This window comes from Emys orbicularis, chromosome 8 (assembly GCF_028017835.1).
Source record: "Emys orbicularis isolate rEmyOrb1 chromosome 8, rEmyOrb1.hap1, whole genome shotgun sequence".
Classification (NCBI taxonomy): Eukaryota; Metazoa; Chordata; order Testudines; family Emydidae; genus Emys; species Emys orbicularis.
This window is the reverse complement of record NC_088690.1, coordinates 103,183,939-103,256,027: the sequence shown is the minus strand read 5'-3', so window position 1 is coordinate 103,256,027 and position 72,089 is coordinate 103,183,939. Positions and strand designations below refer to the sequence as shown.

At 42.2% G+C, this 72,089-nt stretch overlaps 1 protein-coding gene across 1 annotated transcript; it reads right to left on the bottom strand.

Annotated features, from left to right (window-relative positions):
* Positions 1-17,991: 17,991 nt before the first annotated feature.
* Positions 17,992-42,709, bottom strand: SMAD5 (SMAD family member 5). Its single transcript, XM_065409108.1, has 7 exons — positions 42,506-42,709; positions 29,407-29,957; positions 28,019-28,270; positions 27,235-27,354; positions 25,057-25,278; positions 21,213-21,469; positions 17,992-18,682 (listed from the first exon to the last, which is right to left on the bottom strand). Exons 2-7 carry the CDS (start codon positions 29,807-29,809, stop codon positions 18,539-18,541), a joined length of 1,398 nt encoding a protein of 465 aa, XP_065265180.1. The 5' UTR covers positions 29,810-29,957; positions 42,506-42,709; the 3' UTR covers positions 17,992-18,538.
* Positions 42,710-72,089: the final 29,380 nt, after the last annotated feature.

Below are 72,089 nucleotides of genomic sequence, written 5' to 3'. Positions count from 1 at the left end.
ATAAACCCTCAAGATAAAATTCTGGTCCCATCATCATTAATGGAAAAACTCCCATTAATGTCAATTGGGTTAGGATTTCACTTTTATGCTTCAGGGCATAAGGCAGCCTCTCACTGGCTTGTGTTAGGAGGACACTGTCCCTGGGAGCAGGCTATTCCATAGCTGCCTACTGAAGAGTTTCTTGCACCTTCTCCTGATCCATCCGATACAGGCCATTCAGAGGCAGGATACAAGGCTAGACAGACGGATCTAACCAATTTCCTGTGGCATTTTTCATCAGCGAGAGTGCATGTGTTGCTATAGTTCTTTAATAGCTGTGTAGCAATTTTCAGACAGGAGACCCTGTAGAACACTTCACAAATGGATGGTATATTCCACGAGACATGGCTAGTGGGTGCACTCTGCCTGGAAAGGGGAAGAGTAGTCACGTGCTGAAGGACCTAATTTCTTGGAATTGTGTGTGTTGGTTGGTAACGCTTGGGCCAGATCTTCTTCGTTGGTACAATCCACCGACTTACTTAACACACAAGCACTGAGATTTGCACTCTCTCTTTTGGCATTTGTACTCAGGTACTTAAACTCTCCCCACATGTGTGCATCAGGCCAGAAAAGTTTTCCTTTCAGTAAATGCTGGCAACTGATTATGAACCAGGGAGGCAGACTCAGAAGACAGTGAACAATATGGGACTTACCAGAACACAAAGGGTGCCAAAGATCCGCACTTGGGTTGAGTGGCTTGGATGGCGGGGCGGGACGGGAGAAATCAACAGCCCACCACCAGAAAAGTACAGAATTGTGGTTTGGCTAAAAAAGGGACTGAGGAAGTAGTGAGGCTATATAAAAAGCGGATTCATGTGGGGTTGCAGTTAACTTTTCTGGCGGTTTTGCATTGTAGAGATTTACACCCCCATGAGTTTAACTTCAGTTTTGGCTTCATGTGATCCTCGAGACACAAAAGCAAAGCCAGGGATGGATTAAATCACAGATTTCAAAAGTCTTTTGCCACCCTCTCTCTACTCTTCTTGGTGATCCACTCCTCTTCAAGATTTGTTCTCCCTCTAAAAATTTGCAACAACTGGAGTGGGGATTCCTAGTGTATAATTAATAGAAAAGTATATTTTCTCTATGTGTTACGTACCCAGCAAGATGATATCTAAGTACATATCTGTACCCATGAAACAGTTGGCATGCTTTGTGTTAAATGTTACATTGTAAATGTTCTCATCCAAAACCACTATTGACTGTCTACTGCAGAAAGATACCCACGCAATAAATCCATTAACTTACTAATACTCATCTAGAATTATGGTAACACCAAGGATTTAAATACACCAAAGCTTCATCAAATGAATTAGAATTTACATTGCTTGGGGATTTTTTCAGGAATCCATTTTAGCAGAATAAAATGGAAGACAGCTTGCTTTGCATCCCAAATCAGAAGATTAACATTGTCTCCAGTTTCCCTTTGAAATCTTAAAACAACGTCACAGAGTGTGGGCTGATGACTAAACATGCTTTTCTTTTTGAACAAAAACAAAGTACCTGATTTTTGGGCCAAGTTGACTGACCTCAGCTACATATTAGCAGAAGATAGAATAAATTAGAACCAGTGGGTCAGATTCTGCATTTACACGTCAGTGATCACATTTCTTGAGCCTCAGCCGCTGCCTTTTCATACAAATTTGCAAAAGGTGACCATGTACCTCAGATCAGAAAAGTCTTGTGTAAATGAGAAGTTTGGTGATTTAAATATGCAATTAAGTTTATTCATTTTCTGGACAAAACTCATTGACTGCATGTATTATTTAGCTCTACATAAAGCTTTTGCCTGATGAATATAAAGCTCTAATATTTTGTCAATGGAATACTAAATCTTATAGGCTGAGATACTGAAGATGACACGTTAAATGGAAAAGTCAGTATTTCTGTGACACAAAGTGCTTTCTTCGTGAAAGCAAATTTTAAAAAGCCCAAATTAATGCACTGACTCAACATTCTTGACTGATGCATATGCAACCTGCTGAATGGATCCACATATGAATGGTACCATTACTCAAGGGCAGAAGCAATAACTGAATAGCTACTGAATAGCTTTTTTAAGATTGTTTTCTCTAGGTGAGGGGGATCTTTGAATACAGTATTAAGAGAAAGCAGGATATATTTTACTAGGACATGCCTCAGGTATGCTTTAAGGCATAAAGCCAAGCTACAGATTAATCTCTCAGTAAGACGTGTCTGGAGTGTCTTAATATGTTACAGTATTGATCGGTTATTTCTACTTTTTTCCCCTAAAGGGCTAAATTTTCAAAAACCTGTGTGGGCGCAGAAACCAACCTACGTCGCTCCCTGGGGCTCAAGCAGGAACACGTGCATAGGATCCCCTTTAATATGAGTCACTAACAGTTTTCTGGGTGCTGCCAGCGTCTGGGCTGGCACTGAAGGATGGGCATGTGAAAATGGGATAGGCAGCGGGCATGTCAAAGACAGGCAGGCACCACCGCACAGAGACAGCTTAGGCCATCTAAGCCCCCAATCCTGCAAAGACAAACTGTGAGTCGACTTGAACTAAATAGGATTACTCACATGCTTAACATTAAACAAGTGCACAAACCTTTGCAAGAAAGGCAAGTTGGGCAGGGACAAGCCAGGAGGCACAAGCAAAGAGTGCTTCAGTGGTTGCTGGGACAGCTACTGCAGTTCTAGAGAGGCAGCAGCTATGGCAGTACAGGACACATACACGCTTTGCATCTGATGAGTGGCTGGGGCTGTCCTTGCATTAAAACTAGAGTGCCTTGTCCTTGCTGTGTTTTACATCAGGATGGCTAACACATCACCGCGATATGAAACCCCCTCTTTTTAGGAGTGAAGACGAAGCCTCGGGGAACAGGGAGTTTCAGCCTTAGGCCCCATTGATAAGAAAACAGAGTGAATCTTCTCTTCTGTTTCTAGAGCAGGGGTTTTCAAATGGGGGGTTGGGACCCCTCTGGGGGTCACGAGGTTATTACATGGGGGGTCATGAGCTGTCAGCCTCCACCCCAAACCCTGCTTTTCCTCCAGCATTTATAATGGTGTTAAATATATAAAAATGTGTTTTTAATGTATAAGGGAGGTTGCACTCAGAGGCTTGCTATGTGAAAGGGGTCACCAATACAAAAGTTTGAGAACCACTGCTCTAGAGACAGGGTAGTTCAGAGGTATTGGGTACCTCTGGGAAAACCTAGAGGGCATGATCCTTGGGGTGCAAACAGGAGCATGGGTATACGACTGACACAACAGGGCCCCCCTTTATAAATGTCATAGTGCTCAGCTCTGGTTACTTTAGCATGTTAAAAGGGAAAATTCAGACAGGCAGGTCTTCCTAATGCTTCTGCCTCATAGAAGGCAGTCAGCCCAAGGGGAAGATAGGAGAAGTGACATCTGGAGAACTGCAGACGGGTAGGGGTCAGAGACAGAAATGTTTTCAAGGGTCCTCCCATTCTCTCTCTCTCACACACAGAATCCTATTTTCAATTAATTGCCAACTCTTTTTCCACTTTGGTACCCAGAGTGTTCACAGCTTCCTATTGGTGAGATTCATGTCTGGCTGTAGTCCTACTGTATGCAGCACTCGAGAAACAGGCGGCTTTGTACTAGTTTCACTTTCTGAAAAGTTCTTTTCTATTAGGCCTTGTCTACACTACGAGAGTACTTCGATTTTAGTTAATTCGACTATGTGGAATCGATATTACTAAGTCGAACGTGTGTGTCCACACTAAGGACAGTAATTCGACTTTGTGAGACTTTGTGAGTCCACACTAACGGGGCAAGCGTCGACATTGGAAGCGGTGCACTGTGGGCAGCTATCCCACAGTTCCCGCAGTCCACCCTGCCCATTGGAATTCTGGGTCGAGCCCCAAATGCCTTCTGGGTAAAAAAATGTGTCGAGGGTGCTTTTGGGCGCCTGTCGTCATCCGTCCGTCACTCAAGCCCTCCCTCCCTCCCTCCCTGAAAGCGCCGGCGGGAAATCAGTTCGCGCGCTTTTCTGATTACTGACAGCGCGGACGCCACAGCAGTGCGAGCATGGATCCCGCTGCGACCATCGCTGCAGTTGTGGCAGTTCTCAACGCCTCGCAGCTTCTCCTCCACCTGTACCAGAGGCAGCTGCAGATCAATCATGAGAGGAGGCTACGGCACTACCGTGACGGCATGAAGTCGGACACTAGCTCCGACCTCTCTGAGAACATGAGACCCAGCGCCCAGGACATCTCGCTGTCACTGGGTCTTGTTGATACTGTTGAACGGCGATTCTGGGCCCGTGAAACCAGCACGGAATGGTGGGACCGCATAGTGCTGCAGGTCTGGGATGAATCCCAGTGGCTGCGCAACTTTCGCATGCGGAAGGGGACTTTCCTCGAACTGTGTGAGTTGCTGTCCCCTGCCCTGAAGCGAAAGGACACCCGGATGCGGGCAGCCCTGACTGTCCAGAAGCGAGTGGCCATAGCCCTCTGGAAGCTCGCAACGCCAGACAGCTACCGGTCCGTCGCTAACCAGTTTGGCGTGGGCAAGTCTACCGTGGGGGTTGCTGTTATGCAAGTAGCCAGGGCAATCGTCAAGCTACTGCTATCTAAGGTAGTGACCCTGGGAAACGTTGAGCTCATCAGAGATGGCTTTGCCGAGATGGGATTCCCAAACTGCGGTGGGGCTATAGATGGGACTCACATCCCTATCCTGGGACCGGACCACCAGGCCAGCCAGTACATAAACAGAAAGGGATACTTTTCCATGGTGCTGCAAGCACTGGTGGACCATCGGGGACGTTTTACCAATATCTACGTTGGATGGCCTGGCAAGGTTCATGACGCTAGGGTGTTCAGGAACTCTGGTCTGTGTAGACGGCTGCAGGAAGGTATTTACTTCCCGGACCACAAAGTAACTGTTGGGGATGTGGAGATGCCTACAGTCATCCTCGGGGACCCTGCATACCCGCTAATGCCCTGGCTCATGAAGCCCTACACTGGCGCACTGGACTCAGGGAAAGAACTATTCAACTACCGGCTCAGCAAGTGCAGAATGGTGGTGGAGTGTGCTTTTGGCCGTCTCAAGGGCAGATGGAGAAGCCTACTCACTCGCTGTGATCTCAGCGAGACCAATATCCCCATTGTGATAGCTGCTTGCTGTGTGCTCCACAATTTGTGTGAGAGCAAGGGGGAGACCTATATGTCGGGGTGGGAGGTTGAGGCAAATAGCCTGGCTTCTGATTACGTCCAGCCAGACAGCAGGGCGATTAGAAGATCACAGCGGGACGCACTGTGCATCAGGGAGGCTTTGAAAGCCAGGTTCCTGACTGAACAGGGTCTCCAGTGACTTTTTACTTTGTGGACACAGATGCTGAACCTGCCCCCGTTTCTTTACCCAGTTACTGTTGACTATCCTTCCAAGTTACATACCCCCTTCCCCACCTTCCCAACAAATAAAATCTGTTCTGTTCTGTTAATGAACAAGGTTCTCTTTTTTACTGTTTTCGCGGGAATGTTTTAAACCGGGGACGCAGACTGTGGCGGGGGGCGGGCTTACTGTTTTGATGCAAATGATGCTTCTAAAGTCCGGGAATGACAGGCTCCGCAGTGCTGCATTGGTTGTTTCAACGCAGCCTGCCAGCAGTCCTGGGCGGGACTGGATGTATGTGTCGGCCAAGTGACTTTCTGGCAGGGGGCGGAGGGTAACAGATCCCCTGCTGCGTGGCTCTGTGATCCAGGATAAGGACCGCGGCATAGGATCTCTAACTGCCCTCCCCCGACACAAAGTCACAGATCAATCCCCCTCGCACCCCAGAACAAGAAAACCGCCTCCCAGACTGACCAGGGTAACTGGTGACTGTGCTGTGTATGTGTCCTGATGCTGGACCTGCCCCCGCCTCTGTAGCCTGCTACAGGTGACTGTCCTGTCCAAGTAACAAACCCCTTCCCCCCCTTCAGACAGAATCCCCTCCAAAAGACACTCTCGGAAACAGTACTTAACAGAAACCGATGTTTTATTACGAACCGCACATGAAAAGGGGGGGGGGGAAGGAAACTTGGACATGGGCTAGTGTGAGATGGGTAGGAAAGGACTTTTCAAACTTTGGAACGAGAGCCTTCCATTGCTGCAGCAGTGTGCAGTGGCCGACTGACAGTTTTAACGGCCCTTGCCGCCCCTCCTTCTTTGTACTTTTGGTGAGGGGGGTGTGGGACTTGGTGGCGGGGGAGGGCGGTTAGAGATAGACAGCAGCAGTGCTCTGTCCTCCTGCCTCCGGTCTTGCAGAACATCCACTAGGCGCCGGAGCGTCTCCGTTTGCTCCCTCATTAGTCCAAGCAGGGTTTGAGTAGCCTGCTGGTCCTCCTGGCGCCACCTCTCCTCCCGTTCCATGACTGCTCTGTGCATTTGTGACAAGTTCTCCCTCCACTGTGTCGTCTGGGCTGCCTGCTCTCGTGAGCACTCCATAAGTTCATAAAACATGTCTTCACGAGTTTTTCTCTTCCTTCTTCTAATCTGCGCTAGCCTCTGGGAGTGTGATGCCAGGCTGGGTTGGGAGACAGTCGCAGATGTGTCTGTTGGAATGGGAAAAAGGGAGTAAATTCCTGAGACAGATAAATGAAGTTGCTAACAAAGAGCATAGTCTTTCTCTGTGAACAACACCATGCACTGCACCTTTCACATGCGCACTCAGGACAAGGTCGAATTTTCGGCCCTCGCCTTATGTGTCTGGGGTCCTGCAGTTGCGATCAGAGAAGCGTTGCAGGACACCTCTACTTCTGCTGCGGGAAAACATGGTAAGCCGTAGACTTGTGGCAGCTTAAACATGTAATAGTAGCACTGGGCTCCTTTCGCACTGAATGCAAGGCCACTCTCTGCTGGCAGCAATCAGGGAAGCATGAGCTCTGCCCCTGTCCCACCACCTCGCGGCTGTCCCCGGGAAAGATCCCTGTATGCTGCCCCTCTGCCGCCTCCACCGCGTGGCTGTAAAGCAGTCCAAATACTAACATTCCCCTCCCTAATTTAAAGCAGGGCGTCATGTGTGACATAACCCTCATGAGGATCTCGGAGACCGAGAGGGGAAGGATGCTGCGTGAATGCATGCAGAGGCCTGGGCCATATGCCGCCATGCTGTGCCGCGCACTGATCCCCGACTACCTCATGGACTCATGGCGTGGGAACGTGTGCTACCACGGGGGACCAAACAAGATTGCCCTGCCGTTGAACCTCGTGCGCATGCTGGAGCGGTACCTCCAGGAGAGCTATGCGGAGCTATCCCAGGAGGACTGTCTGTCCATTCCCGGGCACATTGACCGCCTTTTCCTTTAAGTTGAGCATAACGGACTACAGAGTGGAGGGGCCGTGTTGTGGACTAATCATGAATATCCGGACAGTACTTGATTTTCTATACATAGTTAGTAGAAAAAAGTTTACTAAGCCAACTAAATCATGAACAACAAATTACTGATATAGTTATTATTCCTGTTTTGTTATTAATAAAAGTTTCTATGTTTAACTGAGTGACTGAAAAGCCCATTCTTAACAATATAAATATTCCACTTATGTTAAAATGAAATGTTTAGATGTTTAAAGCACTCACTGCTTGATCCTTCCCCTGATTCGGTGTCCGGGGTAAGGGCTGTGGACGGTTGGTAGGGGATCTCGGTAAGGGTGATGAAGAGCTCCTGGCTGTCGTTGAAATCAGCGGTGCAAGCGCTGTCGACTGCCTCGTCCTCCTCATCTCCTTCCTCATCTTCCCCGTCACCTAACATTTCCGAGGAGGAACCGGCCGTGGACAATATCCCATCCTCGGAGTCCACGGTCACTGGTGGGGTAGTGGTGGCGGCCGCACCTAGGATGGAATGCAGTGCCTCGTAGAAACGTGATGTGTGGGGCTGGGATCCGGAGCGTCGGTTTGCCTCTTTGGTTTTTTGGTAGCCTTGTCTCAGCTCCTTGATTTTCACGCGGCACTGCGTTGCATCCCGGCTGTATCCTCTCTCTGCCATGGCTTTAGAGATCTTCTCATAGATCTTTGCATTCCTTCTTTTGGAGCGCAGCTCTGAAAGCACGGACTCATCGCCCCACACAGCGATGAGATCCAAGACCTCCCGATCAGTCCATGCTGGGGCCCTCTTTCTATTAGATTGCACGGCCAACTCTGCTGGAGAGCTCTGCATCGTTGCTAGTGCTGCTGAGCTCTCCACGCTGTCCAAACAGAAAATGAGATTCAAAGTGGCCAGACAGGAAAAGGAATTCAAATTTTCCCGGGGCTTTTCCTGTGTGGCTGGTCAGAGCATCCGAGCTCAGACTGCTGTCCAGAGCGTCAACAGAGTGGTGCACTGTGGGATAGCTCCCGGAGCTATTACCGTCGATTTCCATCCACACCTAGCCTAATTCGATATTGCCATTTCGAATTTAGCGCTACTCCTCTCGTTTTCGAGGATTACAGAAGTCGAATTTAAAAGAGCTCTATTTCGAACTAAGTAGCTTCCTGGTGTGGACGGGTGCAGGGTTAATTCGATGTAACGGCGCTAAATTCGATATAAGCTCCTAGTGTAGACCAGTATTTGAAGCTGCTATTCTCCTTGACAATACGCACAGTATGGCAGAAGTTTTCAAAGCCGAGTAAGAAATTTGAATATTCAATAATGCAAACAAAAAATAACCATCTAGTAATATTCTAAGAGCTTCGATTCTATAGATTTTACCTTTTAAAAATTTGTATTAGAAAATTAAACCCCTTTTAGCGAAGGCTGATAGTTCTACCTTCACTACTGAATTTGAGAATGCTATTGAACATGTGTTCTTTGTTTCAATATCTCACGCAATGGGTTAACTAGAGAAATCGCTATAGAAAATAGACTCTAAATGTCACTTATATTTATACTAAATAGAAAATTGTAAGCTGTACACTACATGAAATGCTACAGGCATAAGTGACAGTTTTAGCTAAATTTCAAGAGACCCTGTATTCATATATTTGACATGTTGGAGTTGAAGTTACATGGATTAGCCAAAACAAGCAAGACTTCAGACACATTTAAGAGATTGGTTTCATAAGTGCTCAATTTTTATTTTATATGCCAATTGGAAATTTGGCTGTCTCCTCCATTAGGACTGAGAGTAGGAACTATGGCACTTAACCCAGAAGGTGGAGTATTTTTGTTTAAAGCTCTGTCTTCAGAGTAAAGCTATTACGTGAGCAATGTTTAGTTTGGATAGTTATTAATGAGCAGGCATAAACTGTATGCATTGTGACAATACTTTTAAATTCCCTCACAGGAAAACATAGGACTAATAAAGCTTTTACCTTTTGTTCTAATATATACGTATCAATTGAGAGTAATATCAGCTGTAGAAAGCTGTTAATACAATACTAAATTTCCAGACAAAGGCTTATTTAGCTGCAATTCGAGAAAAACATAGCAAATCAAGGGTAAAAAGCCTTACAAGAAGGTGGTAATTATTACAAATACTAATATTAGAATCCCATAAGCTTTAAAGTTAGGGTTAAGTTGAAAAGTAACCCAAAGTTCTGAAGTTATGGTGATGGGTTATCATTCAAGAAAGCAACTACCATGGAGGAAATGGGTTCTGATCTTTTAAAAATAAACACCTCCAACAAATTACTTAGCAAGGTTTCTAATTTGACTGCTGTCTCCACCAGGAAGAGGGCTAGAGGCTTTATTTTATTTTTAAATGAAAGCTTAGGTTTTCATTCATTCGACACCCTTTAAAGTACACTAGAGCCCAAGAGGCCATATTGACATTGCTAGTTTGGAAAGCTAGCTATTCACTTGCAAAAAATAACTGCCCCTGGGTCAGAAAGGGTTCTGTGCAGTAGGATCTAATTAAATTGTATTTGAACTTTCTAGGACTTTTTTTTGGAAGGGGGTGAGGGGGGAAGGTGAGAAGACATGTTGTTAGAAGAAAGTGAAAAACATGAACCAGCAACTGCTTCCTCTCTCACCACAAACTCCCGTCTCTCACAAATGACGGGCATTTGGGCAAAGAAATCTACTCACCAGCTACACATGCAAAATGTGAAGTTGGAAATGACCTTTGAGGATTTTAGGAGGAAGTGGGACAAAAGCAAGTGCTCTCAGGGGAGCATCCTGTAACCCCCATAATCCTCATGTTTATATAATTGTGATATTGCATATAAAGCATGCCTTGTAAAGTATCAGGGGAAAGGTTATGATCGGCTGAAAGTCACTCTTCTACCTAAATATGTGTATCAATGCATATGAAATTATAAGCAGGGCCGGCGCTTCCATTTAGGTGACCTAGCTGGTCGCCTAGGGCGCCAGGATTTGGGGGGGCGGCATTTTGCAGCCCTTGGCGGCCATTCGGCGGCGGGGGGTCCTTCCGCGCTCCGGGGCTTCAGCGGCAATTCTGCGGCGGGTCCTTCACTCACTCCAGGATCCGCCGCCGAAGTGCCCCGAAAACCGGGAGCGCGGAAGGACTCCCCCGCCGCAGAATTGCCGATGACGACCGGGAGCGCGGAAGGACCCCTGCCTAGGGCACCAAAAACCCTGGCGCCGCTCCTGATTATAAGAATGTGCAATATGGTTTTCACTAAAATATGCTGTGGGTTTGGGAGGCGCCCAGATACTAGCTTTACAGAGACAATCACCAACAGAGGTCACCAACACCTGGGTGGGTGCTGATGAACAGACATCACCAGCCATTGTCCGACAAGGGATCTACAATTCAATAACTCACCTGCACGAGGCCACACCAGGGGAATTGCTCAACTTGCCTGGGGACTCAGCAATGCCCCCAGACGTGCCTGGACTTGTATTTTCCAAGGATATGGGACTGCGGGTATAAAACAGAGCACAGGGGCCTCATGGTGGGCCTTTTCTCCTGCCCCCCCCCCCATGCTGCAAGCAACAAGGACACTGAGAAGACTTAAGCAGAGGAGACTGGCCCAGATTTCAAGGGTGAAATCTGTGTACTATGAACTGCAATATCCAGTGGGATGAGGAAAAACTGCTTAATCTTGATGTTGCCCAGTCTAATAGGGTTGAGAGGTTAGACTGCGTGCTTATATTTTCTTTTGGTAACTAATCTGGCTTTTTGCCTATCACTTACAATCTCTCTTTTGTAATCAATAAATTTGCTTAACTGTTTATCTTTACCAGTGAGTTTGCCTGAAGTGTGTGGCAAACCTGCTCAGGTTTGCAAAGGCTGGGGTATGTCCACTTTCCATTGATGAAGTGGTGAACCAGTTAATAAATTTGCAGTGCTCATCTTGAGCAGTGCAAGATGTTATATTCCTGAGGTACAGAGCTGGGGGTGGGGGGAAGAAGACAGGACAGGGCTCTGGTGCCTTTCCCTATGTGATTCATGAGTGGCTCTGGGAGCATTCATGCAATATAGCTAGGTGGGGGTCGCCCTATGCCATTATGCGCTGTGCGATCACAGCACCAGGAGGGTTTTGCTGCTGATCACTAGCAAGGCATTGTGAGATAGCCCAGACTGGAGAGAGCTCATGGGGCACTGTGGTCCCACAATCCCAGGCTGCACCGCCGGGATCTTGTCACAGCAAGTCTCAGCTATAGCTATGGCAAGACCACACGATTACAGGTGGACATTTTTAAAGTTGTTTTTAATTTAACCCTGATGTTTGATATTTCTGTACATTGTCCCAAATTGACAGTGTTCCAACTGCCTTTTAATAGCCTCCTCAGTAGGGCTTGCTAGAAAACAAGAATTCTGGTTGGTGAAAATTTTTAACATTTTGTTTTTATTCCACAGAACAAAACCAAGACCTTCCAAAAAGTTTTGCAAAAAATGGGAATAGCCCAGCCGTTAGGGCACTCACCTGAGATATGGGAGACATAGGTTGAGACAGGGAAGGGTACATCCCAAGGGAGTGCCTTAATTACTGGGCTACTGGCAATTCTGGGATGAGGGGGGTTTCATTTTGACTAAAATTGTATCTTGCATCCGGGAAAGCATCCAGACAATTTTTTGACTGAGAAAGCCTTTGAAAAATCATCGGCAGCATTACTATCAGAAGGTTGGTGCCTGCCCACAGCAAGTCCCTAAGCAGGAAGCGTTGACAAGATCAAGCAGTGCCATCACCTCCGTTTCAGCTTTGTACTGACTAATGAAATAACTGGTCCCTCCTGTTGCTTTTATGTGGACTGGCATAGCATGTAACTCTGTACATTATCTTGAGAGCAGAGAATTTATTATTTCCTGTAAAATACTGGGCACCCTTGAATATGATCAGAACTGCATAAATTCAAAGAGGAAAATGCTAATCAGGTTTTACTCTATGAAAGACTCAGATTAGTCTGTGTTGTGCTATAGCAGTGGTTTTCAATCCTTTTTCATTTGCAGACCCCTAAAAAATTTCAAATGGAGGTGCAGACCCCTTTGGAAATCTTAGACATCGTCTGCAGATCCCCCCGGGTCCACAGACCACAGGTTGAGAACCACTGTGCTAAAGGACGAATGTTTCAGATATATTCTAGATCCGATTTCCCAATATTAGCATTTATTTCTAGGTAAAGTTTGGTTCCAGTATAAACTGGCATGTTTAAAAAAAAAAAAAAAAAAAAAAATTTGAAAATTTGTTTCTTTGACTTTATTCACGTTATCCCACCACCCCCCACCCCGTTCTGAATAGAGCTCACAGGAAGCATTCAGGGCCTTTGCAGTCCAACTGTCCCCTCCACAACCAAATTAACACTGCAAAAAAAGGTTATGTTTCAGGTATATTTGGTGTATATTCTATAAAAGCTTCAAGTTTTCCCTTAACTTATCCTCTCCTCACCACTTCAAGTGTTACCCTAAAACCATAAACTCTAATTATCTTGGTAACTAGAGCAAAGAGTAATGTGGAAGTTAACATTCTTGTCCTAACTTCTCTCCCCCTTTAAAAAGTCTGTTAAAACAGGTCAAACCATAATGAAGGCAGTTGCTCTGATCATTAAGTTTTATTGAAATATTTAAGGAAACAGTTTCAAAAGGAATATTCTTAGTTTTCTTCTTCGCATGAGGAAGTTGTCAGTCACTAGTTTCAACGCTTGGTTGTTTAAGACTGTTATGCTAGCCATGGGTATATTCAAAAAAATTACTAGCCAGAATATTATTTAATAGGTGTTACATAAAATCTTAGCTGTATGGCAAACAACTGATGTCAAATTGCTGGTATCCATTACCCACACTATGTTGGGTGATATACAAAAATACATTGTACATATAAGCCAATATTGTTATTGTGATGTACCTTAACATGTTTTAATCAACTTACCTCACAATCCAGCTGACAAAAGAATTCTCAAATACATTAAGCTTAATTAAAATCTTTTTTTTTTTTTTTTTTTTTTTAAGAACCCTACATTATAGCCTCAAAATGTTCCAGGCAAACTGCCTATGGAATGAAATTCCCTGTTCTCACTTCAATAAGGAGCAATACCTATATAACTAAACACACCAGTAGTGACAATTACAAGAATAATTAAGAGTTTATGGGTTATTATACCTTGTAGGACATTCAAATTATACTTTTTAAACATACCTATATAGACATACATTTGTAAGTACTGGAGGCATCCGCTGAATTATATTTAGAGTAAAACAGGAAAAAAGCCATTCTGAAAGGGGATTTTTCATGTTTATTCAAATATGGGCAGTAGTACATTGTAACGCAATGGTTTAGCCTATCAATTTGAATTCAAAATGGGTTTCCTCCATAAGGAAAGACTTAATGACTAGAAAAATAAAAATAAAAAAAAATAACTTTTCTTTGAGGCAAAAACTTTTAAAATGGCTTTTATTTATTGAAAACTGCTACCTAACATTAGTTTCCAGAGTATTTCTTGACACATTTGTACATGGGTTTTCCAGCCCTAGACTACAAGAGTATTTGCCCAACAGGTACACTGTACAACTTTTACATTGTAATACTATGGGGAAAAAAAATCAATAGCTTCCCACAAAACATCAAGAATGCCAAGGTTTCCTTTAAGAAATCCTATACCAATCACAACATGTAAGCTGCTCAATTATTTTGACTAACCAGCCATTTTTATCTGTTCAGTCGTACCAAAAAGTTACATATTGGTTCTACAGGATCTCATAACCCAATATTGCCCCTTCATGTACAATTAAATGAAGTTAATACTCATGAAAAGTTCTGGAATGACAGCTTGTAAGGCTAAAGTCCTCTGTACAAACTTTCACTTCACTCTGTCATGCCACAGCAGCTTTATGAGCTGGCCAAAACGGTAGTTCAGTGTATACACCTGTTCTATCTTTAGGCTCTGTGCTGGTATTACCAACAAGGCTAACAATTAATTGCTGGTGGCTAGTGAGATATAGCAACATGCCCACCAAACAAAGATTGAAGTGTTACTTTATTTTACATAGGGCAAAATAGCTTTCATACAATGGCAACATTGAGTCTGAGCAGGGCCAGGTTTGATCATCTATTTCCAAGACTCTGACCCATCCAGTTTCTTGGTACCTGTTAGCAATGTAATTAAACAGCAACTGCACTCACAGGTATAGTGTGATCGGTGCTGCCATCTTTGGCGTCATAGAATTTAAACATACACCTCTACCCCGATATAACACGAATTCGGATATAATGTGGTAAAGTGTGGCGACGAGAGAAGAAAGGAAACAGAATGCCTGGTCTATGGTAGCCAGAAAGCCAAAAAAAACCCCTCAGGGACTTTTCCCTGAGGTTTTTATTCTTTCTACTTCCCTGCTTACAACACTTCTAACTGGTCCAATTCTTGCGCATAGAAGAAGCATACAGTGTACAACAACATAAGATAACAAACCCATATCTTGTGCACGTGAAAGCCAGCTGCGAGGGTGATGATCAAGTCAGCCAGTAAGTTTCCTAATCACAGACGCTGGGGTGAAGGCCACTCCTGCCTCGTAGCCACTGACACAGTGTGCCGCACCTGTGAGCTGACGATTCGGGAGCTATGCATCCCTACAGTAAAGCAGCGCTCCGGGGGGGGGGGGGGGGCGCTGCGTGCTCCGACGGATCAAAGCAAGTTCGATATAACGCGGTAAGATTTTTTGGCTCCCAAGGACAGCGTTATATCAGGGTAGAGGTGTATTTAGTGTCAAGCACTTCTCAGACAGCCTATCCTTTCATAGATGTGTGAACAGTGATACTCCCACACAAGTAACTAAACAGAACTAAATAGATAATAGCTCTGCACCACACAAAACTAGACCTAGTATCTATAAGCACCGCTTAAAAATGGCAAGCGCAGCACTTAGCAAGCCTGCCTCTGCAAAAGAAAATGGAGGAGCAAGGCACTAAGATATGAACATCTCAGGAATGGAGGTTGTTCCGAACTCCGAAATATTCATAACATTACGGTTCTTTCAAAAGTTTACAACTGAACATTGACTTAATGCAGCTTTAAAACTTTACTATGAAGAAAAATGCTGCTTTCCTTTTTTTTTTTTTTTTAAGTACAGGTTGAACTTCTCTAATCGGGCACTCCCTGGTCCAGCAACATCTGTGGTCCAGCATAGGAGCCGACTCTGTGGGTGCGGAGCATCCACCGGCACCAAGCTTCCCCCTCTGGCCCCTACTCCCCTGCGCTTACCAACTCCTCCTCCCTCCCAGCGCTTCCAGAGCACCGCGAACAGCTGATTTGCGGCATTCAAACTCCAGGAGGGAGTGGGAGGACCTGGGGCCAGCAGCTGGGACCCCGGGCTGGCATCGGAGCCCCCAGGCGGGGTGCCAGCAGCCAGGACTCCAGGTGGCAGCGGTGCCCCCACGTGGGGGGGCCACACTGGGCGCAAAGCCTGGAGGTGCTGTAGCACCCCCTGCACTCCTACTTCCCGCACCTATGGAGACCCGCTGGCACTCTGCATTGACTTCCCATGGTTCAGCAAATTCTCTGGTTTGGCACTAGTCAGGTCCCGAGGGTGCCGGACTAGAAAGGTTGAACCTGTAGTTTACGTTTAACGCAATGTACTATACTGTATTTGCTTTTTTTGGTGCGTCTCTGCTGCTGCCTGATTGCTTACTTCCAGTTCCAAATGAGGTGTCTGGTTGGCCGGTCACGTCGTAACTCTGAGGTTCTACTGTATTGCTAGGATATAGTATTGATGCACATGTAGCCAGCCTGCCCATATTAAGCACTAGTTCTGGCTCGGGCACACCCATGCACCCATTCCTGAATCATTTACTTAGCTTCAACTAGGCATTTACATGAGTATAGATGAAGCCAATAAAAAAAATAAAATAAAAAAATCAAGCTTGGATGCAGTGAAATCTTTTAATTTTAGTAGAGGCCCTGCAACGGAGATTTTTCTCTTAATCTGATGCGTCAAGCCATTAATCATAAAAGTTATTCTAGAAAAGATACCATAGTGTCAAATATATGCAGATTCACAAACTTATGAAGAGAACTCAAATATGGATGTAGGAAAATGTTCATTTTGACTATGGAAGGCCTGATCTTGTGGGCAACAGCTGAATTTGTAGCTCTTTCAATAAAACCCTTGTTGGCTGTAGTTCAAAGGAATAAATAGTGGTCCAGAAGATAAGTGACAAAGTAATGTTACTCTCCTTTTTCCTGAAAATGTTTTATTTTTAAAATGCTGGAGAAAGTGTTTAAGATCAAGTACAAATACTTATTCCTGTACAAGACAGCATTATAGATCTGTGAACGTTATCAGTTTAGCTTTATTCCTTTAAGGCATTTTATAAGAAACAGAATTTATCATGATATGTAAACAATTTTGTTCCTTTAAAAAGATTTACTTATGTACTAGGTGATACAGGGATTACCACATTTAAGCACAAACTTTGTCATTCAATAAAAGGACACAAGAAGAACTTAAGTGATCAAAACCGTGGGACTGCAGTAGCTAACTACAAAGCAACCTTTAATAAGTACTTGAGTTTTAGAGTTTTCAGCCTCTCCCCCAAACATTTTATCTGGGTGGGTAAATAACATGAGTTTGCGATAGGGGAAGGGGAAGGTGAATAGTTATTATACATAACAGGCCTCGCGCTCTGCACATAAAAACTTTAAATTAAAAGTCAGGCCATAATTCACTGCACCTCGTATTCGCCACAATACATTTCTTTCCCTCATTTTCTTAGGAAAAGGAATTACCCATAGATTCCCCCTTTTTTATTTAGTGTTTGTATTGACAGCCTGGGCATCAAAGTCCTCCTATTAGTGACAACAAATACAGCAGGCAGCTGCAGTACAAGCCTTCTCACAGCCATACACCAGTGTGCTTCAACCCGGACCCTGAAGGATTTCCTATGTGGGAGAAAGGGCAACTTAATCTCTATCTGCATTCAATCGTTAGCTTCTCTGCTAAGAATGCCAACTGTAGGCCTAGACTATACAAGAAGAAACTCATTCATCAGGATTGGGATAAAGAGCACCATTTCACACAGGACACAAGTCTTTACAGCAATGATTTTTGATAAGTATCTACCACATCTGCATTTGATGTAGAAATAAAAAGGCTCTGCACTCAATTACCAATTTGCTAAGCCATTCAGTCTTCGAACAGTATGAGAAAGAGAGATGAATCAAATCTGTATTGGAAGTGAAGTATAGGGTCATCACTAATACTGCATAACTGCTAAGTGGTTTAAGAGGCCTAAAACATGCCAATTCTGGATAGGTAAAACAGACAGCTAGAGAACTTAGCTCCTTTGCAATGTAAGTACTGCCATTTATAAAAAGGGATGTATATGCTAAAATACAAAAGGGTACCTAAAAAGCCAGGTGTTGGCAATTACATCCAAAACAGCAAGGGTGTATATCAAGGCAAAACAAGAACCGACTAGTCCACAGCAGTGCCAAAAGTTTACCTTGTATCAATTACTCTTTAAATGGTTGTTAAAAGCAATGTTATAAAACTGGAATGGGACAAGGCTAATAATTTATATTCTGCAACGTATATAGTGTGCTTGTGACTGCACTTTCCAAAAGTTAATGCAAATGTTTTTACACCATCCATATCTGTTAAAAAAAAAAAAAAAAAAAAAAGGTATTTCAAGAGGTGTACACTTAAATCACATTGTTCAAATTGAGGCAAACTTTGCTGTAATAAAGGCTAACTTTGTTTATGACAGAAGTCTTCCATAAGATGTTACACAGCTACATATAAAATAATGATTGAAATCTGGAGCTGCACATGTACAGTTCTATTAACACTAAAAATCTATGATATGTATTTACTCCTAAAATCTGTCTTCAAAATTCTTGTCCCTATGTGACAGTGAAGAAAATATGTTCCAGTTAGACATATACCTGTTTAAGTTTCATATGAAGAGGGGGGAAAAGTGTTGCAAATTTTTCAAGAGACTTCGCACCCCACTTTCCCCAATAGGGCTAAATTGTCACTTTAGTATCACAAGAGCAAATTGAAATGTAAAAATAAATCAACAATATGTAATGGAATTGGTCACAAAGGGGGTAAAAAGTTAAACCATATCTGTTCTCCATCTAGCTCACAGTATCCACACTGGAAGAATTAAAATAAGTTCACTAAAGGTAGAGTTGAAGGTAATACTGAAGCACTATGAAACTGAAGAGATGGGATTAAGTGGTGAGCCCATTTGTGTAAGTACTTTATCCAGCCACTGAAGGGGCCCATGAAGATGAATTTCTATCCAGCATGGGGTGCTTGTGACATCTTGCCGGTGATATTCCGCTCCCCAACCCTATAAAAATGAACAAAATGTTATACCTTTGACATTAGGAGTGTATACTCTTAATCCAAACTAATTTTAGCAACAGGAAATACAAAGTTAGCTTTAAATGTCCTACAACCTATTAGAGGCCCCCAAATAAGCAAGAACAATTGTAATCTAAAGGGGAAGAAGAGGGGGAAAAAGAAAAAAAAAAAAAAGAGGAAGGATGGTGTTGAGGTTGTCACTGGACTATGACTCAGGAGCTCTGGGTTCTGGTCCTGTCTCTAACACAGACTTCTTGTGTAACCTTGGCCAAGATTAATCCTTGTGTCTCATTTCTCCATTTATAAAATGTGTATAATACTTTCTTTCTCCTAACTTCTGTCTGCTTTGTTTAAGCTCTTCGTGAAAAAGACAGTCTCAGTAGGAGTTTGTAGAGTACACAACATGATAGGGTTCCAATCTAATTTGGGGCCCCTAGGATTACCATAAAACAAGTACATAACAGAAAAAAGTGCTAACACTAACATTGTATAAAATCATTGATGGATTCCAAGTGATAGAGGCTGCAATTCCACAAGTTATTGGACTCGAAGCTTGTATTAATTCAGGGAAGTCCTATGGCTTGCGCTACGCAGGTGGTCAGACTAGGTGATCATAGATTTTTAAGGACCATTGAATTAACACTAGAGGCTCAGAAGAGTTCTTTGTAAAGAAAATTCCAGGAGTAAAATTAGACCCATGCCTTTTACTTCAGAATATCAGAAAAAACAGATGCTTTTTTACTATGATTAACACCAAGTGTATTTTCAAAGTCAGTTCTTTGTGAGTACAAGAACACCCCACATGCTCCACAGGATTATTGTGCAAGAACTACACAGACAGGTTGGAAGAGTGGCCTCCACAAGCAATAAAACCTAAGATTATCACTGCTCCATGGCACTTTAACGAAATAAATTATTTTACAAATGTGTTAACTGTGTTTATTAATTACACATCAAACACCCTCTCCCTCCTAGAAAACCCACTTTTCAAAAATCCTTCCTCCACTGACCACCTTACAGTGATCTCCACACACACTTCCTTTCTTTAACTGTGCAGACTGAGAACTTTAACCCACACATCTGTATCTTATTCTATTTCTGTAATGAGCTGTGCACTACTATGGGGCTATACAAATGTTCAATATACATTTTGTTTCAACCTTGAATACCCAATATTGAGCATCCTTTTAAAGACCAGATACAGAAGAGCTTAGTGGCACAATTCACCTCTTTTACTATAGTAAAAGTAAGAGTCAGACCATTTACTAATAGAAAACCAGGTTTTTTGAAAACTACAGATATTGCAGAATTCCTTTTTTGTTTATTTTTTAAAAGGCACACTGAGAATACAATTTGGCTGCATTTAAAAAATAAGTCTCCCTTCATTCTACAAAAAAGTATACTGAAGGCCCAAGAGGTTGATTAAATTAATTTGTCTAAGAACTCAAACTTTTTTGGGGAGCAGGAATTGAGGAAGGCACAAGGAGAAGTCAAACTGTTATACATATTATTCGTTCAGTTTTACCATATGGATCACAGCCATGTTAGTGGTCCAGAGGGTCACTTTATTCTTGCCTCATCATTCAAATTGAAGTGCAAGTGCACATTACAAGTCTCCTTTAGAAATGGAAGTTTACAAGAGTTATAGCATGCTTTGGATCTGAGAAAAGAAGCATTTAACTCAGGGGTCTCAAAGTCCCGTCCCGTGGGCAATCTGCGGCCCGAGAACCACCCCACTGCGGCCCATGGAGGAGAGACGCATGTCGCCACGCTGCCGGCAAAGTCTGCTGCAGGTGCCGCCCCCCCGCAGCTCCCATTGGCTGGGGAGAGGGACAGAGATACCATCACTAGTCCCTGGGCAGAGTCAGCCATGGAGGCAGCATCATTAGTTACCGGGCAGAGTCAGCCCTGGAGGCAGTGTCACTTTTTTCCACAATTAATATAAACAAGTCAAAATACCGAACACCGCTATCAGATGCACACCTGGCTGCAATCCTGAAGGTTTCAACTGCTCAGTCACTGAGGCCAAACATCAACAAACTGACAGAACTGAAGCACTGCCAGGTGTCTGGCGAACACTAAAAACTCTCTGGCAGGCAAAGAATTGTATAAAGTTGTATGACAGTTTTATTATGTCTAAGAAATTCGAAATAAAAAAATACAACATAAACATTTGCTTTTCTGAACACCATCTTCAGTGACATTATTGGCCCGCTGGGAGGATTTGAGGACCGGCACTGGCCCTAAGGTAAATGGAGTTTGAGACCCCTGATTTAACGGGACCAGATGGAGCAGGGGACCTACTAAACTACTATGGTCAATACACTTACCTGGCACGTATCACACCTAAAACAGTAATGATACTCCAATACAAAGTGTCAGATTAAAATGTAAAAATCATGTTACATTTTGCAAATAACTTTCTGCAGTATAGTATCAATGCCAATCGGAATACTTTGCTTGAACCTCTCTCATTCCACAGTAAATTTAAATGCTTAGATAAAGAATGTATTTACCTTTACAAAACTCATTCGAATGGTGCACATTTTGGTGAGCTCATACACTGCCTCAAATCCATGGTTGACAGACTGAGCTAAAAGCTGAGCAAACTCCTGATTGTTAAAAATTTTAAGGCTGCAGCCACTGGGAATCTTGCACACAGTTGTAGGGTGAAAGCCATGATGGTAGTTGCAGTTCCTGCTCTGTACAAATATGCTGCTGTCACTTAAGCACTCAGCATAGACTTCCCCACCAACATAGTAGAGATGAACTCCTTAAAAACAAAAGGAAAAAAAACAGATTAAAAAATTGTTTCAAGCTGTATTACTGCAAATAACTCCCTTGAGCTCTGAGACAATTTAGTCAGCCTTCCATTTGAAGAACTTCCCTGAAAAGATATTTTTCCAGTCACATGCACATAAGCAGTTCAAAACACTTTCATCTCAAACTACTTCATTTTATATCAGCCACTAGATGGCCTTCTCTCATCAATTATAGGGCAGAATGCCATGTCCAGCTCAAAGCAGTGCTAGATCCTCCCAGAACAGATGCATCTCCACTGCTACAACGATCATCACCCCCCCCTCCATATACACACAAACCCACCTTTCAAGATCCATGGGTCCTACACATGCCTATCATAATATGTGGTGTACCTCTGTATTAAATGGCCCAATAGCAACTGTGTGAGTGAAACCAGATAAACAATCACTACTCTCAAATGAACTCACATAGGAAAATGATAAAAGACAAAAACACCATACAACCTGTGGGTGAAAAGCAACAGAGGGTCCTGTGGCACCTTTAAGACTAACAGAAGTATTGGAGCATAAGCTTTCGTGGGTGAATGCCCACTTCATCAGACTTCGTGGGTGAATATTTTTCACAAAGCAATCACTCTGTATCTGATCTATTAGTCCTCATCCTCAAAGGCCCCTTGAAATGTGTGAACTGCTTTTGCTAAACTATCTGTTCCATCTTGTATTTAGCTGTGACACTCTGAGTAACTTTCCCTGACCTGAAGAGCAGCTCCATAAGCTCAAAAGCTAGTCTCTCTCACCAACAGAAGTTGGTCCAATAAGAGATACTACCTCACCCATCTTGTCTCTCTGGTATCCTGAGACCGACACAGCTACAACACTGCATATAATAAGGGAAGACCTGAACTGATCTTTCAGACTGACAGCTATTGGTGAACTCATCAGGTCCACTGGGTGTCTGGGGTGGGATGAAGTTTGGGGAAAGGAACTTCGAAGCAGATTGCTTTGTCAGTCAATCAACTGCAAGTGGCTCACAGTGGATTTGGGGTCAGGCCTCTCTCCCATGTAATTCTGTTCTATTCTGCTTCTTTCTTGCCCCAATACTCAGTTGGCCTTCCCAGGGCAAGGCACTGGTTGGGGATTTCTGAGGAGTTGAATTGGAGAGGTAGGCTGTGTTGAGTTGGAGAACAGAGGTACATAGCAGGTTGCGACAGAAATGTCTGTTTTTCCCAGGGAAAATAAAACTCAAGATGAAGAAATAACTTGTAAGCTATTTAATTCTGAAATTTCAAAAGTGACCCATGGCTGAGCTGCAGTGCTTTTACAAAAATGTGAGACGTTTGGCATTTTTTGGTGGCTGTTTTGTTCTAGTGAGGCCAAGAAAGGGGAGACGTTCAGGGTAAATTTCATAAGTAGAAATGTATCTGTATTCCCTTGTGAAGTTAACACAAATAATCCTAGAAAATTCAACTGTCCCAGGAACAGTGACTCTACACTTATCCTGGAGTTAAAATTACATTATTAAGATTACAGATTTTAACTTTAAGTTTTAACTTATGCAAGCCTCTCAACCTAGTAGTCCTGGGGGAATTCTGTGCCCACCCAGACCCCCAAACACCTTCATCTGGACCACCGCTTCAGAGTCCCACTTCTGTTGCATCCAGTGGCCTATGCTCCCCAATGCCATGCTGGAGTCTCCACATTTATTTGACAAATAAAACTTGCACCATTTTTAAATGTTTTGGTACAGAATGCCCTCAGGAGTAACACAATTAGCACAGCTCTGTAATACTGTCTCCATTTCTAATCTATTGATGGTTCCAGTAGTCCACATCAGAAGTAGCCCAAAAGAAAAAGGTTATACTTCTTGTTATAGTACCATTGGCTTTCTAAGGCACTATGCAACTGTTTCAGTTTGACCAATGTAATGCAATTTTGAGAATAATCTAAACAATTTTAAGTACCAAAATGATCTTTATAAAGCAGGGCAATAAGAAAAGGGTTCTCTTCTCAAGACATTAATAAGGAAAGGCACATGAAGGGACATTTTAAAAATTCACTAAAATACTTTAAGAGATCGAGCAGGCTTCATCTGTGTGAAAATTGTGTGTCCATATAGTACTATCAGCTGAAAAGTATGGCAGACCCAGGGGAAAACTGCAAGATCTGTCAAATCCAGGACTACCCACATCCCTCACCCATCTTGGATTCACTCCGACAAAACAGATCCTTATAGCCTTATTTTAGTTTTGCTTTCAACCTATGCAGGATGCTTAAACATACTAGACAGCACTCAAATATCCCGTGTGAACTGAGAACAAAACTCTCAAATATTATTAAGCAGCAGCAAGAACTTTTTCCGAGGAACAAATCTAAAATGGTGGTGGGGGGGGAGGGGTGGGGGGTGTGTGTAACTTGACAGATACTCCCAGGACCTACAATTCTGTTGGAAGTGCTGGCACTGAATACAGTACAGTCACAGCAGGCTTGTTTGCTAACAGTATTCTACCTACTCTAGAAGGGGATTTTGATATTGTACATTATTTAGATTAGTTGGATGGATTCTGTGATCAGCATTCTTCAATGTGTATCACATATATACAAATACGTATAAAATCACAATTTGTTTAAATAAACCTTTTCTCCAGGCTTATTATGTGCCACTGCAACCACCATATACAATTTCAATTTTTGCACATTGCAATATGCCTGTTTGCAATGAAGTCTTTGCTTGTCAACCTATTGCTTTTAATCATAAAAGAGGCATGTCATAAACATACAGCTAAGGGTAGCATAAAATCCCTCTTTACCCTCTAACGGGTTAATTCCTCTTTTATCTGTAAAGGGTTAAGAAGCTCAGATAACCTGGTTGGCACCTGACCAAAGGGACCAATAAGGGGAGAAGATACTTTCAATCTGTGGGGGAAGATTCTTTTTTGTGTCTTTGTTTTGTTCTCTCAGTCACCAAAGGAACCAGGGCAGGGCAAATATATCTCCCTAAGCCATATCTGGACTAAGCATCTAGTATTGCAGAAATAGTAAGTAATAGCAAAGAAATGCATTAGATTTTCTTTTGTTTTAGCTTGTGAATTTTCCCTGTGCTAAGAGGGAGGTTTATCCCTGTTTTTGTAACTTTAAAGTTTTGCCTAGAGGGGAAATCCTCTGTGTTTGGAATCTTTTTGTTACCCTGTAAAGTTATCTTCCATCCTGATTTTACAGAGGTGATTCTTTCATCCTTTTTTTAAATAAACTTCTTTTAAGAACCTGATTGTTTTTCAGTGTCCTAAAGACCCAGGGGGGTTGATCTGTGCTCCCTTTGTAACCAATTGGTTAGGATATTATTCTCAAGCCTCCCCAGGAAAGGGGGTGTAGGAGTGTGGGGGGATATTTTGGGGGAGGTAGGGCTCCCTGAATGTTTGTTTAAATCACTTGGTGGTGGCAGCGATCAAGGACAAGGTGGAACTTGTGCCTTGGAAGAGTTTTAACCTAAGCTGGTAAAAATAAGCTTAGGGGGTCTTTCATGCGGGTCCCCACATCTGTACCCCAGAGTTCAGAGTGGGGAAGGAACCCTGACAAGGCATAAAGTACACTTATGAATTACCTTTTCCAATATGTCGCCTAGTGTTCTCAATAGTTGAGTTGCGATTAACATTGGACAGCAAACCTAAGCAGAACCTGTTTTTATTGTTAGAAGGATCTGTAAATCCATCCACTAAGACACTGGTGGAAGATGCGTGAAAAGCCTCTCCAACGCGATTGTTTAATTCATAGTACACAATTGAACACCAGTGCTTGGGCTCTTCATAAGCAACAGGTTGAACATCTATAATAAAATGAAATTAAAATAGGTCAATATGTATTTCAATTTAGAAGCATTTAACAATTCCTTTCACATAGCATAAGAACAGCCATACTGGGTCAGACCAAAGGTCCATCTAGCCCAGTATCCTGTCTACCGACAGTGGCCAATGCCAGGTGCCCCAGAGGGAGTGACCCCAACAGGTAATGATCAAGTGATCTCTCTCCTGCCATCCATCTCCACCCTCTGACAAACAAACAGAGTCTAGGGACACCATTCCTAACCCTTCGTGGCTAACAGATATTAACGGACTTAACCCTCCATGAATTTATCCAGTTCTCTTTTAAACGCTGATATAGTCCTAGCCTTCACAACCTCCTCAGGTAAGGAGTTCCACAAGTTGACTGTGCGCTGTGTGAAGAAGAACTTCCTTTTATTTGTTTAAACCTGCTGCCTATTAATTTCATTTGGTGACGCCTAGTTCTTGTATTATGGGAATAAGTAAATAACTTTTCCTTAACCACTTTCTCCACATCACTCAATTTTATATACCTCTATCATATCCCCCCCTAGTCTCCTCTTTTCCAAGCTGAAAAATCCTAGCCTCTTTAATCACTCCTCATATGGGACCCTCTCCAAACCCCTAATCATTTTAGTTGCCCTTCTCTGAACCTTTTCTAGTGCCAGTATATCTTTTTTGAGACCACATCTGTACGCAGTATTCAAGATGTGGGCGTACCACTGATTTATATAAGGGCAATAATATATTCTCCATCTTATTCTCTATCCCTTTTTAAATGATTCCTAACATCCTGTTTGCTTTTTTTGACCGCCTCTGCACACTGCGTGGACATCTTCAGAGAACTATCCAGGATGACTCCAAGATCTTTTTCCTGATTTGTTGTAGCTAAATTAGCCCCCATCATATTGTATGTATAGTTTGGGTTATTTTTTTCCAATGTGCATTACTTTACATTTATCCACATTAAATTTCATTTGCCATTTTGTTTCCCAATCACTTAGTTTTGTGAGATCTTTTTGAAGTTCTTCACAATCTGCTTTGGTCTTAACTATCTTGAGCAGTTTAGTATCATCTGCAAACTTTGCCACCTCACTTTTTACCCCTTTCTCCAGATCATTTATGAATAAGTTGAATCGGATTGGTCCTAGGACTGACCCTTGGGGAACACCACTAGTTACCGCACTAGTTAGCAGTAAAAAATTGCTCCTGCAATCTCATGCCTGTATCTTATGCTCAGACTTGAAAGGCAGTATGATATGGTTAAAAAGGCCACTACCAATTTGTTGAAATCTAGTCAGTTTAAAAAAAGGTGAGTAAGAGCACCTACAGGTACTACACCTGCCCTGAATTACTCTGAAAGTTTTGTTTCATGATCATTGTCTTATTTTGGTGCCTTTCCCTCTTCCTGAGGCTTATGTGAAAGACTCATTCAAACAAAGGGAAAAATTATACAAGTGCTGCCAAATAAACAAACAAGAAGAGAAAGATTTTCTGCATAAAACTTATTTATAATTGACATTTTAAGGCCTGATATTCAGGGATGCTGAGCAAGCACAACTCCACGTGCAATCAAAAGTAAAAGATATTGTTCAGACCCTTCTTGGGGGGGGGGGGGGGGGGAAAGGGGAGAAGAGAATTAATAAATAATAAAAAAAATCAGGTCCCTAGTTATTAAAAGAAGCTCAATTCAAAAAAGAGATTGTGGTTTTCTTAACTGGTTTAAAAACAAGCCAACCAACAAAACAGTGTAAAAATGAACTAGATTGGGGTTGTTTCATCTTGCATTCTCTTCCTGGTGGCTGCTCCTCCTGGTACAACCCTGGACTTCTTCCATTTTCATTTGCAAGTTATATCTACTTAACACCACATAAATTACTCCAATTAAGTCACCACTGAATCTGGATCTCAGCATTAGATAAGCCAGCCAAAAATTAATTATATACACCATACTATCTTACCTCTGCTGGATATATTTGGCATAATTTGAGAAATCATAGTGTTGCTTGTGTCCATAGACTGTGAATTATCCTGCCCCATCTGATCTTCAGGAGGCATATATGCAGGAGGTGGAGTATCAGCTTAAAATAAGGAAAACACACACAAGTTAAAACTATAAATGAAGACTGACAAATGCCATCAAGTGGAGCATAAGGCCTTGCTTTGCTCACTCAGCTAGGCCACACTTAAATTTTGTCAGGTGCTTGGTTATTAGAGTGATGAGTATACATACACATGCTTAGTTAGATGCATGTATTTATTAAGAGTCCCAAGTCAATACTCTTCAGCAGTATTTGAGGTCTTATAAGAAACTATCATTCCGTACTACTGGATGATATTTAACATAAGCTATGCCCTCTGTGAATTCAGAATTTGTTCATGTCAAATTCCTTCTGTTTTAAAAGAGGACTGTTACATATTAAGATATTTCCTCTCTGCTTTGCACCTCATATTTAAGAACACTGAATTCATTTAGTAATCCCATTTTTCCATATCCTAGCCACACGTCAGATGGTATTTGGAAAATAAAAACTATAACAAATAATTTACAAGAGCTCTTTCTGACACATATCAAGGAAAAGTAGTAATGGATGATTAACAGAGAATCAGAATTGGTTGATATTAAGCCAATATCAATTGATACCAGAAACAAACAGAGGCTACAGGGAATTGCAATAGCTTTTGGTATTACTATACAAGCATGTTTTAATTTCTCAGCAGAGTTCGCATACAGACTGTTCTCACCTGGTAGCTGAAATGGACTAGATGGTCCAGAACTGGCAGGGGAACTCGGGTAAGTGCTGCTCACTGGAGAAGGTGGGTAGGGGCTGTTTGGTGAAATGGAAAACGGAGTGCTGTTGGGTTGCTGGAAAGAATCTGGAAACGTAGCATTTTGTGGCATGTGCGGTTCATTGTGGCTTAGGTTCCTGAACTGAACTAGAAGGCTGTGCTGTGGATTGAATTCACTATGTCTAGGCACTAACACTGGAGGTAGAACTAAAAAAAAACAAAACAAAAAAAACACAATCAGACAAAAAAAAATTGTTAAAAATATAGCTAAAACAAAACAGCATAAAATAAGGCACTAACTATTCACTAATTACAAAAAAAAAAAAAAAAAAAATCCCATTACCAGCTGAGGAGAAGCAAGAAGAGGGGGTTATAAGATTTAAGTACTTCTGACAATTTGTGGATTTTTTAAAAATATATACTTTGTAAAACTACTTTACACTTCTGCTCTTTTTCCTGCCAAACTTAATTTATACTTCACAACACGAAAAAGTTATTTGTTACCAATTTAGTGAGCCTTTTGTACAGAGCGTGGATACTAAGTGGAAAGTACTAATGATTTTAAAGGATTAGTGTCCTCCTAACATACAATTAAGTGCAAAAAGCTACATTAATACATTGAACTCTAAATTCAAGTAAGGAAATTCAAAAGTCAATGTTTCTACAACAACATTAGCAATTTAAGTACACATCTGATACATGTTATTTTGGATTCTGTACAGACGCTTTCAAATATACACCTTCCTACAAGCACCATTTCTGAGATAGCGTTGTGAGAACAACAACTTACAAATTCCTGACTCGTGTGTGCAAATTCTCCACTTTAACCTTGCTTACCTTTGGGAACCTTGTACCAGGAACATGGCTGTATCTATCGTTCCTCGTCTGCCCTCCCACAATCACCTGTTGTCTAGAACTTGACTGGGGAGCACCACAGTCGCTCCACAGCTCTTCTTCCTGTCTCATGCACACTGTGCCTGATAGAACACCCAGTGATTAAAAAAATACTGACCTACTAATAAGAATTCTGAGGTTTATAGCTAAATTTCTCAAAGAATATGAAGTCTTCCGTTGACTACTTTTGTATTTAGAGCTGAATACTCGTCACAATAAAGTCAATGACAATTCTGTCATTGACTATCAGGACCAGGATTTAGAAATCTCTTCCATAGATCATATGCTACACAGTAAACTAGCTGTAAAGTTTTTACCAGGAAAACTGCACCTATTCTAACCACAATGTTATACTCCACCCCACTCCTACCCCTAACAATTTAATTGGCAAAGCAACACTGTCCGTGGGCAATTTGTTCAGTTTTATAGACAGCAAAGCTCAAACTTACCTGGGCTCTCCACCCTTTTGTAGTGGTAAGGATTAATACAAACTTCCTTCTGTTTAGATCCAAAAGGAAATTCACAAATATCCAATGGCTTCAACTCATGATGACTCTGAAGATCAGGCCAACGCCAGACACGACAGTATATAACATGGGGCAGGCCTTTTCTGTGAGAAACTTGAAGTCTCCCATCTAAAGAACGAGGAATAGTAACACACTTGCTGGGTTGTCCGGGACTGCTCAAGGCTTTTTCTAATTCTTCCATAGCACCCTTTTTCTTTTTCAACTTTTTTACCAAAGCATCAACTGCCTTTTCCGCCCATTTTTCCTCTTCATCTCCTTGTTTCCAGCCCAATAAACGCTTTACAGCTGGGCTAGTAAAAGAGAACAAACTGGCCATTGACGTCATTTGACACAAGTCTTCAGAAAACCTTTCTATAAATAAATGTCAATGTCTACAAGAAGCAACTGACCAACTGTATTATTTCTTGGAAGACAACACCTGATTGAATAGATGTCACTTATAAAGCAAAAGGGACGATTCTTCTAATTTAGTCCTGTTTAAAACAAAGAACAAAAAATAGCAAGTAGTTAGCCACTATGTTTTGTTTGGGGGGTTTTGGTGGGAGGGAAGAGGAAGGCAGAGCTGAAAACAATTCAGATACACCTCTATCCCGATATAACGCGACCCAATATAACACGAATTCGGATATAATGCGGTAAAGCAGCGCTACCGGGGGGGGAGGGGGGGGGAGAGACACGACGCCTGCACGCTCCGGCGGATCAAAGCAAGTTTAATATAACGCGGTTTCACCTATAACGCATTAAGATTTTTTTGGCTCCCGAGAACAGCGTTATATTGGGGTAGAGGTGTATTAAATAGGAAGAGTGATTATTTCCACCCTTGATTTTAGATCTAATTTTTAAAAAACCACTGAAGTCCCACATCACAACTACCATTCTTCTAACGGAAGGAAAATTTTGTAGGACTCCTTTCAGACTCCTCTCCATCTCCTGTAACTTTGGATTTCCTGACATTGGTTGGTTTAATGGGACTTCAATGCAAAGCTTTCCAAGTTAGCTTTTTATAGTATACAGTTTAGTGTAAATATGGCATAGGTAAAACACAAATACAAAACTTATTTGCTTAATAGCTAAAAAGTTTACTAGACTACAAACAGAAGAACTAATTCTACTCACCAAAAGATAGATACAGACAAATTGAGTGATATCGGTAACCAGCAAGTTCCAAGGGCAATACTCTGGAGCAGTGGTTCTCAACCAGGGGTATGCAGAGGTTTTCCAGAAGGTACATCAACTCATCTAGATATTTGCCTAGTTTTACAACATGCTACATAAAAAGGACTAGCGAACTCAGTACAAACTAAAATTTTATACAATGATTTGTTTATACTGCTCTATATGCTGAAATATAAGTACAATATTTATGTTCCAATTGATTTATTTTATAATTATGTGGTCAAATGAGAACAAACGATTTCTCAGTAATACTGTTCTATGACATTTTATGCCTGATTTTGTAAGCAAGTAGTTTTTAAGTGAGGTGAAACTTGGGGGTACGCAAGACAAATTAGACTCCTGAAAGGGGTACAGGAGTCTGGAAAGGATGAGAGCCACTGCTCTGGAGAGCCCTATCCTGACATCACCTTACTGCCGAGAAGGGAGAGTATGCTGAAGCTTCTACCAGGGTGCTATTCTTGGACTCTGCTTGGGTATTCCATTGTTTGTAGCTGACTAATAATGAGGAGATTGGAGGAATAACTGAGGATAGCTAATAAAAAAAAGGTTTTAGACACAGTCAATCACCTTGGCCACCTCACTGATACACTTGGCCACTTTCCCCCAGTCTCCTGGCTGCTGGGATAGGGATTAAAAGCAGTGGATTTTCAAGCTTTTGCAATACGTTTTCTTCCTAAAAAGGTGAATAGACTGCAGAATAAGTGCCAGAAGTAAGACCTTTACCATAAAATGTTTGAGGGAGTTAATTTGAACAGTACTGTTCTGTACACAATGTCATAAAGAAACAGTGTTCACACACGGCCCTTGTTTTCTCTAATACCCACCAGATTCTGGTGTAAATCTGTGTTTGGTTTTTTTAAAACAGGGAGTAAAGATGACATGAGGAAATGATGTGTTGTGGCAACTAGCTGATAAGAGCTCGTGAAATCCCTTGTGATTACTACACAAGCAAGTACAGACAATAAGCAGCTGGCAAAAAGCAAGAGCGGAGCTAAGAGAAAGGATGTCAATAACAAAAGATGCTTCCTTTCTTGCTACAGAGACTGCCAAACAATATTGTCTCTCAGCTTTTGATAAACTCTGGTGAATGAGAACATCTAACACTCTGGAACACTGAATCTGCATACGAGAGGGAAAAAAAAAGCCATCTAAGTATTTCAGTACTAAACAAGATAAAATTATTCACTTTCAAGATGTCACCATTCTCATACCACTGTCTTTAATCATCAGAACTTTCGTTACTTTTCTTACGACCCATAAAAGTAAATTAGATTACCTACAATAGTTGGTGGTGTTTTTTAACTTCAGACCCCATGCTGTCAGACAGCTTTAAAAATAACTAGCGATAACGATGGGTACCTTCCTAATATTTAATATTTAGCCACCAGAAAAACTGTTTAAGTCCCAGTTTACGGCACTGGTTATTACACTTTATGACTGCAACTAAAGCATTAACGTAAGCCTACATCAAGCAACCATTTTGAATATCAGCCAAGGGTAAAAGTGTAAGTAATTTGGAACCAAAATATCAATACTCTATCCACATTCAGCTTTTATTTTATTTTAAATAAAGGAAGACACACTTTGCCATGATAAAGATAAAAGGTTAACACTACTTTGGACAGACTTTCTACAGGAAGAAAAACTATCCTAGATAGAAACGGATGCTGGGTTGAGAGGTAGGCTATGAAAGCTCTGGGAGGTGTGCCTAAGTAATAAGGAATTCAAAACTGGGAAAAGCATCAGTAGAAACCCTATTAAAAATACTTCTTACTTGCTCCTAAATACACACCATACTAACAAAAAAGAAAAGAGAAAGAAGATAGACGTTACACTGCTTTGATAAGCTCTTATTCTGTGCTCCATAACCATCTTTACATTACAGGTGCTATTTTTTAAACAGCAATTACTCATAATTAGTTTCCAGGCAAAAGAGAGAGATGTGACAAATGGCTGTCATGTTATTTCAGTGAAAAGTTTGTTTTCTGCCTGAATGATCATGCATACAGAAAGCCTTTACCTATATGCATCGTTACAAGTAACAGGAAACACAGAAAAGGAACAAAGCTTAGCCAAAAGAACAGACTGAGTTTATCACCTTAAATAGCATGCAAGTTTAGTAAGAGACAAGTAAAAGCTTGTAACTTACTTTCCAGGTATGAGTACCACTCATTTGCTAGCTCTTATTAATATGCTCCACCTCCAAGCTTCCTTATAAACATTAATTCACTCCGTAAGGTAAAAAAGTATCATGCTCATTTTTACCCAAAGCTAAGAAGCAACCCAGTGATAAAACCAGACCAAAACCCCACAAAATAAACTGTCAGGAGTTTTAAGATCTTAGCCCTTGCTCACTCCACCTCTAATAAATAAATGACAAAATCACTATATATGTCCACATAGAATATCAGGGAAAGGAACAAACAAAAACAAAATCCCAAACACATGTTCTATTTTTGACATGTTTTCACAAGCTTAATGTAGCCCTGTGAGAGGGGAAAAAAAAGCAAATTACAAGTTTTGCTATTTATATTATTTTAAATTTTAAAAAGAGCCATCAAATACTACCAAGTGGCAGAGCACAGCCATAGGAAACACTTATAATGAATTATTACTGCAAATGCATATCCTAGAGATCCCTTAGCATTTAACTGATTTTAGGACATTTCTAGATGTTTTCTTCTAAACCGTTCTGATATGGCTGTCCCGTGTGTTATGCAATAGAAGTGCAGAACATGTAACAATCAATAGTATTTTATTTGGTATGTGCCATGATAACATGCAATATATATTTGAAATTTTACCAATTTTATATTCCTTGTGAAACATTTGATACAGATACAGTAAGCAAATGGCATTTAAAACCATAATGAACGTTAGGGGGGGGGGGGGGGGGGGGGGAAAGGTCATTAAAGGCAAAGAGGTCCTTTATAATAACCAACCTAAGCACCTACAACGCTGCTTTCCTGTTAGAAGTGCTTTAGTGTTCTCAATTTTGGTGAAGCGAGAATCAATTGGCAGGAAGCAAATGTCAACAGAATTGTTACATTTCTGTCTTCAACACACATGATTTTAGGAAAAAATGTTGGGGTAGATATCGTCTGCTTTCCTGCTCTGAGCGCTCAATAATCAGACTGCAAAACTAAGGTGCTGCGTTCCTGGGATCTAACAACAGAAGGTTGAGGCTTTTGGGGTTCTTGAGCGTCTTTGAGAAAAATGACCATTGCCATTCTCCTGAAAAAATGGGAATGGATAAGACTACAAGGGATAACATACTAAGAAACTTGTCTACAAAGGCCAGGTTGTTATGAATTGTTAAAGGATATCATTCGGGAAAGCATTTTATTTTAAATATTTTAAAACAGCTGAAGAGAATAGGAGTAACGGAAAGACCATCTCCTCCTTTTGCATAGCACAATATTATGCAAAGAGGAACAAAACTCATATTGGGTCTGAGACTGTGGTGTTCAAACCATTTCAAACTGGTCTTATCTCTTCCCATCTCTCAGTACTGGAATGCACCAAGAGAGTCTGTTAAGACAGTTACACTGATCCATGCTTTGTTCAGCATTTTGGGATGTATGCACCATCTAAAGGAAAAGATTTAAATTGAGAAAGTTCCTTTTTCACTGTTTGGCTCATAGATCTTGAGTGGCAAGTGTTCTTGTATTAAGGGCTTGTCTACACTGGCACCTTACAATTCTGCAACTTTCGCGTTCATGGAGTGTGAAAAAACACCCCCCCGAGCACTGCAAGTTTCAGCGCTGTAAAGTGTCAGTGTAGACAGTGCACCAGCGCTGGTAGCTATTCCCCTTGTGGAGGTGGGTTTTGCCCCCAGCGCTGGTGCCGCGACTACACAGCCACGTTAACGTTGCTAGTGAAGACATGCCCTTATTCTCTCAAATGGAAGGGAACAATGAACACCTCGTGCAGTGCAGAATAAAGTCTCATTTACATACAGGAATTTCAAGTACACGTAACTTTACCCAATACATGTACTTGAAACAATGTCTTAAACAGTAGTAAAACTGACTCAAGTACCCATTGTCAATTTATAGGTAGTTATTGTACTAGATTGGCTTGTAAGAGCCCTCTTAACGTCACAGAAGATGAGGATCTCAGAATTTCAACTAGATAGACAAACTAAAACTAAGAAGATTCTGTTAACTGAGCAGAACTATATAATTTGTACACCATAAAACACTCAACTTCATATACCATAAATCAATTTTGGCTACCTGACAACATGATCAGACTTCCTGGTCATCTTTAAGAGAAATTCATTTCCACTTTTCATTTAAGAGCAGTGTAAAATCAATAACGCTTCCAGCAGGTTAAATGGTACTGTGAATTCTGCTTTCATTATAAGCCCTTGGGAAGATGGCATTTAGAGAGCGCAATATTGATGAAGGTTAAAGCCTTATTTTAATACAAAAAAAGTTGTATTTATTGGTAGATTAAAATCCTGATTATTTCTTTGGATCTTTATTAGTGCCATAAAAATCATCTTTTAAGCTATTTGTCTAAAAAAATGAAATGTGTTTTTATCCTAAAAGATGCAGTTTTTAAAGGGTGTTAAAATTTATAAGCTACATACATATCCTAAATTTAGACCCCTCACTTGTGTTTTATGCAGATAATATGGGGTCAAAAGCCATTTATAAAAAGGTTCTGAGGTACCAGAGTGACTGCTGCTTGAAATACTTCAATGGAATATCCATGTTCAAAAGTCAGTGTTCCTGAGACTGTTAAGCAAGGACACGGTTGTTATAATTAGTTGTGGCTGCAGCGCAACATTCAGTCTTAGCAATAAGATCATCTGTTCAAAAATGAACTTCAGGCTCAGGTGCTTTTTCAGAAAGGTATACATAAATTACCCAAGAGCTCATCTCAGACAACAACAAAGAGTGTTCATTGTGTCTCGTTTCCTTTTCACAAATAAAAAAAGCAGTCATGAACGGTTTTAACAGACCAAATAAAATCCCTTGAAATCTAGAGAATCCACAATGCATTTCACAAACATCTATCCTACTCAGCTATTTAAGTACTTGGAATGTCAGGTTGTTTGCACAATATTTTGATAGCCTAAACTATACAAAAGTACTTGAACATGCCCAAGTAATGCACGTGGCTCTTTATTCGTGGTATAAAAACATAATGTAACCCGGTAGGTGGCATGGTGTGTGCTTCGTTACTGAACACAAGAGGAAGTAATCTCTATATCCAAACTAGACTTTGGGGCAGACTTGATTTATAGATCTAGGGTTCTTTCTAATAGTTGCAGCAAATGGAAGGAAACAATCTGTGTGAACAAGTCCATTGTTTGAACCCCTTCTTAGTACCATATCAGGCCAGCTGAATATAAACAAAGCTGGTTATCAGTAGAAATGGCAGATTAAGTTTCATTTGTCAAGGAAATATTTTATTTGTAAGTCTTTCAGCTATTGAATGAAACAACTATGAGACTGGTAGCTGAACAACTGCCCTGTCACCAAAATTAAACATTTCTCTTCCCCTCACACTTACTTATACGTGAAAAAATTTTTTTACCAAACACCTTTCATTACAAACACTGCTGGCCTAGTATCATGGCAACCAAGCTTCTGGATTAATAGGACCTGAACAAGACTCATGCCAGAACATATCAACAAAAGATGACATGTGGTTGGTATATAAGGATATGAGATAAACCCTACATTTTTCCATCTGAACTGTTAGATAAAGAATGAAATGGACAAGAATTGCATAATAGATTACACTGAAGGAGCAGAAGAACTATCCTCTTCCTGATAAATTAGTCTACTTACTAGTTTTAAAAATGCAAGAGACAGATACATAAGGATTCCTGAACACCATGTCCAAACTGAAACAGTGAACGTATTTGTCAGTAAAGAAGTGGCTTTTAATGACTCAGTTTCATAATATAAACAACAAGCTGCCCACTAGAATTATCTACACAACTGGAAGTTTGGTTAGAATCTCCGCAGTCATGTCTATTACAAGGCTTGTACTACAGAAGCCATTTGCAGTTCACAACAACTTTATTGGTTCCACAGATTTATGAACACAACCATCTATGGCTCATATTTATTCTCTATATTAACTATATACATACATTTGCATATATACTGATCTGTAACACATGAACCCTTTATAACATCTCTTCCTATGATGGAAACTAAATAATTTGATTAACGAGATCTTTGAAACTATGAGGCAACTATACTATTCTTCCACTGCACCTGATTTTGTTTAGAGTCCCTTCCTTCTGTTGATGTTTGCCCTCTGTGCAGATATATTTTCTGGCATCACTTTGCCAACTCACAAGGGTCCCTAGTGAGCTAACTCATTTCATATTCACTGGTAGTTTACACTGTAGCCCCTGTCTATGCACCAATGTCACAGGATTCATTACAGTCTTTTCCTCAGTAAAAATAATTCCTTGCTTGTTTCTAGAAAGTGACGGTTACAGTAGTATAGTTGTTCATGTAATTCTACCACATATATGAAGGTTTGAATGGTCATTGAAGGTTTGTCTGCACATACAGAGCTGCAGCTGTAGTGCTCTAGTGAAGACACTACTATGTCAAAGGGAGAGCTTCTCCCCAAGAGGCGGTAGCTATGTTGACAGGAAAAGCTCTCCCTTCAACATAATGCTGCCTACATGGTGTGAAAAATCCACACCCCTGAGCGATGCAGTTATACCGATATAGGTCTGTAGTGTCGACCCGGCCTGAGAACAAGTTACTTTCCCACGCTGAATCAGTTTCATTTCAAGTAATGAATGATGAACTTTCATGGGGTGGTTAAAAGGAAGTCTGCATTGCCACTGCTTGTGCCATACTTGTTCTGTAAATATCAAGTTTCCCCCTCAGAAATAAGAATTCAGCTTTTTTCACAAACACAGTATCACCTTAAATTTAAAAAATAAACTACTTACAGACTACTAAATTGGAAGTTGGGCAGTTTTTAGAAAAATGGTTTTAACTTTCAGCCAATTGGATTTCCATATAAACCTTGGTGACAATTGATTTCATATTACCATTAAAGTCATTTGCTTCTTTCTGTTCAGACATCCAAAGTAAGGCAATTTGGGGGGGGGGGGTAAAAATATAGATATTAGAAATAGAAAAAAAGCTTGATCTTAAAAAAAAAAAACGAACAAGCAGCTTTAACATCCACAACTGAATGATTTAACAACAAAATCTATGAAGTACTTCAAATACTGCTTTCCAATTTAATACTTGTTCTTTTTATTTCCATAGTGCCACATCAGTTGAAAGATTTTTTTTAAATGAAGCTTACCAACTAAGGTAAATATAAATTTGTCATTCTAATCAGTATATTCTTAGATGATATACATGTCTAACACTTTAACTAGGCAAACTATGGTAGATGTCTATACAAGCAGACAACTCGCAATTAACTATTCACAAGAGGAAGTCACCAAAACAAGGACACAAACTGATGCCTATATGGGCAGTTTTAGCAGATAGATCCCAAGGACTAGATGGTCATTTCAAATGAACTGCACTCATCACTAAAGGCACTCTCTCCAAAAAAGTATAGTGAAAATTTACACAACCGCAGCCCATACTATACCTGTTCTGTGGAAAAATGGAAGACATTCTTTCTCCAGGTCTATCAAGACAGCACTTTTCAAAAGCCCCACAACACATTAAAATAAAAAGACATTTAAGAAGCTGCATGAACCCTTCCAAAAGTTTAGCTGTTCATGTGAAAGAGCCTAAATACAGTACAAGACACTAAACACGATCCATGAGAAAATGAATTCTCCAGAAAGGAGAAATTTTACAAACTTCCATGAAAAATTCTCTTTTAAAAAAAAGAGGAAATATATACAGAAGATTCCACTGTGTTAAAGCTGTGACAAGCTTACAAAAGCCCCAGAATTTAGAGGGAAGACTGACAATAGTAATTCACTAATGTACTTCTTTCCCTTGCACTGTGAGTTAATGGCAAAATATTCTGGATTTGTCAGTTTGTGACATCCACTGACCCAGAATTCAGAGACACTACCTCATAATTGGTGGATCAGTGTCAACTAGTCAGACAAAGATCCTCTATGTCAAGGATGACAGTCATTGGCAGGCTCAACCTTGGTAGTAGGTCAGTAGGGATACAGACTTGGCAGACAGTGCTCTACACCTTGCCAATCTGCACTGGACAAGCATGTTGAAGTGCCAGCCAAACTCTTTTGCATGCATCCAGGAACATTGCTGAAGAGGTTTCCATCAGAGAACAGCATAAGAATTTACAAAGCCAAGGATGTGTGAGATAATGTATTAAATATTAAAATTAAAATATGAAAGTAATTTTAAATGAGTTCTCAATGTGAGCCATGAAATGCACAAATATTCCATGTGATAAGGATAAATAACATTAATTTGCATGAGCTTTTCCCTTACTGCAGGAGCTTCAGTTTGTTGACGTAATATTTTATATACAATAGAAGATGAGTTTTTAAAGTCTTTTGCAGTGTTCTTTGTAACAGTTATACTGATCTGTTAGAAGAGATTTTGATTTATTTGCATTTTAAATCAGATCACCCATGCTCCTCCCACTCCACCTCCCAAGAATGGAAAAGAGTAAAAGGTCTTTGGCCAACACTATATAATTGTCACAAAGAACGTCTCCATGCAATGGTTTAACCCTATTTTAAAAGCAAAGAACAGATGGGCACTTTCACTTAACACCTCCCTAAACAGCAGAATCTAAAAAAGGACCAGTTACAAATAACTGCTTCTTGATATTAAAGATTTACCGTAATCCTATGTAAAGACTGTTCAAGCAACCCTTGAAATGCATATAGTGCATTTAATAAAGGATTATTAGCATTCTGCATTGAGAGAGATGAGAACAATACTAGACATTAAGGTAAGTACTCTATCAATATGAAGATTATAAAAAGCAGGTCATCAGAACAAGTATTTAAAGTCTGACTTCATAGCAAAAATAAGGAAAAGAAAAACATGGTCCGTAGGCTTGAGCTCCTTCAGGTTCAGCCATGGGTTAAAATTCAGGAGGGCAAGGAAGTTATTCAACACTGTAGTGTGTAGTCTTCAAATGTACTAACTTTTTAGTAACTAAAAATATCAGAGAAACAATTCAATCCAAGTCCCACTGATGACAATATCCCATCCCTCCTTTGCATTCCTCATAGTTCTAAAACTCCCCCGAGAAGTATAAGAAGTTACTTTCTTCTTCCCCCATTCATTTTTTAATCATCTTTATTTTATTTATCTTGTGTCTCCTTTGCTTTCATTGAAAAAGTTCTTTCAAAATTTCCTCCCCCCTCTATAATATATCCTCCATATCTGGCAGCAAAATATGCTGGTTTCATTAAGTTAGGTAAACCACTGGGCAGATGTTTTTTCAAAAATAAATGCCTTGAGGCGATTAACAGTAATTTCAAGGCTTAGTCAGCAAAGTTTGATTCAAGTGAGGTAAGCGCAGAACCACTACTGTCTTCCTGTGGGGATCAAATTATGAAATCAAGCAGCACATCTGATTCAACCACAAAGTTTATTTTAATCTAAGACCTACATTTTAATGTTTTCAAAAACTGTACTAACTAAAACTCCTTTAGTGAAGTTACTAGCTTTTCCATCAACTTGCATCACCATTGTTTGCTGACTAGTGAGAAATATTGCAGCTTTTGAAGAATATGGCAGCAAAATGTAGATAGAGGAAAGGGGGGAAAATGAGGTTGAACACAACCAAAAGCAAGATTCAGAATCTGACAAAGTTATGGTACTCATGAACAGCAGGCTTCCTAAGCATTACTGCAGCTGGGAAAAGTGTGCATTGAATAATCCTTACTTTTAATTATTATTATTAATTTATGTTAAAAGCCGGGCTTTGGAGCTGTGCTCTGGCTCCGCTCCAGCTCCAGGGAAAAACACTGCTCCAGAGCTGCTCCGGGCTCCGCTCCAAAGCCCTGGTTAAAAGGCCACCACAGTAGCTGAATATTCGGGGTTTAAAGTAAGTGGCTCTATTACAGTGAGAGGAGAGCAGCATGACATGGTATCTACAACTGAATATTGCAGCTATAAACAAGACAATGTGGAAGTATAGCACAATAATACAAACTTTGCAAGTTATTCCCTGGATATCTCATTATATTGGATCTGATCTTCAAGTTATTCATGAAGGAGAATCTTTACAATTTCATAGCACCTTCCATTAAAGAACCACAACCCACTATACAAACCTTGGTGAATTATGTCTCTGGGAGACAGGGAGGTACTACCCCCACTTTACAGAAGAGGAAAATTAAACAAAGAGATTAAATAGTTTGTCCAAGTTCACATAGGAAGTCACAGAAATGGAAAAAACCCACAGGTCACTTGACTTCCAGTCTTGTGTTTTAACCACAAGACCATGCTTCCTCTGTTATGTCCCCCTGATCAGATCCACAAGCGATGGAAACACAGGAATTGCCTTAATGGATCAGAGAAGTAGTCCATCTAATCCAGAGGTGGTCAACCTGAGCCTGAAAAGGAGCCAGAATTTACCAATGAACATTGCCAAAGAGCCACAGTAATAGGTCAGCAGCCCCCCATCCGCTACCCCCCTCCAGCCCCCAGCGCCTCCCGCCCACTGGCAGCCCCGCCAATCAGCGCCTCCCCATCCCTCCTGCCCACCACAATCAGCTGTTTTGCAGTGTGCAAGAGGCTCTGGTGGGGAGGAGGGAGGAGCAAGGGCATGGCAGGTTCGGGAGAAGGGGCAGGGGTCTTGGGGGAAGGGGTGGCAGGACCTGAGGCAGAGCAGGGGGTTGAACAGTGAGCACCCCACAGCACATTGGAAAGTCAGCATCTGTAGCTCCAACCTCGGAGTCAGCACCTATACAAGGAGCCACATATTAACCTTTGAAGAACCACATGTGGCTCCGGAGCCACAGGTTGGCCACCCCTGATCTAATCGAATACCCTGTATCAGGCCATGCTCTGTACTGCATGAAGGTACAAGAAATCCCATAGTGCAGTGGTTCTCAACTTTTTTTTTTTTATTTGCAGACCCCTAAAAATTTTCCATTGAAGGTGTGGACCCCTTTGGAAATCTATTGTCTGTATATATAGTAGAATTCTGTTCAGTGAGTTTTCAATCCAAGTCTTTCATGGACCCTTTAGAGCAGAGGTCCCCAAACTGTGGGGCATGGAGGAATGTTCACAGGGGTGCAGATGAGGCCTGGGCCAGCCCCCATGGGGGATGGGGGCAGCATAGCTGAGGCCTGGGCCAGCCCCACAGGGGGTGTGAGCAGAGCAGGGGGAGCCCCCCCGCCAGGGCTCTGCTCCTGGCCTCGGCACCCTTACCCCTGTCCATGCCCCCATCCCACCCTACCTGTGGTCCTACTCCCAGCCTGGGGGGAGGGATTGCAAATTGGGGTAAGGGAGGACACAACCCTGAAAATTTTGATAACCACCACTGCCTTAGACATAGCCCATGGACACCACAGGTTGAGAACCACTGCCAGAGTGAATAATTACAGAATATGCTTACAATTACAGAATAACCACCTGTCCACAAATGTCCCATTCAGTGGCTGATGTATGCCACAAACCATGAGGGTTTACAGCCTTGTTTACATTGTAGATAATGTAACTATGATTGTTCTTATTAGTTCCTCATCTTTTTAAAATCCTGTTAAATCCTAATCTTTAACAATTTGAGGCAAGGAGTTCCACAGATATGAACACACAAAACTTATTTCCAGAGATCAGCGTTATGTGAGCTGATCTGCAATTTCACTGAATGTCCGGCCCCCTTACATTCGTATTACGAGAAAGTGTAAACAGGTGCAACTGATCAGTACTTTACTCACCTCTCATGTCCTATCTGAAGCCTCTTCACTAAACTAAACAGTCCCTACTCTTTCCACTCCCCTCACAGGGAAGTATCTGTCATCTTTCTTGTTCATAAGCTTTCATGGGTAAAACACCCATTTCTTCAGATGCATCAGAAGTGGGGGTTTTTACTCACAAAAGCTTATGCCCAAATAAGTCTGCTAGTCTGTAAGGTGCCACCGGACTCTGCGTTGTTTTTATGGATACAGACTAACCCGGCTACCCCTCGGAGATGTGTCATCTTTCTTATTGGTCTCAGATGCCCTTCTGCCCCCCCATAGGGGTGTGAAGTCTCTCTGCAGCTCCTCAGGGACTGCTAAGCCTTGACCAAACCTGCCGAGCAGCGACACTCCCGCTCCACACAGGCTGCTAGAGAAAACATATGGTAGGGTGACCAGATGTCCCGATTTCATAGGGACAGTCCCAATAGTTGGGGCTTTTTCTTATAGAGGCTCCTATTACCCCCCGCCCCCTGTCCCGATGTTTCACACTTGCTACTTATAGGGCTAACGGGACTTTCACTTAAACTCTCCACGAGGAGGCCACAACTCGCCCGCCCGCCGCCGCCTTCCTCAACGTCCACCGACCCCCGGCCGAGGCCAGGCGCGCTCACCCCCGCCCACCCCTCTTCAGCCCGCCTCGGCGCCCCTAGCTTCACCCCCCTTCTCCCTCTCAACGAGACAAGCCAGCCCGGCCCGCTCCGGGAGGGGGGGGGGCACCCTGTTCGCCGGGGTCCGGCCCTAGAGCCCCCAGTGGGGTCAGGGACCCGCCGCAGAAGCCCCGGGCGCTGGGCTCGGGGGACATCCCGACCCCCGGGAACAGGCCGCTGCTCACACTTACCGGACGCGCAGCGACCGGCCCTTGAGCGCTGGGCCCCAGCCTCGCTCTCGGCAGAACTTTATTCAGACCGCGCTGACGGCGGGACACGCACGGCGCCTCCGCTCGGGCAGAGCCGGGCCCAGAGCCCCGGATGTGAATCTGGGCCGGGGCGGGGGAGGAGAGAGCGAGCGAGCGAGCGCGCAGACAGATTCCTGCGGCACTGCGCAGGCGCCGGCTGGGCAGGGAGGGCTCCGAGCCAATCCCAGCTACAGGGAGAGGGGGCTGGGGGAGGAAGTGGGGATTTGAAGTAAGAGTGAAGAGCGGGGAGGGGAGAGTGTTGGAGAGGAGCTAGGGTCAGGGTGGAGAGCAGGGTGGGGGTTGGGGCTGTGGGAGAAGAGCTAGGGTCAGGGTGGGGATTGGGGCTGTGGGAGAAGAGCTAGGGTCAGGGTGGGGATTGGGGCTGTGGGAGAAGAGCTAGGGTCAGGGTGGGGGTTGGGGCTGTGGGAGAAGAGCTAGGGTCAGGGCGGGGGTTGGGGCTGTGGGAGAAGAGCTAGGGTCAGGGTGGAGAGCAGGGTGGGGGTTGGGGGCTGTGGGAGAAGAGCTAGGGTCAGGGTGGGGGTTGGGGGCTGTGGGAGAAGAGCTAGGGTCAGGGTGGGGGTTGGGGCTGTGGGAGAAGAGCTAGGGTCAGGGTGGAGAGCAGGGTGGGGGTTGGGAGGCTGTGGGAGAGGAGCTAGGGGCAGGGTGGAGAGCAGGGTGGGGGTTGGGGCTGTGGGAGAAGAGCTAGGGTCAGGGTGGGGGTTGGGGCTGTGGGAGAGGAGCTAGGGGCAGGGTGGAGAGCAGGGTGGGGGTTGGGAGGCTGTGGGAGAGGAGCTAGGGGCAGGGTGGAGAGCAGGGTGGGGGTTGGGGCTGTGGGAGAGGAGCTAGGGTCGGGGTGGAGAGCAGGGTTGGGGTTGGGGCTGTGGGAGAGGAGCTAGGGTCAGGGTGGGGATTGGGGCTGTGGGAGAAGAGCTAGGGTCAGGGTGGGGGGTGGGGCTGTGGGAGAAGAGCCAGGGTCAGGGTGGGAGTTGGGGGCTGTGGGAGAGGAGCTAGGGTCAGGGTGGGGGTTGTGGGAGGAGGTGGGGATGGGGGAGAGTTGGAGAGGAGCTGGGGTCAGTGTGGAGAGCAGGGAGGGTGACAAGTAGGGAGCTGAAGGGGGATGGGGAAGGGCAAAAGTCTTTATACTACGGCAGGGTGGATATTTTCCATCAAAACTTCATTTTTTTTTTCAACAGAAAATTGGATTTTTGACAAAATGGGCGGAGGGGCAGGAGAATGGAACATTTTCAATTTCAAGATGCTGCACTGGTGCCCCAGGGTTGATGGCATTCAGCTGCCTCATTCCTCCCACATGGGCTGTTTTCCCCAGCTTGGCTACAGTGGGCCAGGGACTCCCATGAAGCACCACTATGGCTCAGGAAGAAGGGAGGCTATAGCACATGCTGGGAGATGTAGTGTGATCATGGGGCATGCGGCAACCAAACTACAACTCACAGGAGGCATCGTGGTTGTATTTCCAAAATGAAGAGTTTGGCCATAAAATTACTTATTTCAGTTATTTGCTGGGGTGGGAGGAGACACCTTTTCCACCTGCTCTACTTTAAACCCTCCTGCCTCAGCCTCTGTGTTTCATACTGCCCCTATTCAGACACTCAGTCTCAGGCTGTGACTCTGGTGGAGCCCACAGCGTACTGGGTGCTTTCCCCTTCCAAACCCAAAAGGAGGGACTATATTTACCCCAAAGAGCTTAGGAAATCCTGGTTATGAGAGTTAGCACTGGCTCCCATCATAGATGAAACACTACTCAATGCAAATGGGTAGCCAGCAGGGCTTGACCATAACTTCCCTGCCCATCCTGCTCAGGAGTTTGTGTTGTGTTTTTTTGGTGGCAAGCTGAGTATTGTAAAACTGCAGTGGATGAAGGACTTCTCTTAAATTACTGAACACCCTACCTGTAATCTAATAAAGAGCTACTAAGAAATGTTTGGTAGCATTTTAAAAAAAGGATGTTGCCAAGCAATAATCCTATAAAGAATCATACATTATGTAATTATTGTACCACAAACAAAACAACTGTGGGATGGTGTCCCATGAAATTAAATTGTGTCCTGTACTTTTGTAGTTCTTATTTCCTTGAAATGTAAGTGGACAGACACCTTTCTTGAAGAACTATAGCAACGCAATAGCTGCTAGAGTATTGCAGGGAAACACAAGAAGGTAGACATTCACAGAACAGTATAATATACTCATTAGAAAATAGAGTTAGAGAGACAGGAAAATATAATGAGCATTACAGTATGAACTAGTAAGCCAAAAAGACCCACACATTTTATTTGTGTAAATTAGAAATGGAACTAAATAAAAAACGCAACCAAACTAAATTTTGTGTCATTCTACTACCTCTGCAGTATGCCAAACTTATGCTTTAGATTCAAACGCCAGAGCTTTGGAAAAATTTGGATCCAGATCCAAATTCTGTGGCTCAGGATTATGTCTAGTGTAAATAGAAGTCTTCAGCAGAATGATTTCCCCCAGCATGTTGTGACTAGACAGACACAGGCTATGTCTACACTGCAATTAAACACCCACGGCTAGCGCATGTTAGCTGACTTGGGCTTGTGGGGCTCAGCCTGCGGGGCTATAAAACTGCAGTGTCGATGTTCGGGCTCTGTCTGGAGTTAAGGCTCTGGGTCCCTCCCCTCTTGCATGGTCCCTATACCACAATTTTACAGCTCTGCGGTGCAAGTCTCAGGAGCAAGTCAGCTGATGTGGGCCAGCCAGGGGTGTTTAATTGCAGTGTAGACACACCCACAGAAGACTCAAGTAATTCCCCAGGCATATGTTTCTATTGCAATTTAGTAAGTGTGGAGAAACAGGCTAGAGCTAGTTTAGCCAGTGAACGCAATCAACCACCTTTTGATACAACATCTCTGCACCAATGCAGAGCTGGAAAAATAATATGCTAATATTTATTTTTGCAGAAATTAAACTATAGTTACAAAATACTAACTGTGGAGGTACTTTATCATTGCTAGAAGTATGAATTAAAAAAATAAAATGTTTTTTATTTTTGCAGAATAGCTCTTTGAATGGAGCTGCATCATCACCTTCTTTGTAGCCATTAGGATAACAATTGTTCTGGCTTGGCCAACCCGTCTGAAAATGGAACAACAACAACAAAAAAGCTGGGCCTTTTCCAGCCCTTTTGTTTAGCTTAATTAATAAAGCAAATAACAAATAGGCAGCAGGCATTTTAGGTGTTGTTCATGTGCCAGCCATGTCTCCATGAAACAAAATGTACTCGTATTGGAGAGTTACTTGACACAGTCTTACACAGCCTGATGAAAGATACGATAGAATTACTATGTGCATGTTGTACAAAAATGCCAGAGTCCTGTTACTGATGGAGAAGGTTAAAGTACTCTAAGTTGGGGAGTGAGGGGGAGAGACAAAACATAAAGAGGTATGTAATTCTTAATTTAAACCTACAGAGAAGATTGCGTTGGGCACAGTGCTTGAACCACATAGCATCTCTGAAGGCAAAGTATTATTTCGAAGAGTATCCTCAATATTTTGGAGCAAGCCAATGATGAGTATATTCCAGCAGGTGAGAGGAAAGTTTCTCTCCTTGTTTTGCAGTAGAGGCAAAGAATTATTCAATGAGAAAAATGTTGACAATGTCAAGTGTCCAAAGACCAAATTAGTGGAACCTGGACTACCTCCTTCCAGTCAACAGGGAGTTAGAAGTGACATTTTATAAACATTAATTCAAGGTTTGTATATTCTTAAGGCCCTTAGGGTACGTCTACACTTACCTCTGGGTCCGACGGCAGGCAATCGATGTTCTGGGATCGATTTATCACGTCTTGGCTAGACGCGATAAATCGATCCCGGAAGTGCTCGCCGTCGACGCCGGTACTCCAGCTCGGCGAGAGGAGTACGCGGCATCGACGGGGGAGCCTGCCTGCAGCGTCTGGACCCGCGGTAAGTTCGGACTAAGATACTTCGAATTCAGCTACGTTATTAACGTAGCTGAATTTGCGTACCTTAGTCCGAAGTGGGGGGGTAGTGTGGACCAGGCCTATGTCTCAGAACTTCCATCATGAATAATATAACTAGGTTAATATAAAACATGAAACAAGTGGATTCAAGTCACCCTGAATGTACTGTTGACAGAAACCGTTTGAATTCCAAAAAGAAGTCGATCTACTATTTTTCATACTCACAGGCCCAGACTTTTAGAAATGCAGGCATGCAATTGTAGTAATTTGCATGGAAATCACTACTTAAACATCTAGTCATACGAACATTTAATCGGTAATTGAGAGTCCAGATTATGCAGAGGCAAATGCACATTTATAAAAATCTTGTTCTTGCTTCCTAAACTCAGGCAAATGTTTTCTGATGATCTCAGCTCCATTTCCTAATAGATTCCTCCAGTCTTAGTAAAGAGGACAGATTACTGTGACAGATGTCTCTTAAAATCATCTGTCAGTCATATAATACAGTCTATGCCCCCTTCATACTGGGGCTAACTCAGGGACCGTCTTTTTGTTATGTTTGTACAGCGCCTAGCACAAATGGGGTCCTGGTCCATGACTAGGGCTACTAGGTGCTACAGTAATAAAAATTATTATTAATATTTATTATGAATACAATGCCACAGGGCCTGATCCAAAGGCCATTGAAATCAATGATAAGATCAGGCCCCAAATTATTAGAAGCAACATGTACATTTCAAGTTATATTATTCTGATCTTCTCTTCATATTTTGAATATGAACATTGCATTTCTTTTTGTTTGGCTGGAAACTAGCAGTTTGATAACTAAATATGATGTTTGAATTGCAAGGAAACTGTCTACAAAAAGGTTACTGAATTATAAAAACTTGGCCTTCCTGTGACTCCTAAAATGACTGCATTGTTTAAATTGAACTTTTAAACTGCTGGTGGCGAGGGGCGGGGGAACAGTTTAAAAATAGTTAACGTGTTTGCATTACACATCTTCTAAACCAGGGATCGGCAACCTTTGGCACGCGACTCACCAGGATAAGCACCCTGGCCGGCCGGGCCGGTTTGTTTAGCTGCTGCGTCGGCATTTTCGGCAAATCACGGCTCCCACTGGCTGCCGTTCGCCGCTCCAGGCCAATGGGGGCTGCAGGAAGGGCGGCCAGCACATCCCTCATGCCGCACCGCTTCCCGCAGCCCCCATTGGCCTGGAGCTGCGAACCGCGGCCAGTGGGAGCCGCGATCGGCCGAACCTGCGGACGCGGCAGGTAAACAAACCGGCCAGGCCCGCCAGGGTGCTTACCCTGGGGAACCGCGTGCCAAAGGTTGCCGAAAGTAAATACAGAGGTTTAGTATGTCTTAGACTTTCTTTTCCCCCCACACGTACAACAGGTGTTTTCAAAATATGGAGTAAAATGTTTAACCACTCATCTGTGGTGAATTAGAGGCTACTATGGGATATTATCTTATCAAGCGCATGGCCCCTGAGTTCCATAATGGTCAATGTGGATGCTCTTGCAGAACAGAACCACAAAGTATAACAAACTCCTTTTAAAGTTAGTTGGAGCAATATGAAAAGTCTTGTTATGTCCCTGTGACCTATCCAAACGTGAAGAAAAAAAAGCCAGGAAATAGTTTTGCTTGCATTACTAGACAGCATTTCCACATTATTGTTGCTATCATTGCCCCCCTGCTGGTGATCTGATGTTGAATGACAAATGACACAGCTCACTGAACAGTAAGGGAAAGGATGTGCAACAGCATGTCCTTGTGTGCTGATGCGACAGATGTGTGATACTAGGTATTAAAATGAGGTTGCAGATCAGTGGAGGGAAAGCTAATGTTATATCTATGAATAAAGTTAAAGCCACAAACTTTTTATTATTGACTGGAAAAATGACTTGGACCAAGCACGCGATCAAACACTGATATATTAATGAAGATGTTATAAACAGGGAACGTTATGGCAAGATTAATATGACTATTCTCAGTTGAGCACCAACGGTCTTCTCCGCACTGAAAAGAACACAGAGGAAAGTGCATGAGCTGTTGATGAGATATCCATGTTGATATGTCTGAAAGGTGGTGAAAGTGCAAGATTGAACAGAGATAGAGGTAGAAAAGTAGATTGAGAGTTTGTAAGCATAAAAATACTAATCAAAGCCATGGGAAATGAAATGTGGAGAGGACCAAGGACAGAGTAGGTCACAGAAGAAGCTACCAACAAGCGGACCCTTTGTTTGAATACTGTTTCAAGTTTCTGTATTACAGCATGATCCAACTGCCATTAAAGAAAGAATCTTGCTGGAGCAAAACACTGTTAATTGGATGTGGTCCTTGAAGAGGAGAAAAACTTCCTGGAAGAGCAGACAAAAATGTCCCATTTACTTAACTCAAAATAAAACACTCTCACAGAGGAAATACCAGAGAGAGGAATTTAAAATTGCTTGATTCCTCAGAATATCTATCCAATGTTGTTCACTGCATAGATCATCCTTCATTTTACACTCCTTTTAGCTTTCATGGAGAGAACCGTGATGTACTCTCACTTTTATTAACTCTGAATCAGCAGTTCTCAACCTTTTCTATACGGTGTTCCCATGTTATAACAACACTTCCCAGAATTTTAAGACCCACTCCCTTCTGGCTATAAGGAATAGGAGGGTGGTCAGAATTGTACCTGGAGCTGTTTGTGTCAACCAGGTTGTGAACCTGTGCTCTAAATCACTGAGAACAGAAATGCTGGATCATGAAACGGAAGTTATAGAAAACTGTAATATACAAGGGAAATTAATCTCACATCACTATAAACTTCTACTCTTTTATTATAATACTCAGGTAGCTCATTATCAGATTTTTTTTTCTTTATTTAAGGTTTAAGCTCTGCTGACAGTTTTTTAAGTCACTACAGATTTACTCATTTGCATACCTGGGAGCAAGACAACAACCTTCACGTGGTGCTCCTGTTAAACTTTGGTGTTTTTCGTGCTTTGTGCAAATTCACCAACGTCAGCAAGTGGCCACTGGATGTCGCATTATCGACCTCTCAGTGAAAGTAGCAACTTGCATACCTTATGGTTCCTCTAAATGTGTAGTACATTGTGTGTCAGGCACAGAACCCAGTGTGTATAACTTCCAAGGTTATTGGTTGTCACTCCCAAATATCAATATACTCTCCTGAGCATGCTCAATTTTGAAAGTGTCTGACATCTGGGTGGGACACATTCATATATGGAATGGTGGGGAGGTCTAACGTGCCGCATCATACTAATTAGTTGACAAAACGCTGAGTTAGATGTCCACTTTTCCACTTTCTGCTGTGGCGTTAGGGCTAACATCTTACAATAGCTATGCACTGAAAGTTGTCCTTGTGGCTGCACAGCCAAAACCACAGGGAAAACTCTTTTGAGCCCTAAATAGTGGAAACATTGGCAATACAACACATTGCTCACACAATGGGCCAAATTCTCTGGGTTTCACCCACCCTTCTGGAGAGGCTTGGATGTAAGCGAGCAGATTTACACTGCAGAAGAGAGAAAAAAAGTTTTCCTCTTTTTAATATGTGAAACCAACTTATTTCATTCTTTAAAACAAAGGAATATTTCCCACAAAAATATGCAATGTATAGCTGTATTTATGGTGGTCTGTCATATCTGTTACAATAAAGTTAATGCACCCCACAGTACATATGTGCAGACATGATGCTTACAGCTAAACTCTCAATCCATTTATTACACAGACACTTCTGGCTCTCAGGGAGTGCAACTGTGAAGACTACTTACATTTTATGGTGGGCTCTTATGACTAAACAATCTAGAGCAAGTAGAAAGCACATTGATATATCTATATCTTTATCTTACGAGCAATGAGTAACGTTAAAGATAAACAATGCTAAAGAGGACCAAACCAACCTTCCATACATATACATGTATACACAATTCTTTTTAGTTATCAATCCAAATGATTCAGCAAGACAAAATATTCGAGTGCCATTACTATGACATGCCATTCATCAGGACAGCGGTACAATTAGTGATGTCAATATTCCCAGGAATCAAAAATCGCCCACATATGAGCTGCATAGGCCTGAGTCTCCTCTCAGGCTGATTTAAATAATGTAAAGTATCTCCTCTGATGTCCCTAGAGTTACACAGGTGCAAAACCAGGGTAAGGATCAAGAATTAGGCCCCTTTGAGTTTAAATGTATCTTTGCACAAAGTGACACAACTGTATTTTTTCTAACCCTTAAGCAAAGATTGTGGTTTGCTTTAATAATTTTCTCTCCAGTATCAAAATCTGCAAATATAAGTACACTAATGTCTACCTCAGGAAATGAAACTGTTGAAAAAGAGCAAAAATGTTATTGGCCTTTTCTGTTTTGCACAAATATAAGCAAATACTTTTACAATAAAAAACAAATGCTATTCCCTTTGGTACCGAATTTTGTGTAATAGTGAAAGTAAAAATGGAGCATAACTTTTGCAACTTTTAGGCACAAATTTTACAAATTACTTTCATTTTGCTTTCTTTTTCACCGCAGCTATTTTCAGCAAAAAAAAAAAAAAGCTTTTTATGTAGTCAAAAATAGAAGTGGGACATTTACTGAGATGAAAATTAAATGTTGCCTGACAAACAAGTGAAGAAAAACAGTGAAGGTAATAATCCACTTTTCATAGAAAGTAGCCAAAAATTGGACATTTCTCCAGTGGTGCCATTTCCCCCTCACCCCTTTTGAAACAGCTCTATTATGCAAGTATTTAAAAAAAAAGAGATACATGGGAAAAAACAGCTTTTAAATTTAAGATGCCTTTTACAATGCTGCAAGAAATTGGATGAAAATATTTCTCTGTTTGGAAGTACTGATGTTTAAACTCCTCTACATTTGGTATTGCAGAGGGAAAGTTAAAAGTTCATAAACTTTTTTGCTTCAGATGCTTAGATGGGCCCCATGTAAGGCTGTGTCACCAAAATAGTTCACAACCCTAATTACAGTGCACACATCTTCTACAGAATGACATTTTGGGTTCTCGAGGCACTTTTAGATCATATTTAAAATACACAAACTACTTCATTTGTTGTAAGCATGTGTTATTATGTAATATATTTTCTACATTAATTGCTTCCCATTGTAGTAACTACAGAATGGTGTGTTTGGATTAGGCTAAAAGATGTTGAAGAATACAATATTATACAATTTGCTAAACCAGCTGGAATAGAACTCCTAAAACCATTAAAACAAAATCTTTTTTAGTCGAGAATCTTTTCGTATCCGTTTTCAAAAGCTACACTTCAGCACAAGACTCCAGCTTCTCTATATTTAGATTCTGCATTATTCCAAACCCACTCTGGATGTCATGAATTTTACACAACTACAGTATTGTTATTAAATAAATCTTTATCACTTCATGCTTTAACTGGAATCCCAGAAGTTAACAGCAATGACCTTGCTAACATATACTATCTCTGGGATTCCACTTTTACAGGCACATATTTAGACCTCAGCTGCATTGTTGAGGTGCCTAAAGAGAGTACAAATCACAGTTTAAATAGTAAAATCTGCAAACTTTTAGAAACTTATGCCATGTCAGAAGATCTCTTTCCCCTTTTTCCAAAATACAGTTCAGCGTTTAACAAATTAAGGAGTAGAAGCACTGTTGTAGAAAAAATAACCACATGAACAAAGGTCAGTTTTACCTTGGAAAATGTTATTGCCGTTCCATTTTCTCTGCACTTATTTTTTTCTCTCTAGTTCCTTTCCAAGTGATTTCTATTTCTCTGTCTTCTTCTCTCATACTGGCGACAGGGAGGCTAGGGGTGGAGCCATAAGCAAAGTATCCCCCTGCCTGCTGGGAGAACTGAGGTATCAGATAACACATACTCCACAGCAAAGGAGCACAGGCAGTTAAGCTGGGAAATCTGTGTTTATGTGTAAGAGAGAAAGAGTTCAAATTCCCACTTTAGAAACTTTGTGGAAAAGTTATCCCTCAATTTTATTTTTGTTTCCTTCTTCCATCTTGAAATAATGTCCTTAATTCCAGTACAATGTAGCCATATTTTGTATGGCGTCTTTCATACAATCCACATAAAAATGATTAAATCATATCGTTACTAGAAATTATTGATTTTTTTCCCAGTGAATAATTTGTTCAGTGCATTTTTTTCCTGTTTGCCAACTGTGAACCGACGGTGATATTCTCAAATGTATTGACTATTTGTTTTCTGTTTCCCTGTAAATAGATACTTTTGGGCTAAACGACCCTTATTTTAGATTAAAAGGACAACCGAACAAAGAAGAACAAAAGGTAAGTCTCTAGGAGAGAGCAAAGTATATGCTCTCGCTCGGGAAATGTATTGAACATGAAATGGCTGGCTATCCTGCTTACAGCAGAGTCCTTGGAGATTTCCAGGTGCAGTGTACTTATATAGCTATATTCACGCTTTGGGTATATCTGCACTGCAGTCAGATGTGTGTTGGCAGCACAGGTAGAAACACTGGAACTAGCTTTAATCTAGCAAGCTAGTGTACCAATAGCAGTGAAGGTGTGGCAGCATGGACTTCAGCAGGGGCTAGCCACCTAAGTAAGTACCCAGGGTCCCAGGCCAACTTGTACAGCTGCAAACACTTACACTGGTAAGTAAAATCATTCATGGGACTAAGTGAATGGAGGACGAGCCCTTAACAATTACAATAAGGCTCTTTTCAGTCTAGTGCTTAAGCACATACCATGCGTATTGGTCCTCCATGCTCACTGGGTAATTAGGACTGCTATGACTGACCTTATTGGCTACTATTTTACTGTATTTATATTTTATTATATAATATCTTGTATGTTTCTAAAATTGTTAGTGCAGCAACTCGAGTATCTCTGTTACGCTACAAAATCAGTATAAACTTGTAAATTACACAAATAACAAACAACCAAAGCTATTAACGGGGATAAGACTATTCAGAGCCAGGATTATGTGAAATGATTTTTGTTTACACCAGCAGGGCTTTCACTGTCAGATAAGAACAATGATCTTCAGGTGCGAGAGATTCCACAAGTCTATAATGAGTTTACACTGTTATACAAATATTCATTAATTATTATAATCTACACTAAGAAACTATTACTAACAGTGGCACATTAAAGGTGATTTGAAGAGACGCCTCAGTTTAATTAATCTTCATTATGTTAAACCAGTCACGTTGTGTAATGTTTCTTTGCAAATAATATTAATACAGCCAAGGGCGGCTCCAGGCACCAGCGCACAAGCACGTGCCTGGGGCAGCAAGCCGTGGGGGGCGGCCTGCCAGTCGCCGTGAGGGCGGCAGTCAGGCAGCCTTTGGCGGCATCCCTGCGGGAGGTCCGCCGGTCCTGTGGTTTCAGCAGCAATTTGGCGGCGGATACGCCGAAGGCGCAGGACTGGCGGACTTCCCGCAGGCATGCCGCCGAAGGCTGCCTGACTGCCGTGCTTGGGGGGGGGCAAAATACATACAGCCGCCCCTGAATACAGCTAAGCATACTAGATTTTCTTCCTTCAGCCCTTCAATTTTCATTTTATACAATGGAGAATAGTATGCTTTGAAATGGACACTTCCAGCACATCTTTCCTCCAAGGATATTAAACCCCTTGACAAACATTTACTAATCCATTCCTCTGGTGAGAAAGGTATTATTATCTGCATTTTAAAGACAGGGAAAATGAAGCACAGATGGAGAAGGTGACCTGCCCAAGGGTCATGCAGCAAGTCTGTGGAAGAGCTGGAGATAGTAGAAACTATAATCTTGTCCCATACTCCCAGTTCTGCACTCTAACCACTGGATTGCACTGCTTCTCTAACAATGTACTTTTATGTAAGTAACGTCATCGTCAGTGGGTGGGACTGAACCAGGGACCTCTGGAACTTAGTGCATGAGCCTCTACAGCAGTGGTTCCCAAACTGGGGTTTGCGAACCCCTGGCGGTTGGCACAATGTTACAGGTGGTTCGCCAGAAAAATTTCCTTAATGGCGGCCAGAGGACCCAGAGCCTGGGAGGCAGCAGGTGGGACCCGGTTGCGGAGGCAGCAGCCGAGCCCCGGTCAGCGCGGGCCCGGCAGCCTGAGCCCATGGCAGTTGGGGCTGGCAGCCCCGAGCCCCATGGTGTGCGGGGCCGGGCAGTTGGGGCTAGCAGCACAAGCCCCAGCAGTCAGCGGGGGTCAGCAGCATGAGCCCCGCGGAGTGCAGAGCCGGCAGCCCAGACCCTGGCGTGGGGCCAGCAGCCTGAGCCTTGTCGCGGGCAGGGAGGCAGCTGGGACCCCAGGTGGCAGCTCGGACCCCTGTCCTTGGCAGACATGGGAAGTTGCGTGGCATGAGGGGCAGAGTGAGCAAGAGGCCACGCTGTACCTGGAGGGTGGTCCAGGCTAATTTGTCCCTCCTGGGGCACCCCCCTAGGGATGGACCTGGTGGCGGAAGAAAAGGTGTTTGCGCCCCAAACCAGCTAGAACCACGTTGTAGTCAATGTAGCAGCGTTAAGGTGCCTCAGTAATTCGATACTCTGGAGTGTTGTTTTGTTTCAGTGAGAGGTGAGTGAATCTTCTCATTTTCTAGTTTGTTGGTTGTTAGCATCACAGTGAGAAGATTTAAACTTAAATCCCTGGAAATATTCATTTTTAGGAGGGGGTTCAAGAGATCTCACATTTTAGTGAAAGGGGTTCATGGGTTGTTAATATTTGGGAACCACTGCTCTACAGTATGAGCTAAAAGCCAACTGGTTCTCAGCTAAGGGTGTAGCGCAGACTCATTTAACTCTCTTTCTAAGTGGTCTTGGTGCCACTAAATGGGACAGAGCACCACACCCAGGAGGTGTGTGGCTTACATATGCATAAAGCAGATGTAGTTCCATTGAAGTGTTCCAGTCACATCATGAACTCTGCCATTTTTCTTTTTCTAGAATCAGTAGAAGGAACTAGGTATTACAGCCTGGGTAACCCAAAGTAATATTCCTGAAAAGGCCACAATAAAACAATTTAAAATCAATCCTTTCTTTCCTTTCTGCAGCCCAGGTTTGATTGTGCATTAATAAGCAGGCACAATATGATATGCAAGATACATATTTAGATATATATTCAATCACCCTGCACAAAGCCTTTAAGTCAATGGGGGTTGTATGAGCATAACAGCACATTTTGGTCCTCAGTGTTTAATAATATGGTGCAGCAAACATAACCACATACTATTGTCACCGATCTACTATGCAAGTAAAGGTAGTATTATTATTCCAATTCTGTACTCTCTGATTGCCATATTTTGAAGATTATCAGTAAATAAAGGAGACGAAAATTATAATTAATAATATATATTGGTTTGTACAATACTAATTAGGCAGATGCATTTGAAGACAACTTCTACCTGGTGTCACTCATCAGACACTCTTGTCTGCAAGCAGTGCAGATTATTTAAATTAATCAATGTAAACAGTTTTGGGTATTTAAAGAATTTGGGTCAAATTCTGGGTCTAGACCAAGTAGTTACCCCTCTCTTCCTGTAAACAGGACACATTAATCTTGCAAAAACAGTGTTAAATTGAACTCCCCCCCTCCCAAATCCTTCATGCAGATTAATCCTGAAGGAGGGGGATTAATTTGCACAGGATGGAGGAAGATGAAGCTGCATCAGCATGCATGTTGTGTGCTAAAATGTGCGGATGACTTCTATGCCCCATCCCAGAATGCCTTTCCATGGCTCCAATGATGTGGGACTGTAGGATAGCAGCATCTCCATTGTTTCAGTGGGGAGTGAGAATCAGATCCTCCTCCCCGCCCGCTCCCCTTCGCTCTGTGGTGTTTGGGGGCCTCTGCAGTACATATATCCAGCTCAGGCCTAAATTTGTTCCACTATTTGTAAGAATAAGGGGCCAAGTTGTCCAGTGCATTATGGCTCCTTTACAACACTCAAGAAGTATAAAGGGAATGCAATCTGGCAACAAATTCTGAGCAGAGAATACCCCCAGCATGGAGAAATTCCCTGTTGGGAATAACTGAGTTGTAGGCAGGCCCGTGCCTGTGTCCCCTGCTCATTCTCCGCACTCCCCCTGTGTGAAAGGCATGTTGTGGGAGAAGTAGTGATAGAGCAGAGCTTTCCTTCATCAATCCTCCACTGGTTTAGTGTCCATTAAGAAAGCAGAATGTACAGGCTACGGGGGACTGGATGGCTCAGGGAATATGAAGGTGTTTACCTCTAAGTCCCTTATGGAGATCCGGTGTGGATATTATAGCCACAGGAAGGTTATCTCATAACCTATTCAATGTGAAATGCGTTGGAGGTTTAAATCCAGGTTCTCATCACAGAAGCTATCACTACTACTGGCACTAATTTGTTACCAATCTCAGCAGAGTGGTCTGAGATCAGCAGGCATGTAGACTGAACCACTTCCTTGGGCCTGCAAAGTCTGAGCTAAAGCTCATTGCAGGAACAGTGCGTGGAGACCCATGTAATATTTGTCCTGTGCCTAGCCTGCCAGGTGTTGAGCGCCTCCAGCCTTCAGAGCAATTATCTATAGATCTTGTATTTTGTTAAAGAAAAAAAAGGAACTAGCAGCAATTGTAATGCAATAAGCCTAGCAGATGTATTTCTTAAAGCACAGCACATCACACTCAGACTTTAGTATTAGTAATGTTTTTGTTATTCCAACATATCTACTTAAACAAGTAAGCTGTACATTTACCTGCACCCTTTGTCAGACAAATTTAACTAGAAAAGCCCAACTTTCACTAGTGGGATAGTCTTCCTTTCAGAGCTGTTAGGTTCGGAAACCCTAATTCGGCAAAATATTAAGCATTTGCTTAGATGTGAGTAATCTCATTTCTATTCAGTAAAGTGCTTCTGTCCATACTTTACTTTAAGTACATGCTTAAGTCCCATTGACATTAAGTACTTTGCTGTATCAGTTTCCTAAGGCTGATGGCATTGCATCTGTCTCAATGAGCTTGTTTTGGCAAAACGTCTTTTACTTTCAAGACCAACAAACTGACAAGCAAGCAAATAAGAATTAAGTTTTTGCCTCTCTGAAGAAAATGATAAACCGAATAATCATACAGTCCCTTAGGAAAAACACCCATCCACGAAATGTGTTGTGCATTTCCTTGATGCTATCACACTGTTACTATCTATTAGTGAGAGGCTGTCTTATAAGCAATGAATGAATGAATGAATGAATGAATGGAGTGTGTATACACTAGTCTCAGTGGCCATCATTTTTTTATTAAACTAGAGCATATTCGGGCTTTTTATGTTCAATTGCTTTTACTTCAAACATAGAAGTATTGTTGTGTTGTTAAGAGACTCTGAGCCAGAGCTGCAGCTGGCTTAAATTGGCTCCACTGACTTCAATGGAGTTACACCAATTTACACCAGCTGAGAATCTGTCTTTATGAATTCCCACATCATGTGTGAACTCAAATGAATTGGTTCTACATCCAGGGGTGAAATCATTATTTGCAAGTGTTTCACGTTCTGACATAAAACACTGATGTCTGGGAATGTTTGGTTGCACCTGTTTTTCTAAATACAGCTGGATTAGGTAATTTAGTGGGACTAGTTGTTTATCTCAAGAAGAATGAATGACTCAAGTCTGAAGGTTAGCCAACACAAGTTCCAGTCATCCTTAGGTTTTTAATTAAAACAAACAAAACAAAAAGGAAAGAAAGAAATTAAACATTGTTATAAAATGTATGCAAGATTGTGTTACTCAGATAAATGACTTGCAAACCATTTTTTTCATTAAAAACGATACATTTAAAACCATTAATACGCTTAGATTGATTCACCAATGCAGTGATCAGAGCTAAAACAGTCATCAGAAGTCATCGAATACAAATTCCTTTATAGAGCTGTTAGGAAAAACTTTGATGGAACAATTTTCTATTGGAAAATGCAGTTCTTTTGAAATTGAAACATTTTGCAAAATCATATCAATTTTGCCAAAATTTCATTTTGAATTTTAAAAAAATGGACTTTTTGACATTATTGGAACAAAACATTTTGATTTTTCCTGTTGAAATGGCTTATTTCAATTGTTGTTTTTTTAAAGTCAAAAAGAGAATATTTCAGTTATGCCAAAATGAAAGATTTTAATCATTCTGAACCAAAACAAACAAACAAAAATTGGAATTCAAATTTTCCTTTGGAAAATTTCAAAGTTTATGAAACTGGAGCACGAACAAATTTTGAAATCCTCTGCAAAATGGAATGCCCATTCTCTGCACAACTATTTTCATTTATACTGACACTACTACAAACTGAATGTGAAAACTGCCTTTAACGTGAGTGATGTGCTTCTATTTTTATCTTATGAACATTAACAATTATTTTTAAAAGACAGAAAAAAATTATTATTAGAGCAAGAGCCTAAGAGACATAAGGAGCTTGCAAAGAACATTCAGATTTTCCTCATAAGCACAAAATATTCATGCTGGCGTTAGCCACTGCTGCCTCAAAAATCTATTGGAAATACCATTTATTAGACAGTGAAAAATGTTGAGTAGGGTGGCTTTTCCCTGGTCCTATCCCCACTACCTGCTTGACACTTACCTGAAGAAAATGATCATGCAAAGATCTGCAGAAAGTCTTCCTTTGGCCCATACAGGGTAGGTAATGCTGTCGAGTGACTGCTCCCTTCCACCCCCAAACACACACATTCTGAATCTGCCACGTGTAGAGATATCGTCCCATGTTTCCTCTGTGCCTTGTATCAAGAGGAGCATAGGGCTTTCAGTAAGGACTGCATTATTTGGCCCTGTATTATGAAACAAAAGGTAGTTTGAAGCAAGAGTACATTCAGGGTAGATAAGTCATTTTCAAACACCCTGGAATGATATTACATTTCAAAACCATGAGTTTAAGCCAAAGATCCCAACTTCACATCCAGAATCACTGTAAACTATAACTATTTTAGCACTTCCTGAGTTTGGCTGTTTCTGACATGCAGGGCTGTGCACACATGTGGTCTTGTTTTTTCTTGAATCCCTCGGGAGCTGAATGCTGATCATTTAGATGAGGGTTAGTACTTTGAAAATAATGGGCCCGATTCACCTTTCACTTGTACCAGTTTTGCAACAGTATCCTTCCATTGCCTCCAGCTGAATTCTTCTTAATTCACACTGGTATAAAGGGAGAGGGAAGTCAGGCCCAATGTGCACATTAGGCATTGAAAACTGTTGTTTCTTTTCTGTTGTTTTGCAAATCCAGAAGTATCGTCCTAGCTTCTGAGTACAGGAAGAGTTTGGACTTCTGCAATGGGCTAGTTTCTTGTTGGGGGTGGCTATAAACTCAGACTTCTTAATTTTAATTTTTATTATTTACACTATGAACATAGGACCAGTTCCTCAGCAGCGCCTTCTGCCTCCTCCCACAGATCAGAGCTGAAAAGCCAATAAGGGATGATGGCTGGATTCCATTGATAAATTTGCTCCAAAGAAATGTTGAATATTGACAGCCAATTCCATCATACATTTATACCTGTGCAACCATTTTGAGTCTGTAAAATTCAATGAGTTCAATAGGGTTATGTGGTATAATTGAGATGATTATATATTATAGGCCAAGTCATACAATTTTTATGCAGGCAAAGGTCCTCTTGGCTTCTTCCTGAATAAGGGTTGATTAATGGCTGCAGGATTTCGCCTTATGTTAATACAGCATTTTAATGCACAACATTTGCGCACTGCAGTACTAAATCTGTGTCTACTTAACATGGTCAGAATAAGTTAGCAGTAAAGAAGTATGTTAAAAAATGCTGCATAGAGTGGAGTTCAGATTCGGTGGAGTGGATTACAGGGAGTCCACTGTATTCCAAACAACTTTTAGACACGGCTTTGGCGCGTGTGTTTTTTAATGACATGCTTGCCATTTGGTCTGATGCCATGTTGCATAATGCTAGAGTGCTAATGTTTGGGGCCTGGGGGTGTTCTTTTATAGCAAAAGGAAAGCTTCAGGACAATGAACTTTGCTGTGCCATCATGGCAGAATGCCACCACACAAACACCTGCATTAGAGAAGCAAGAGCGTTTGGAGACACAGGGCCTCTCTTTCAAAAGACAGATCACAGTGTTGTCAGGCATCTGAGCCTTCCCAGTAGAATTCTTCATCCCAGAGGAAAGGAGGGGATTATCTTCTTGGAAAAGTTATTCTATTTGCAGTAGACTGAAACTATTAAATAACTTCTTGCTATGTAGCTGGCTGTGCACAAGTGCACTGGAATCTGGGGAAGAGGCCACGAGGCATTTGCTTCCCTAAACGGGGGCAAGTGACAATGCACTCCCTGAGAGCAAGGATTGTTCTAGGCTAGCATCACTAACCACCACCAAGGAATTGGGGTGAGAGGACTGAGCCACACCCACACCGCCAACAAGTGGAGCTCAACCAGAACAGCTGGGAAAGCATGTTGCATTCTTTCCAAAGGTGACAGTGTGCGCACTGAGGCCCGTGAGGAGTTCCAGCTGAATCAACATGAATTCCTCCAGGGACTCCCACTGCAGCACAGCCCCTTTGCATTGCCCACAATGCAGACCCTGGCTTAAAACCACACAATCTGGCTCTAAGAATATTTCCTCTGAAAACTGTCTCCTCACCAACGTGCTGGGCGATAGACCATCTTATCCTCTTGGTACCTCTCTGTAGAACTTTATTATTCCGACAAATGTCCTTGTGGAAGCATATCATCATACAGGGGGCGAACTGAGTCAGCTCAGCATGGCTCAGCAAGCTGCCACGTTGTGCTCCAAAATCTAAGTATTCGTTTAAAAAATAATTTCGGGTCTCTGGCCCTTATGGTTGCAAAGAGAACCTTCCTCTTGGGAATAGAATGTAAAAGGATGCAATGTTCATCTGTCTGAATCTGTGGACAGCCTGAAAAAAATAGCTCTAGGGAGTGTTAACATCCATATTCATGTAAGTGGGCTGTGGATTCCTTCTCATAGAGCCTGACTGGAGGATGTGTGGAGATGTGGAGAACTACCTGAGTTCTCTGCTGCATGCTGTCCCCATCTCCTGATCCCACAGAAGCCTCTTTGCAGGCACTTCACTGGGATTCTTATCCATGTGCAGGAGGGAGATGGCCACTATCTGTATCATTAACCCCACTGATTTTGTGCAAGATCATACTGACATAGGGTAAAATTCTGCCCGTGGATGCCAGCATTGATTTCAGAGGGAGTTGTGCACGTAAGATCAGAATTTGGCTCCAAGTCAACATTTATCCCCGTTTCCCCTTGACGCAAAAGGGCCAATAATGTGACTCAAAGTAGTTTCACCAGTTATTTGTTTAAAATACTGTATCTGTTGCTCTGACAAGAAATTATTAGTCTCTTTGTGAATCCGGCCTTTAAGTTCTTCTGTGTAGCAGAGAAAAATAAACTCATCTGTTGCTGATGCGCTATTTGCAGATTGCCTTTCATTATAAAGGGCACAATGTTATTTCACTGGCAGTGGCATGTCTGTGGGAGAATCTTCAGTTTTTATCTCTTATCCTTTTCATTTATTTTTTTCCCTCCCCCATCACAAATATTTCCCATGGTGCCTTTGTTTTCTAAAGGCCTCCTTAGTCATCCAAGTTAATAGTTAGGGGCACACTGGACATTTTGTTATGCTTCTTTATGTCCTGGCAGGCATGAAAACACACAGTAGGAATTCCATTATGTTTTAGCTCTTGTGCTCAAGGATGAAATAGCTTCATAGCTTGTCAGAGGAGCGATGCAGCTTGAATAGCCCCTTTTTTATTCTACAGATCTTTATTTACTGGAAGTTGTTAACGTTCTACAATAAACTGTTCTCATTGTACAACACTGATTAAAAAAGGAAGATGTTTTTATCTGCAAATGGCCATGAATGATTGCAGGGAAAAAACTCTATATTAAGTTATCAAAACCAGATTAACACTCATGGTTTTTCAGCCTCATTATGCACATAATGGCCTCAACTCAAATGGGAAATGTAAGCAGAGAACAGCATTTGCCTTTATTCAATTCGTAGCTGCCCTTATCTTAAGAAGTTGGCATTGTTTTCACATGGATGTTGATTTCTACTTGACACTAAGCAATCGGATTCCATGCTAGCTGTGGCTGATCTCTCTGTTAAATCATATCTGCTGTGAATTTCAGGGATGGAGCACTGTTCACCTCAGTGTCAAAAGGCACATTGTTTTTCCTTTTCTGGACAATTTGTGTGGTCAGAAGTCTGGCTTGTTAACACACACGCTGCCAAAACCCATTGTTTTGATAATATAAAAATTGTGAGTTCACCCATTTGGTTACTGTACAATATGTCTCATTACCACATTCAGTTGAATAACAGTACCAAGTTGCCAGTCAGAGGGATTCATTTACATATGTGTTTGCCACTAAGTTGTCTTTTAAGAAGCAAAGATAATATAATCTTGATGAGTGGAGCTGGTTTGAAGGCATCAGTGGATTGAAATCAAAGGTGCAACCACTGCAGGGGGACTAAGAGGGGACAAGGTTTTCTAGCCCAGGGTTGCCCTCAGTGCAATTCCAGCACGAATGCATTTTTCACTCAGGGTTCCTCCTCAGCATTTGAATGTGATTGCATCACTGATTGAAGGCTTCTTTGTATCCACAGAGCAAAGCCCATAGAAATCATGAGTTCTACAGTAGCTTCCTCACATTTTTTCTCCAATATTCCTCAGTTCTGCTCCAAAGAACAGGGTCATCCTGACCCCTTTCCATTCTAATCTAGGGGCTGAGGTTCCTCCCACCATAGGTGTATGTTGTGGCTTTGCCACAAACCCTGTGAGGCCTCTTACACAACAACTTGCTGCCCCAGGAGCAGACTGGGAATCACATTGTGACTCAGCCTGAGTCACTCTCTTCCTCTTGGTTTTCCCCTGCTCTGGGCTGCGGGGGCCCCATGCCTGGAACACTGCATGGCCCCATCCTGCCAGCTACAGAGCACTGGCTGGAGTGCAGTAAGGGAACAGAGTCAAGGCTCCACTGAGTCCCTGGCACTTCCTGCCGGACGCTGTGACCCTGCCAAGGTTGCTCCCTTCTCCTTGCTGCTATATCTGGTATAGGTAGCTTGCACCAGGAAGTAAGGAGGTGCCCTCGTTCCCTGTGCAGGTTAATTTTACCCAGGAAATGTGTACAAAAGCTTTCTATAGACCTCACTTTTCCTTTCAGTAACTTACAACTTAACGGGTCAGATCTCAGTTTCAGGGGGGCTTTCAGAATGAAGAAAGAACACAGGCTTTGGATCTAAAACATAGGCAGGCCATATTTCAAAATTATTTGCAGGCACAGACCTAGCCTCAGTGTAACTGTACTCCAATAGTGTAAGATTGATTACGAATAGGGCCCTACCAAATTCATGGTCCATTTTGGTCAATTTCACAGTCATAAGATTTTTAAAATAGTAAATTTCATGATTTCAGCCATTTAAATATGAAATTTCACGGTGTTGTAACTGTAGGGGTCCTGACCCAAAAAGGAGTTGGGGGGGGGTCACAAGTTTATGGTAGTGGGGGTTGTGGTACTGCTACCCTTACTTCTGTGCTGCTGCTGGTGGCAGCGCTGCCTTCAGAGCTGGGCAGCTGGAGAGCGGCGGCTGCTGGCTGGGAGCCCAGCTCTGAAGGCAGAGCCACCGTCAGCAACAGTGCAGAAGGATGGCATGGTACAATATTGCCACTCTTACTTCTGGGCTGCTGCCTGCAGAGCAGGGCCCTCAGTCAACTGCCACCACTCTCCAGCCACCCAGCTCTGGAGGCAGCGCAAAAGTAAGAGTGGCAATACCACAATCCCCCCTAAAATAATCTTGTGACCCCCCTGCAACTCCCTTTTGGGTCAGAACTCCCAATTTGAGAAACGCTGATCTGCCCTGTGAAATTGATATAGTATAGAGTAAAAGCACACAAAAGACCAGATTTCACGGTCTGTGACGCGTTTTTCATGGCCGTGAATTTGGTAGGGCCCTAATTACGAGCATTAGTCTGAACTCTGCCCAAATAAAAAGATGTACAGCTAGGAGCTGAAAGTGTGGATGCAATCCTCGCAGAAGAATAAAAAAAGCCCAAAAGCCACCTTTTTAAAAGTACAAAATGATTCAATTTAGGATTCCATGCAGACCAAAACATCTGCAATAATCCAGTTTAGATTCCACATCCCCCCCCCAACATATATTAAATAGACTGAGAAGTAAGGTCCCCATCAAATTACATCAGATTAGATTACATGAAAGAGGGTAGAAAGCTGATCAGAATCAAAGATGATGTAGGTATTTGCTTCTAATCCTCCCTCTATTTGCAAGGTAAAAGCAGAGGAAATTTACATTGAAATCAAGCAAATCCTGCTGTAAAGAGGAAGGCAATGACATTGGGTTTGTCTAGGCCACACAATAACTGGGAACATTAGGAGTATTTTGCTGCAACACTGTTTATTCCTGTTTGATACGAATGTATTACAATTCAGTATCTGTGAGCCATGAAGACAAAAGTTATTAACAGTGTGACTTGGCCTGGGTTTGAAACAATCTCACTGCTACTTTCCCCATGTGTTATAGAAAGTGCTGCTTTCAATTTATTCAGCAAAAATATACCCAATCTATCAGAGCAGTGCTTCTCTAAAGTCATCAGAGGCTCTTTATTATATTTGTGGGATCTCAGGATTCTCAGGTCCCAAGATTTAACTGTATTCGCCACACTTATTTTTTCGTAGATTCTATGGCATATGAGTTCATCAGCCTCTGTAATGATTCTGGCTTCCTCTCCCTCAGGCATTTTAATGGATTTACAGAACTTCGGATATTTTCTCTCTGATTTTAGCGCATGGTTCTAATTTATTATTCTAAATTGTCTCTTTAGACAATGACTTTTCCATCCTCAAAGGAGTGATCTAAATGAAGTATTTACTGACCCATTTGGCAATTTTGAGTAGTGGCCATAGCATACTTTACTTGTATATAGCACTTCTCACCCAGAGCTCTCAAAGAGCTTTAGAAGGAGCAAATATCATCTCCATTTTACAGATTGTGGAAGAGACATAAAGAGGTGACCTTTCCCAAGGTCATTTAGCAGGCCAGTTCCAGAACCCAAGTCTCCTGAGTCCCAGCCTAGTGCCCTATCCATTGGGCAATACTGCCTCTCCTCTAGCTGGGAAGAGAAAGACTGACATTTCAACAGCTTACTAACTTGGGCCCAAAATGTCTTCACCTGCTGACTAAGGCCCCAATTCAGGTAAGCATTCCCATTCGAGAAAGCACTTAGACCACGTTTACCTTTAGGCATGGACTTAAGTACTTTCCTGAATCATGGCTTATGGGCGTAGAGATTTTTCTCTTGTGGAACAGACCAAGAAAATCAGTCATGCCAAGACAGCTCAGTGCTGGCAGATTTAGTCAGGCTCCCTCTCTTCTCTTCAGTCAGGGTATCCTATGAAGCAGGAAGAGAACAGAGCAAAAAACCAAACAGTGAACATTTCAAACACTGTTTTGCTCAGCATTAATTTGGGGAATGGGCACAAAAAACAAAAAAAAAGAGAGGGTTTTTTTCATCCCAGGTTAGCAGTGGTATTACTCAGAGCAAATTGTTCAAGTACCATCTTGCTTTCCTAGATATTCTATGATTCCCTCCAAATGGGTTCTTCTTCCAAGTAGTGTCACCATGTACTGACACCATGGCTGGGGCAGTGGCCATGGTGACTTAGGAAAGCAGGCCTCAATGTACCTGAAGTAGCTATTGCTAAAGGAACCAAAGCTTACATGCTCACCTCAGCAGGGTCAAACACGAGATGGTGAAAGCAGGGGGAGCAGCCCTCTTTGTTTTACTGCATTAGCAGCTAGAATTAAAAAGTATTTGACCTCCTAAATTGTATCTTAAAGGGACTCAGTAGAAGAAGATTTTTGTTTCAGTTTAAAAATCTGGTTTTGCTCACATCTTTTTTTTAAATACACTCATCTAGGGGTCAGGAGGTTTACATAAACCTGATCTCTTGAGTTCAGCACTTTGTACCCCACAATATTTTGTCCTGCCACCATGTCACACCACATTTGCAAAATCTTTACAACTAGTCACTGTTATTACAGCTGCTACTCTTGTTGTCCATAAAGTAAATGTTCTCTGTGTGTCAAAATTCTGCCTGGTTTTTTAATGGTCCTTTAGCTCTTAATGGGCTTAATCCTACCTCCTCAGTAGTCCTGGCCAGTCCAGATGAGAGTCACCCATGGCAGGTAAGAACATTAAACAAGTCACTGCATCAGCCTGTATTCCATTCACTTTCACTTCTGCACAAGCAGGGTGGGCAAGATGGGGACAAATGGGGGACAACTGTATCCCATCCCCAAGCTCAGAGGGCCCCCCCCAAACATCTTTAAAATCTGCACACATAAGGTGAAATAGGAGGAGGTGGGGCCCCAGCCAGTATGGTGTACCAGGGCCCCACATTTATCTCCTTGAGCCTATGCATAGGTAATATTCAGTAGGGACAAAAATTAACATGAATAAAATTGGAGCCTTTTTTATGATGTCTGAAAATGTTGGGTAAGTTTTAAGAAATATTGAACCAAATCTAACCACTCACACCGCACCCATTGCTTCACTGGAGGTCCTACTGCTTATTTCTGAGCTATCTGTGGTGCAACTTTATCCTAGCTGGTTTTAACTGGAATGAGACAAATATCCTAATGTTGGTGTCACTAGGCATCACCCTAGGTAACTCGGGGGGGGGGTGGAAGACCACGAGAGTCGATGAAGCCCCCCCGCTCTAGGCCAAAGTGAACCAAAGCCCCTCCATGTTAAACTTTACTAACCTCACAGGCCAGCAGCTGGAAAGCGGTAGTGATAAGGGGAACCTACATGCTTCTAGCTGAAGGACAAAATAACTTGCAGAAGGGAACATTGCGAACAAGCTACACAGCCAAGGTCGTTTAATGTAACTGCTGCAGGGGGAGGAAGGGGGGGAGGTAGGGAAGGGGAAAAAAGGATAAAAAGGGAAAAACTGCTTGTATCAGCGCGCTTGATTTGAGACATGCTGGTCTCCTAGTGCCTATTCAGAGCTCTTGAATAAACTTTGTCTGCTTCTCCTCCCTGGTGTGTTCATTGGCGCGAAGCACACCGGGCAACAAACCCCGCTGTTGCCCCCCTCGGGCCTTCTGTGCCGGCAACACTAAGAAAGGTACTTATCATGATATTAGTAGGGCTGCTGGCCTGTCTCTCCCAGCCCAGGCAGGACTAACACCACACCCAAAATCATTTCAGGCCCCTCCTTCAGGGCATGATTTTATTCTTCAAACATAAAATCCCCAGGATAACACCTGAACGAAGGCTATGCTATTCTCCTGACCAAAGCAGGCTGCAGGGACCCAGCGGCCTTTCCCCTTGCACCTCCTCCCTCCCTCCCCTCAAGCAAGAGCCAGCCACAGCTCCCCTCTTCAGCTGACTTCTCTCAGCCCTTTATAGGAATGACCTGACCCCTTCCCAGATGGGTCTGATAATTGAACAGGCCTGGCTGGCCCCAGCCCCCCTACCGTTAAAGAGGCAGACCACCACTACAGTATTTTCATCCTGGCCAGACTGACTGCAGTGAGGCTCCAGATGGATTCGGCAGTGGAATTGGAGAATGCAAAATTACAGAAACTGTGCCAAAATAGAACCAAGACATTTTAAATAAGCATCCGCCTATTTTGGATGCTTTTCTGAACTGAGGCCCAAAGTGCTAAATTTGTCCTTTTTCTGACAAGATTCCTACTGTCGTGAATGGGAGTTTTGTCAGAGTATGGATTTCAGCACTGGGTTCAGAGGTTCAGATTTTCTGTGGTGTCCAATTTTCACTTGATGCAGCGAGCAGGGCAGGAGAGGTGAAGGGATATCTGCGAATCATAGAATATCAGGGTTGGAAGAGACCTCAGGAGGTCATCTAGTCCAACCCCCTGCTCAAAGCAGGACCAATCCCCAACTAAATCATCCCAGCCAGGGCTTTGTCAAGCCTGACCTTAAAAACCTCCAAGGAAGGTGATTCCACCACCTCCCTAGGTAACCCATTCCAGTACTTAAATGAGATGGTTGCCACACCCAGTTTGATCAAGCCAGCATGCTAAAAGTCACAGTGTCGTCACAGTGGGAGGGCAAGCCCTGCTGAGTACATACCTAGGGTTTCAGATGTGATTGTACACAGGCAGCTAGCCCATCCCACCACCCACAAAGCTGCGGTTACACTGCTATTTTGAGTGCACTACATTAACCAGAGCTAGCATGGGTATGTCTACGCGAGCTGGAAATTACATCTCCAGCGTAGAAACAGCCTAAATGTCATGGATAGTATAGGAGCCAGCTCTGATGGCTCTAAACCAGCAGAGGCATTCTCAGTTGGCAGGATTTGACCTGCCCTCTTTGTTCCACCCATGTGGCATAAACATTCTGGAGCAGGCGAAAGAATCTGGCTCAACCCCGGCAGTTTGAGGGGATTATTTTTTTTTTCTTACCCAACAGAGAAGTTATGTTTAATGATGTCACCACTTTCCTTTCTCAGAGTTTATACTTTCAGAATCCAGAGAACAATTACTAATAACGTGTGAAGTATTTCGGTCATGGCAGGTTGAAACTTCTGACAATGTCCCTGTCAGGGAAAACTCCAATTTGCTCAGCCCCGCAGTCTAAAAGTTCAAAAGATAAAAAAAACCATTTCTCACCATGCGTGTTTGTGACATGCAATTGAAAATAAAGATTCTAATTACATTTGGCATTTCTGAGAGTCAGTCTCTCGCTAAACAAATGACATCATTTGTGGCATTGGCAGTAAAAGAGCCGAGTCTAAGAGACCGTAAACAAGAATCTATCTAGCTTTCATTTTAAATTCAACAAAAGGAAGGGGGGGGATCTTGTTTAATAGCTGTAATGTTCAAACATTTAAAAAGTATTAAACATGGCCAGAGAGTTTCAGTATATACTTCTGCAGAATGCTATTGAAGTGGGAAAATACACACTGGTACTCTGATTTTCAGCAAATTTAGGCAGGCCACCAAAGTTGTATGCACACTTATCATGGCAGGCCTGAGTCACAAATTCTGGATCTGAACTTCGTCAACGTGCAGAGGCATTCAGATCTGGGGTCTTTGTTTGGTCTCCCTTCGTTCAATTGCTATATTTTTTAATTCCTTCAGAACCATGGGATGTACTTTCTCATATGGCAGCCTCTTCAAAAATGCACTCCTCCATTAGGGTTACCAACTTTGGTTGGACAAATTCCACGAGGTTTCATCACATGACATTTTCTTTAATTAAAGATTAATCTTTAATTCCTGGAGACTCCAGGACAATCCTGTAGAGTTAGCAAACCTATACTGCATTGTTTTATTTATAAATATAATACTGTGTACTTCTTTTTACCTGAGGGTCTCACAGCAGTTTACATACACTAACTGGTCCCCTAATACTTCACTGGGGTACTAGTTTAATACCAATTCCGAGCGAAGAGTATTACCAACACCTGTGCATTTTTCTGAGATCGTCTTTCCAGGTAATGATCTGTCTCGACCCTGCTTAATTTGTGAGATATGATGGCATCACAGCATGAAGTGGTATGAATGCAGCCCATTAACTGTAACAGGATGCTCTTTGAGGCTTTTCAATACGCACATGCCTGTAACAGTAATCTGCAATCACATCCAGTTATTTTCATCCCCTAATGGAAATGGAAATAACATTTTGCATTCAGTTTGCCTTTAGTGCATAGAGCTATAACATGCGATAATGCAACCGTGCAAATGTTTCACAGTCATTACATCTCATTCATGTGAGATTCATATTTGCCATGATGAGTGTGAAAGGGATTTAAAGTTAATAAATGATAACCAGGAGCAGATAGACAGACTGGAAACAAAAAGCAACAGGGCTTTACAGGAAAGAACACTTGGCGTTGTCAATAGGGGAAATGGTCAGACATCTGGTTGTTCGTGAGATTCCTCATTGCAGTCCAAAGTGAGAGGTTGCAGAGGTGGGGCTTGGACTCATGGTTATGTCGTCTCAATGGCAGGCACGGTTGATGGTCCTTGTGGACTTGGGAGCATGCCTGACAGCATGAAATCTTTCTTCAAGGAGGCTGCAGCAGTGACAGCCCAGAATTGGCAAACTTTACATAATCAAACTCCCAGCGAGTAAACAAAATCAGAGAGAGGCTATTTTGCATCTGTTTTTATTATTAATTGGGGTGGACGGGAATTTGTCCATATTTTTACAAGCAAAATTATGGAGATTTTAGGTTTGGTATAAGACTATAAATAAAATGATCAGGAAATACCTCCAAATATCTATCATGTCAGATTAATTCTTTTGAAATATTTAAAAAGTAAAGGCCAGATTCACTGGTGTGCTCTAGCTGCTTTGCTCTATTCTAGCAATGCAAAACAGCCATAACCCCAGTGTATCAGTTAAGCCGGTGTTATGGCTGATTTCCCATTGCTATGGTGGCGAATTTGGCCCTAAGTTCTTAATCATCACAACATTCTGGGTTCTCGGTGGTTTTTGCCACCACCTTGTTTCATAGTATTTGTTGTGGGTCAGTGGAACCTAAAATTTTATTATTTGGCACATGGAGCATGAAAAAATGACAGGGTAACTTTTCCAATGGGGCCTCGACTTGACCTCTGAACACGTGCAGGCTTTTTGCTTATCAGCCATGGAAGCAAGTGTTGGAATTTAAATGCACCATGCCTTTGTGAACTCGATTTGTGTTTGCCAAT

Coding starts and splice junctions, on each gene's coding strand:
- SMAD5 (XM_065409108.1), bottom strand. CDS start 29,809: ATGACGTCAATGGCCAGTTTGTTCTCTTTTACTAGCCCAGCTGTAAAG. Junction 27,355..28,018: donor TAGTCCATTTCAGCTACCAG/GTGAGAACAGTC, acceptor CCTTATTTTAAG/CTGATACTCCACCTCCTGCA. Junction 18,683..21,212: donor TTCGAATGAGTTTTGTAAAG/GTAAATACATTC, acceptor TCATTTTTATAG/GGTTGGGGAGCGGAATATCA.